At 37.5% G+C, this 72089-nt stretch overlaps 1 protein-coding gene across 1 annotated transcript; it reads left to right on the top strand.

Annotated features, from left to right (window-relative positions):
- Nucleotides 1-18885: 18885 nt before the first annotated feature.
- On the top strand, nt 18886-45309 carry Grpr (gastrin releasing peptide receptor). Its single transcript, XM_090325981.1, has 3 exons — nt 18886-19298; nt 42432-42783; nt 44568-45309. Exons 1-3 carry the CDS (start codon nt 18886-18888, stop codon nt 44955-44957), a joined length of 1155 nt encoding a protein of 384 aa, XP_090182107.1. The 3' UTR covers nt 44958-45309.
- The last annotated feature ends 26780 nt before the right edge of the window (nt 45310-72089 follow it).

The following is a 72089-nucleotide window of genomic DNA, read 5'->3' on the forward strand; positions in this document are numbered from 1 at the left end:
AGAGTCTAAGATAACTCGTCTATATAGCAGAGTAGTTGCTTTGGCCAGGGCCTCATTTCCTTCCTCAAAAGTGCTTTAGAAGCCAAGGAGGAGTAATTGTTAGTAGATTGCCTGGTATGGGGACAGCCTCAGAATTCCTCGTTCTCTCCAACAATTAGAAAGATAAAGAGGATCCCTCTGAACCTTAATTGTCCTGGAACAAATCATGCAGAACTGAATTGGCTTCTGGGTAGTATCCAGAATGTGGGATACTAGGAAAAACTTAGATTAGACAAGCCCTTTTGAGTGTATCTTCTCCAGAGCATGAGAGTTGATTTTGATTTTTTTTTATTTGCTGGTTCTGGGGCTTGAACTCAGGGCCTGGGCAGTATCCCGAAGCGTCTTTGTGCTCACGGCTAGTGCTCTACTACTTCAGCCACAGCACCACTTTGGGCCGTTTGTGAGTAGTTTATTGAAGATAAGAGACTCACCGACTTCCTTTCCCTGGGTGCCGTCAAAACTCAATCCTCAAATCTCAACCTCTTAGCTACGATTATAGATGTGAGCCACTGGCACCTAAAAAGCAAAAAAAGAAAAAAGTAAATGCACTTTTGTACTGGAAGTAGTTGAAGAAAAAGGGGTGTGTGTGTGTGTGTGTGTGTGTGTGTGTGTGTGTGTGTGTGTGTGTGAGTAACCAGGAACTGCTTTTCTTCCACATGGGAAACCATTTGAAGTGTTGGAGGGGGCAGGTGAAATAATTCCTAGAGACTGGAGTACCTAAAAGAGTAAACCAGAATTTCATTTCTCATGTGACATCTCCTTGAACTGAAGAAAAGAGAAAAGAAAGGGGTGAACTGGATGAGGGAAGCAAGAAATGTTACCTTCTATGGAAACAGGATCTTGACAGATGTGAGAAAAGGCTCTTGACAGTATCTCTGGGGCTAACATGAAAATGTCAGTAGGACAAGGCTCCTTTTGAGACTCTTCCAGCATCTGGTGGCCACTTGCTTCCTTTCATGCTAGTACTGGGGCTTGAACTCAGGGGGCTCTCTTGCTCATGAATGGCACTCTACTATGTGAGCCATGCCTCCAGTCTGACATTTTGCTAGTACATTTAGGATGGAATCCCACAGAATTTTCTGCCTTGATTGGATTCAAACTGGAATCCTCCAGGTCTGAGTCTCCTGAGTAGCTAGGACTATAGGTATGAGCCACTGGTATTTGACGTCTTTTCTTTCTTAATAAAAATTAATGGACCCAAATTCTTAAGAGCTTAAAATTCCTCAGTCCATTGGGGCTAACATGACCAGGAGTGGGCTATGTTGTATTCTGCCTATAGTGATACTGTTGGTGGTAAGGTAGGTTTTTGTAGATTGCTCTAATGAAGCTAGAAAAGAAGAAAAAACAAAGAAGTTCTTCAACTTTGCATATTGAAAGGAGTTGAGTACTCTCTCTTTTATGATGAACGAATCATGTGATATAGTCAAGAATATTTTGTAGCTAGGAGTCACTTAGGGAGCTAAAATAGGAGGATCGTAGGCTTGGAGACCAACCTAGGCTACATATCAAAACCCTGTCTCAAAAAATATCATTTATAAAAAAAAATAAGTGCAGTTACTTAAACCAACAAAGAATGTAATGATTGACACTCCTCCAAAGAGAAACTTCGGTTGGAGACATTGGGCTTGAATTTTTACAGAATTCGAAACTATAAAAGCTTATATAAATATGAATGTTCCCCAAAAGTATAAGACATGCTGACTTACCTTTTCCTCACGCTCACCTGTCTAATGGATGTATTTATTTTTAGTCAATAAAGGAATGGGCATTTGTTCTAAAATGTTTACCTTCGAAGGCCAAAAATGGAATGTTCACTGAGACTCCTCAACTTCTGCACATTTCATATGTCTCTTCAGGTTTGGTTGAAATATTTCCTACTGTGTAATGAGTATCATTAAATGCAGAATTGATATAGCTAGAAAAATGACACTTCCTGGAATCAATGTGCTTTAGAGGTATAAGGTATTTTAAACTCAGTTACGTATAAAGTAGGCAGAATCTATTTTAGGAAATAAATCATTAAAGCTAGGACAGATCTGAGATTATCATGTAAACTCATTGATTTTATAGATAATGAGACTGAGACCCATAAATCATAAATCATAAAAAGATGTATCAATCACCTATTACTGGGAAACAAAACTTACACATTTTTAGCAGCTTACATTACTTAGATAATATATTTAGATAATGTAAATGATAATTAAATAAGTCAAATAAATAATAATTTAAATAATGTATTTAGATAATATATCTCTGTGATAGCTGGAGTTTGGCTGATCTAGGCTTTTGTGTCTAGGGCAGTTTTACTTCACACTTTAGGTATTTGAGTCTTCCTAACATGACTCTCATCTTCCTTGAACTAGAGGTGAGCTGGTTAAAATATCTCTCCAGAAAAAGTAATTTATTGGGATAATACAACAGCATATCACAAAATACATTCATGTTTTCTGGATTTACCTGTTTCTTTCCTCCTAATTTGTGTTGAATAATTCACAGATTTCTATAGCTCTTATCCATAAAGGTATATATCATATCAATGCATTCAAACTTGGTACTGTTTTCATCAGTGTTAACTCCAGGTCTTTTGCCTGTGAGTTCTGCAGTAGGCACATTAAAAGGAAGTGTCCAGATTTCACTGTTTTCGCTGGCTCTTGAGAAGCTTTTGTATATTCTCCCTTACATCTCTCAAGAATAACTGCTACTTGGGGCTTCTGGTCACCACTGCCAGCAACTCCAGAGAGTACTGATGTTCTAAGTACCTCAGAACCTGAAACCTCAAGTCACCAAAGTGCCACTATGTTGCCTGCTGCTTTCTTCACTGTCTTCATATGACGCATTGCTGCTTATGACTTGAGGATTTAAAGTATCTTACGAAACGTTCTTTGTAGTGCCTTTCTCTACAGACAATAAGCTAGAGACCTGTATTCCCAACACACCTGACTCTTCTCCACGTGCTAGAACAGTCAAGTGTGCATGTGAAATTCAGCACATTTGGATGTCTCTAATGAGTCCATAACTGTAAATTCATTAGAGAGATTTAAATCAAAGTTAAGGCCTAAGCCTTAAAAGAAGGCCTTATTGGCACTTCTCTTTTCAAAGCTCAAGTTAAAAGCAAGGTTGCCTCAACTAGAATTCACCAAAGGAACGGAGTAAGTCATTTACATTAGGAAAGAAAAATTAATGATGAATAACTCGGTTTCGTTTCCCCCTTAGAAATTAGTACTTGAGAATTTAATGATTTCCAAAATGTAATTTAGAGGAATCTTCTCAATATTATGTGACATAACTAAGTTCAAATGGAGCATAGCAAGTCCATTTAATTGTGTTTAGAATGTATTTAGAAGCTAATTCTTTTGCAAAATGCTTCTGTACATTTCTCTATCTAAAATACGCTTCCAACATGGCTCTAAGCATGCAGATCAAATAAGGATCCCAATTTCACCCTTTCTTTGCAATTGAGAGATCCATACCTTGCTTCCATTTAGTTAGAAAAGCAAAATAGAAAGCCTTCTTTAGCAAATGCTTTCCTCCTTAGGCCTCATTTGGCAGTGCAGGGTCTGACTTAGCCTTTTGCAAACATTTTAAAGTAAAAGCAAATATGAACATTCCCAATGACCCTTCTGAGACTCATCTGGTCCAATGCTATACTTTTATCATGTACTCTCTTAAAAATTGCTACAATCTCTATATATTCACCAACTAAAGAGAGAAAAACTAAAAGCATTTTCATTTTCTAAATATAACATTATATTCTCTTAACTGTGGTGTTTTGAACTATCCATACTCTGAGGTATTTTTTTTTTACTCTGAGGTATTTTGACTCACTTTTATAAGAAGGCACTATCCTTTGATGGTTTCTCTAAATGCTCTCTTCCTAGACTCAGTGAATTAGTGAATTATCTGTACCTCATCCATCTCTGCTTGGGCCTTACCATTTCAGTGGACAGACTCAATTTCTTGTTGCCAAAGGAAGATGTTCTCTGGCCATAGAAGCTCTTCCTATCTGTACACATGGCAGACCATAAATGCTAAGAAATTAGCACGTCCCCAAGAGCCATTCTCAATGGTAGATGAGAGTTGGTGTAACAATACCACCATTTCCTCAGCTCTCCGGTAGAATAATTCGTATGTGTCTCCTACTTTTACTCCCAGAGGTTCTCAGTGTGATCGAGCTCGACTTGTCCATAGTGGAGCCTTGCTTGATTACACCACATTTATTAGCTCCTTTCCTTCTGCCATATACTACCCCACTGTCTATCAGATCTTCCTGAATCATCTCACAAGTAAATTATCTTGCAGGCAATTTACATCTCAAGCTATTTTTTTTCTAGGACCAGTGAATTGGTCAGATGAGTCAAGGCTGTCTTTCCATAGTAATAATGTCAAATAGAGTACCCTGTACACAGAATATGAGATGTAGGAGGTATGATCTCTACTGTTATATTGTTTATCTACTGGTAAAAGATGGATCAAAGCATGTTGCCATAGTGTTCTTTAACATGTGTTAATGGATATGTTACATAAGGTTTGTGTCCATGATTTTCCAAGTCTGTGACCATAGTTTCATTATCTTAAAACTGGTGATAATATTACTAACAACCCCATAACTCCATTGTGGAAATTTAAACAACATATATATGTAATGTATATGCATGCATGTGCATACATATAAAGTGTCTATGGTACTACCCAGCAAATGGGAAAAGTTGATTGTGGAATTCCCATGTCACACACAATGGTATGCTGGGACATTGTCATGGATTCACAAAGGCACAGCAGTATATTTTCAGGTTTTGAGGAAAATCCTGGGGCACAAATTGGTTTGGGAGCATTATGCAAACTACTACCCTGGCGTAGTTCACAGTTCCAACATTAGATCTGATCTAGTGACACTGCTTTTGCTAACATGATGTCTTTGGTGTTTAAAAGCATTTTATTACCATATCCCACTTGTGCAAGTTGAAAGGTTTCATTATGCTATTTCCATATGTGCATACTTTGATCAAATTCTGTCCCTCTCTTACTCTTTCCTAACTCCCTTCCCTCCATCTTCCCCCTTTAAAAACTGTCCTGAAAGTTTTAATAATGGGTTTACATATGATTTTTCATATGTACAATAAATCAGTTCAATCATATTCTACCCCTATTGTCTTCTCCCTCCCCAAATTTCCAGTCTGCTCTTACCCAGCTTTCTACAAGGCACCTCAACATACCTTTCAGACTTTAATCTGCCACTTTCACCTGGTTAAACCAAAATATTCATCATCTCCAGTGGGTAACAGTATTTGTAACTTGTCCTCTCCTCCAACTTCTTGGCCCAAGTGAACACTTTTCTATTTATGGCATCCTACCAATTCTTCAAGAATTTTCAGACTCTCAAGTAAATTCTTTTTTTTATTGGTTAGTATGTTTATTGAAGTAATATAGGCATAGAAGGGAAACAAATAAAAATAGCCTAGTTTACAAAGGCTAATTTTGCAAGTAAATTACTCAGACTCTCAAGTGAATTCTTATGTCCAAGAAGTTTGCCTTTCTTTTCTATCAGATATGATTTTTCATGCCTTAGAACTTTGAAGATTCATCACGGAATTCCTGAGGGTATCTATTTCATATTTCCTCTTATTTTCTATCCTTTGTCAATGGAAAGTTTCCATGTGATTAGAGCCACTACTTATATATGCTGATATGCATTGTAATGTTACTACTACTGTCAGTGAGTCAATGGAAAGGCTAGGTGAATGGAAGAATGAGTGTATGGATAGATAAATATTGGATAACAAGTTAACACATTGGTCAAAAGACGGATGCATGGGAGAATATGAGTAAATGTTCAATGGAAGGGTAGATGAAGAAATACATGGTTGAGTAAATGTAATAGCTATTTAAAAACTCATTTCCACTAATATTTTAATCCCTCATAGGCATAAATTATCCAAAGGTCACATTCAATTAGTGATCATCTTATCATTTCATGCCTTATTAAAACTTTAACACCCTTTCTCATCTTATCATGAATTAGAGCAAAACTTCTCCTCCTTACCAATAAGATTATTTCCCCAGTCATATTTGCATACCAGCTTCTTTATGAAATAATTTTGTCTGTCTAAAATGTGTAGACATTTTGACATATAATTTTCTTAATACATTTCATGTAATTAGTTGCATAAATGAAGTTTGGTGATAGATACAAACTAAACCTCCCTGTAAACAACAGAAATTAACTAATTCTATGGAAATATAACTATAAATATTAAGTACAAAACTTGTTAGTAATCTTGGGAAAGGGAAACACTGTTAGCTATGTATGTACCACCGAATTCTCATACCTATGTTGTGAGTTAGAGACTATTATGGCAAATTTTTGTATGCTGGTACTGGGGCCTGAACTCAAAACCTGGTTCCCTTTGCTTTTTCTGTCAAGGCTGATGGTCCACTTGATCCACATCCCAACTTTCATTTTCTGCTGATTAATTGGAGATGAGCATCTAACAGACTTTCCTGCCTGAACTGGCCTCAAATTAGGATCCTCAGATCTCAGCCTCCTAAGTCGCTAGGATTATAGGCATGAGCTACAAGTGGCTGTCTTATTATACTCATTTTATAAATTTTCAAAGAAGTTGTAACTCTTGCCCAAGGTGGCACATATCACATATATGGGGATCAGGATTGCCAACTGTAGTATTGTCACTGACAAAACATATTCACATCTATACTCTTTCCTCTCCATGTAGGGATGTATGTGTGAACATTATCTAGCAATAAAAAATAGGGAGTAGTGGAACCCAGAATACTATACTCCCGAGTGTGTGGCTTTGACATGCCAAATACTTTGAACTAAAGGACACTTAAAGGGTCTTAGGAACAAATTCCCTTTTTGACATTTTCTTGCCATTATCTCCCCCCAAAAATCATACAACCTACAAATCCTCTTTCCCCAAAATGGAAAGAATTTGCAATTCTTTCTCCCAAAGACATCCATAGATATTTAGATGACCTAGAACTGTTGCTCCTGCTTTTTTTGTGTAAAAGATGCCCATAAACATTTCTGTGAGTTATCTTGTTTCACAGTAGGTCATAAGACCTTCATTCCAGAAGAGATTTTTGCCCTACATCAAGGAGAATGAATCACTACAAGGAAAGGCCAAGGAAAAGCTGAGTAGACCAGTTTTGTTGGGTTTCCCCTCTCAGTTTGTTATCATTAAGTCACACCCATTTTGGTCCAGTCATGTTTCAACATGATTGTCCATTCTTTATGGAACATAATAAAAACAGAAAGTTTTCTGAGTCTTTGGGTCTTTTATGAAGCTTTCTGTGTCACACACACAAAAAAAACCTGATTGCATTACTCTGTTGAGTTTTTCTCTTGTTGATCTATATTCTGTTATAGGAATGTCATCTGTGACTCATAATGTCACATCGTAAGAAGTAATTGCGTTGTTTCAGTAGAGAAAAGGTACAGTGGGTTTGTCTCAATCCCCAATCTACTGTTCTAGTTTTCCATTTTCCATCTCAAGGAACAAGAGAGTCTAAAAGGGAAGAAACTGAAGAGAACAGGAATAAATAGGACATGGAAGACCAGAGGAACCTGAAAAGTCTGCAGGATTTTCAAAAAAATGACCTCTTACTCTTCCTCCAACCAGGCCTTTGGACTACTTATCAGATTTACAAGTCAGTGACTTCTTAAGAAAAGCTGTTTAAGAAAAGAAAAGAATAGGCCCTCCTGTTTGCAGACGTTGTGGAGTTCATTGTAAAGCTCTTAACAGGTGGGCTATAGAGTCTCTTTTCCACATATGTGGTTCTAACTTTTGAGCCTCTGATTCCTCACTTGTGAAATAAATACCATAATACTACCTACCTCATGATGTAGTTATAAAGATCAAATAAATAATGGAAACATAGCTCTTAGCCAAGATTGGAGCTGAGTAATATTTACTAGATGTCGATGATGATGATGATGATTATAATGGTGATGGTCATATGATATTGGTGGTAGTAATGATTATGAGGCTATTGGACAGTTTTGTCTGGAAGACCCCAAGGAGGCTTTGTACAAGAGTAACATTTGAGCTGGGTCATATTGTCTCATTTCTGTCATTATAGCATTTAGAACAGTGCATGGTACGTAGTGAATATTCAGGTAGCTAGACCTAATTCCTACTCTCATGTATATTTACATTGCCACAAACTGACACTCATGAATAGACCTAGAGTTTGGAGTGGAATGGAAGGGGTGAGTATGCTTGGATTAGACTTGACAGCAGTTATATTTAAGGAAAACATTCAGTGCTGCTTTTTGTGTATCCTGGTTTCTGGGAAGGGGTAAGAAGCATTTTTCTTTCAGAGTACAGTTTATGTTGTTTCTGGATTGCCTAGTAACAATAGCCTCTTCTGGTTCCTTGTCTGATCTGAGTGTTTTTTACCTCAATGATCTTTTTTTTTTAAAATTGAAACTTTAAAAAAATGTATTAATTGTGTTTTACTTTCCTGATCGTTTGAAATCACTATATCTCAGAATATTTCAGATGTTCACGCGTCAGCACACACACACGCACACACACACACGCACATCGTTTTCTGATAGAATCTGTTCAGTTATTAACCTTCAATTCTGTTATTTTCATGTATTTGGCAAGCAAGATTTTTTTGCTGCACACATGAAGTCTTTCTCTCAAGGCAGCCATACAGCCCGAGAGAGGAGGGGAGATCCTGGCCAATCTCTTCTGAAAGACAAGGTTCTCACATTTTTAAGCCTTTGTTAAGGAAAAAAAATGTTCTTTGGCAATTGATTCCAATGGTACAAAACCCAAACAATCAGTTGTATGCAAAGTAGAACTTATCAATGAAGGAAGAGAAGTGTGGTTTTAGGGTGTGTGTGTGTGTGTGTGTGTGTGTGTGCGCGCGCGTGCGCACGCGTTCACATACACACACTGAAAGTCAGCTCAGGGCCTTGAGCATGCTAGGGGACAATGGGCCAGTGAATTCCATCCTCAGACTAGTAGGGGTACTTTTTTTTGCCAGTCCTGGGCTTGAGCTCAGGGTCTGAGCCCTCTCCTTTGGCTTTCTCAAGGCTAGAGCACTACCACTGGAGCCTCAACACCACTTCCGGCTTTTTTTCTATGTATGTGGTACCGAGGAATCGAACCCTGGTCTTCGTGCATGCTAGGCAAGCACTCTACCTCTAGGCCAAACTCCCGGCCCGGGGTATTTTTTTTTTTTGTAGCTTTAGTTGTGTTTTTCTAATCCCAGCAGAGCAGATTAGCCATTCATTTGCAACACTGGCATCTCACCTAAGAGGATACAAGAAGGGACTGAGGACAAAGAGTAGAGTATGTTGGAGAAAAATAGAATACGATGTAATAGGCCTTACTGTAACTCTATCAAAAGCTTCTTTGCCATGAGTTTGGAAATGGGGAACAGGATCATTATTCCTAAGACTCATCATGAAAAATAGCAATGTTTTCAGCAAAACTGTTGCATAAATTGTTTCATGTTTCCGTGAGGATGTTTTCATGTTTACTGAAAGAGGAAGTACAGCTGAGGGATTGGCATCCACCACTGGGACTCAGCGAGTTTCTACTTCTCTCTATTCTACAACTTAAATTACTTTTAAATTAAAGAAATGTGACTGTAAACATGAGACAGGTACTAAGCATCCTGTTTCATTTCCCTAGAGACAACCCCCTACCACCTCCATACAAATGGGAAACTAAAAGCAAAAGACATCATTATTAAAGAATAAACAGAAACTACATCTGTTAGATTATCCATGATAGATTTTCCCCTAGACTTTCAGCTGCTTACTTCTTTATCTGTGGTTTCTCTTTATTCATATTTCATCACATACTCCTTTTTTAATCTTTTTCCTATTTGTCCGTGTGTGTGTGTGTGTGTGTGTGTGTGTGTGTGTGTGTGTGTGTATGTGTGTGCTTGAAGCAAAGCTTGAATTTAGGATCTCTCCCTTTCACCTGGCCTTCTCTCCCTGACTGGCACTCTGTTATGTCAGCCTCATTTTCACTTCCAGCTTTTTGCTAGCTAATTGGAGATAAGTCTTACAGACATTTTTGCCCAAGATGGCTTCAAACCATGATCCACTGAGCTCCATCACCTGAGTAAGTAGGATTGCAGACATGAACCACCAGTTCTCAGCTTCGCCTTTCTATTTCTAACTCTTTTCCCCCAAGAGGTGGTGTGATTCAGTGGTCAAACCAATCACTGGAACTTGGTTATTAGCCGTGTGACTTCAGGGAAGTTGCTTCCCTCCATTAGAAGAGATGTAAATACTCCCATATCATAAGGTGATTGTAAGGACTCCATGAGGAGATCCATGCTGGGTCTTTCACTTCTTTGAACAAATCTTGTACTACTCATTATCTGTCTAACTGTTCTGGCTTCTGTAGGACATAAACACAATTTTAAATGCATTAATATGTCCATGGGGTAGAATGGTAAAGAATGGAGGAGTCAAAGAACAGGGCGCTCTCTACTTTCCTACCATGTCTAAGAGATATATTCCAGGGCAGGCAATTCAGCAACCACTCTGAAACCATTTTCATCTCAAATCAGATATATCCCGCCACACTTCTATCTGATATGGTGAACTGGCAATGAATACGTGAAGGGCTTGACCCAGATGATACCACATCCTTCTAGGGAAGGTCCAGTTACTCAACTGAGGCCTCAAATATGTCTGTAGTTAGTTGGCTGGCATTAGTAGCCATGTCGATGTTAAATTACATTGCCAGCATTGCAGAAGTTATAGAGGAAAATTTAGAGTAAATACAAAAAGTAGACCACTGTATCACATAAATCCTGATGCCCCTTTTCACAAGTCTTTAACAGCTATCAATCCAGGGCTAGTTATGTGTTATTTTGGTCCTTCCCACTTCCCCACCTCCCATATGATTTTGAAGCAAGTCCAGCTTCTCATATTATTTCATCTACAAATATCCCAATACATTTCTCTGAAACAGTCAGCAAACTCTGGCCTGTGGTTTGATCTCCTGATTTGTAAATAAAGTTTACTGGAGTCAAGCCACACCCATTCATTTTCTTACTGTGTATTGGCTACTTTCCCAGACAGGAAGCCTAGGCTCCACAAAGCCCAAAATATTTACATTTGCCCCTTAAGAAAAAGTGTCCAGGGGGAAGGGAACGGGAGATGAGAAAGAGTAATAGAGGGTGGTAAAATTGATCAAAGTACATTGTGTGCCTGTGTGTGACTGTCATATTGAAACCCCTTTATACAACTAATAAATGCTAGGAAATGGGGGGGGACACAGGTGCAAGTACTGATAACTTCTGTGAAAGTTAAGGACATTTCAGAACAATTAAGATGGTCTTATCACACCTAAAATTCATAATTAATTTACAACAGTCACTTGAAATCGTTTTGTATTTGATGTCTTCTCAGATGCCTTCTTATTCATGATCTTATTTGAATCTCCCAATAAGAGGTAGGGAGAGAAGTTTTAATGTCATTTAAATCTCTTTGACATGTGAAAAAGTAGACACAAAGAGAGATTAAAAAGGATTTCATCAAAAGAAGGTAGCTAATGAGCAATTTGGGTAGGAGTCTGTTTCTGCTGTGTTGTGCTAGAGCAAATTGAAGCTTGAATTCTGCAGTAGGTGAGTGATCCATTCCCTGTGTATTTCTTGGTTGTTCTACTTCAAGAGTATTTGACTTGAAGAACCTGGTATGGGATATATATTTCAGACATGACTTGGAGTTAATTTAAGGTGAGCCTTCTTCAAGCAGTAAAAATAACAGAGGTTTTATATTGAGTGAGAGTTCCCATGAAACCACTTTAAGTTTGAAGTGCCATAATGGTATTTGGAGAAAAATCTATGGGTAAGCCTTTTCTAGCATCTTCCTTAGAGCAGAACATGGTGTGTTATTTTACAGGCAAAAGAAAAAAGGTGAAATGCGAGGTTTGGATTCACTTCAGTTATGTGAACACCAAAGAGTCTTGGGGTGCATCCTGGCTATTTTGTTCCATAAAGCAGGCTGAAAACAAAATAAAAGTGAGACTTTCTTATGAGAAACATGATGACATTTTTATTGTTTTCCCCCATGAGATAATACTCTGAGAAGAGAATCCAAGAAAGCATATAAAACTAGAAAATGGTCACAGAAAGTCCAATCATATTTCAGAAACTACAAGAACATTAGTTTCCAGTTTATTTTGCTTTGAGGTAGAGTCTTACTAGGGAACCAAGACTGCCCTTGAAATCATAATCCCCCTGTGTCACCCTTCCCACTGCTAAGATTACCAGTGCATACCACCTCCACTCCTAGCTTTTTGTGTGTGGCCTGTCCTTGGACCTGAACTCATGGCTTCTCATTCTTCTACAGCCATCTGTCTTATAGCTTATGATCTACCAAATGAACCATACCTCTACTTCCAGCATGTTTTTAAACTAGTTTTCATTTTTATATGCCCTGAACCCCACTAAAAAGTGATCATTGCTAAAGCATCTTCCAGATTATTTAAATGGAATATTTGTTTTTGTTTACAGAATAGATTTCTTTAAAGAAATTAAAGCTATTTTACTCATCAGTCAATTAGGTCCTTGAAAGCAGGGACTGGTAATGTGTGTATTCCCAGGACCTAAATCTGGGTCTAGCAGAGTGGCACTTCAAATAAGTGTGCTGAATGACAGCATAATGTCAGCATCATTAGTTACTTATGTGTGATTAAGATCATATTTCTAGTAATTAAAAGGAATCTAGGGCCTCAAATATAACTTTACAAATGGAGAATCCTAGCAGGCACCAACTGAACCAAGTGATTGAAATTAACATCACCACTCATAAATGATGTGGATATCTTGTCCGCTATAGTAGGCTGAATAGTAACTCCTAAAATACCCAGGTCCTAATCCTGGATCTTATGAATAAGTTCCTTTACATGGCCAATGGACTTTGCAGTCACAATTAAATTAAGGATCTTGAGACTATGTTAGATTATCTAGGTGGTTTAAATGTATCACATGGAGTCTTAAAGGACAGGGGCAAGAGGAAGATTTTCCCACAGAAGGAAAGGCAATGTGTTGAAAGAGAGAATGCAATGATATTTCCACAAGCCAAGGAATGCTTGGACCATCAGAAGCTGACAGAAGCAGAGAACAATCCCCCCTAGAACTGTCAAAAGTAGTCTGGCTGGATGTCCATGGCTCATTCCTGTATGAAGCAGAGCTGTAGTAGGATGCTAGCCTTGAGAGGGAAAAAAATCTCAAGAACAGCACCAAAGCCTTGAGTTCAAGCCCCAGGACTGACACAAAACTGTGAATCTGTTCTGTTAACAACTTGACTTTATGTCCGTAGGATCATTTAGGATTTCCAGGATCTGCATTTGTTCTTTCAAGCCACTAATTGTTATCATTTGTTACAGTAGCAACTAATACTTACTCCTTGATAGGATATGATAATAAAGGCCCCCTACTTCTGTGATGTTACTCCCTTAAATTCACACCTTCAATATAGTCATGAAATGATATCAAGCAAATCTGAGAGACATATAACTAGCCAGCATTTTTCAAAGTTTCAAGGGCAGGAAAATCCAAGAAAGTTTCATTGACAGGAAGAGATGAATAAATAGTGATCATTAAATACCACGTTGCATCTTGGATTAGACTCTGGATCAGAAAATGGTGTTCTAGAAGACCAGAAGTCTGAGTAAGATCTGTAGTCTAGGTAATCGCTATATGCCAACATGATTTTTTTTTGTTTTGTAAGATATTACTTAACAATAGGAAGAGCTGAGTAAAGGTATGTGAGAACTCTTTGTACTGTTTTGGCAGCTTTTCTATAAACCAAGAGTTTTGAAATAAAATATTTACAGGATCCATCCTGCCAACATGTTTCTGGGTAGACAGGTGTTATTGGAGGTAACAGTAATACAGGGATATGTTTAGAGGGGTTTAAGGGCTAGTAAATAGGACTCTTCAGGATGGAGGAAGAAAGAGTTGGAAAGAAATGGCTGAATATCCAGGAGAACTCTTGGTTGCCTTTAGTGTGACTGAGAAGGTACTGGTAAATCATGTTGTCCCAGGGTGCAGACAAGGGGAAAATGTCCCTGTATTTCTTGGATGGACAATCTATAGCATAGAATACTTGAGTAACAAATACTGTTCATTGAATTGATTTGACTTGCCCAAGCTCACTGAGCAGATGTGGAAATGGAATATAAATTATCTTATTTCCAGATAAATGGTGGCTGAGCAGAAAAGTTCGACTCATTTATAATATTTGAAAAATGCATATATTTATCCAGATATGAAACTTTGGTATTGCTGGATGGCAAATGGGTTTCAGTTTGCACAACTTCTAGATTTTTCCTGACTTTCCTTCACCTCAAAGTCAGTTTGAATATTCGAAGCTCAACATAACACAGTGATTTTGAGATACTATTTGTGAACTCACAGTTTCTCTGGGCCAGGAAATTAGAATTGGCTTGGCTAGGTGGTTCTGGTTTAGGGACTGTCATGAAGCTCAGGCTGAGTTGAAGCTGCAGACATCTGAAGGCTTGGTTGGTGCTAGAGGAGCCATTTTCAAAATGACATGCTCACATAGCTGGGGACAGGAGATCTCTGCTCTTCCCCTGGTGGACCTACGAATATGGTCATTTGAGCATCCTCATGATATAAGAGCTGGTTTCCTCCAGAGCAAGTGATCCCTTCATCCTTCAGTCTTATACAGTTACACATGATCTCTGCTGCCCCATTGAATGTGTGCAAAGTACACCAAAGGAAGTGACATCCATTTTATTTCTAAAATAAAGCATAACAAGAATTGGTGGATAAAAACTCCAATGGCTCATGTTTGAAATCCTACTACAAGGAGCTACTCAGGAGGCTCCAATCTGAGGATCCCAGTTCAAAGCAAGCCTGAGTAGGAAAGTTCATGAGACTCTTATCTCCAATTAACTAACAAAAAACCAGAAGTGGAGCTGTGGCTCAAGTGGAAGAGTGCAAATATTGAGCAAAAAAAGCTAAATGACAGGCCCTTAGACCTGAGTTCAAGCCCTTAATAATGGCACACACACACACACACACACACACACACACACACACACACACACACACAGAAAGAACTGGAAGAACTGTAAAATTACATGAGTATTGTTTTAACCTCTGAGAGAACTGAGACTATGGTCTTTCTCTTCAAGTGTTCTCTGGTCATCAACATGTATGCTCACACTTTTGCGGGGCTCAAGATGAAACTTGACTCTTTCTTCCACGATATTCTTCTCATCTTTTACTTAAGTTTCCAAGCCCCACAAAGAGTCACAGAATGTTGAGAACAGAAAAGAGAACTTGAAATGCTCCCAGCATTACAGGATCTGGATATAGTCAACTGCCTTGTTTGTTCCTGCTAGAGCACTAAAATTTGACATCCCTGATTCTTCTCAAGCAAGGGTTGCTGAAATCTTTTTAGCAGTTTCACCATGGTGCTGTCACAAATCTGATGTTGAAATCGTGCTCAGTACCCACTGACTTTTACCACATGCCATTTTCCTCAATGTCTAATGTCATTCTATTCTCCATGAATCTTTCACTGTGCATTTGAACTATTTGCCATTCAGTACTCTAGCTCTCAGTTAATCCTCTTAATTATTTAACTCTTGTCTTCAGACTTCATCTCTCATTTCCTTTGACTTACTTATATTCCCCTGTTCATAGAGCAAACTCAGGTCTAGATTTGTCATTTCCCTCTGGAGTGATTTCTCTCTTGCCCTTATTCTTTATTCTTTGAGATACACTGTAAGAAACAAAAATCACTATTTGTGATGGAGTGGTAAGATTCTTGTCCCTCTTCTGTGTCAGTCATACTTGCCACCATGTAATCTATGACAATTCTTAGCTATTATTGGGAGTATCAAAAACCCTCAATACAGGTTAGTGGTTTGGTTTTTGTTTAGAACAGGTCTGCTCTTTAGCTTGGACAGGATTTTTAACAAGATTCCCATTATTTGAATAATGTAGATCATCAGAAAATCTAGTGGTATCTGAGCTTCTGCATTTCTAATAAGTTTTCCCATCATGTCCATGCCATGTGGCTTAAGAACTACATGCTGAGTAGCAAGGAATTGTCTCCTAATTATGTATCCTTGCTTACTCTCTTCTTCAGTAGAAGAAGCAAAACAAGTACTGTCATCATCTCTGGAATATATGCTGCCTGAAGCACTGGTCCCAAGTGCAGCAAAGTACTGGAATCCCCTGAGAATCTCAAGAAAAATACTGAGTCTTGGGTTCCAAGCCTGGAGATTCCAATTTAATAGATCTGAAATAGAGCCTCAAACTTCGTATCTTCATAAAATACTACAGGCAGTCTTGGTAGGGTTTTTGTTGTTTGTTTTTATGTGCCAGTACTGAGGCTTGAACTCAAGGATTGGGGTACTGTCCCTGAGTTTCTTTTTGCTTAAGGCTAGCTCTCTACCAGTTGAGCCACAGTTTCATATGTAGTTTTTTGGTAGTTTATTGGAAAAAAGAGTCCCATAGAAGACCTTCCCGCCTTGACTGGCATTGAACCATGATCCTCAGATTTCAGATTCCTGAGTGACCAGGACTACAGGCATGAGCCACTAGTTCCTGGTTTTTATAATTTTTGTTAAAGAATGGTGCCTTTCTTGATTAAACCTAATCTGAAGCCTTAAATGAAAAATCTTCTCCAGAAAAATTCACTATTTTTTATTTCTCACTTGTTTGCTCAGTGTCTTTTTTTCCTTAATCCAAACTTTTGTCCTAAATACATTGCATCTCAAGCACACACAGAGAAACCCTTACCTTTACTCTGATTCCATTTACAGTTCTACTCATTCTATAATCCATTTATCTTCTCTGTGTACCTTTATGGTAGCTGTACTGGAAGACACAGTAGAATCACCATCCTAGAGAAGTCTCTCTGTTCTTTATTTCCATCAGATCTACCTGTCCTCCTATAGTTTACCAAGTCACATGTCCCCCCTCCTCCAATCATTAAAGTTCTGCAGAAATTCTACTTCTCTGGAAGAATGGAAAATGTGACTATTGAATGAAACAAAAGTACAAGTGCCACCCTACCCTTACACATAAGACAAGATGTTGAGTCCAGTCCAATCCTATTCTGCAGTCCCTGAGAACAAGGACTCTATTATATTTCTTCTATATCATTTTCATAAGTCATCTGCATCTCATAATTTTCACTAAATAAAAATACCTTTTATTGTAAAGGTGATATAGAGGCTGGGCGTGGTGGCTCACACCTGTAATCCAGGCTACTCAGGAGGCTGAGATCTGAGGATCACAGTTCAAAGCCATCCCAGGCACAAAAGGACCTGAGACCCTTATTTCCAATTAACTGCTAGAAAACAGGAATTGGGGCTTGGCTCAAGAGTAGGGCAGAGTAGCCTAGAGCTGAAGAGCTCAGGGACAATGCCCAGTCCGAGTTCAAGCCCCATGACCCCCTCAAAAAAAAACCTGAGTGTTGTTGATGCTGGGCTAAAATATGATATGTAATAGTAGGAATTGAAATTAATTACAGTTAGTTAGTTGAAACAACATCAAAAGTCTCTAACCTTAACCCTAAAAAATATTGTGTTAGAATTTAATATACCTTCAGTCCTAAAATACCATTAAAATATTCTACGATGCTATGCAACATGTAATGCTAATACCAAGTATGAGAAATCATCTATCTGAGGATCCCATTTCAAAGCAAGCATGGGCAGATAAATCCATGAGATTTAGCTGAAAGAGATGTGGCTCAAGTGGCAAAGAGCTAGCCTTAAGTGAAAAAGCTAGAAGACAGAGGTCAAGCCCTGAGTTTAAGCCTCAGTACAGACCAAAACCAACTAAACAACAACAACAACAGCAAAAACCCTGCTTTTCCTGTGTTCATCACTCCATTACTGAAGGTTTAAAGTATGAATTCTGTGCATGTATGTCTCAATAGCATTTCCCATTCCAATCTGGGTATGTAGCACAGGTCACACATGGTCACCCTGCATATCCTTGTGCTTTCAATCCACATAGACATATAGCAACCCTAGTATGTCATTCTAATGTAGTAGAAAAGATGAGAGAAGGGGACAAACCCCATTTGAATTCATGAAGAGAATGTCAGAAAGATTTCCACTGTTTTTTTGCAGAGTGTTAGCAGCATTTATTAAATATCCACTCCAGGTGCCGCATGCTTCAATGAGAAGCTAAAAGTCTACTCCACCACGTCAAAACTGCAGTTGGCTGGCTGATTTTCATTTGCAGAAAGCAGGTGGCTAGGCAGTGATTGAAGTGTCCAGCAGGGGGCTGGCATTCTCTGTCTATACGTGCTCCTGGTTCCTCTTCAGAGCCTCAGCTCAGGAGGGCTGCTGTTTGCTGGTGAAGCTGGTGACGTGCACAACATCCTGCCTATAGGATTGGATGTTTGCTCAGTGCAGTTTTTTTCTACTCACTTTAAACCTTCAGGTTCTAAATATCAGGAAAGGCAGGAAATACTGTGGGAAAATAGCAGACCAAAAGTTCTTAGGAAGCTACAGCCAAACAGACTCAGTCTGGGATGGAGATAGAAAGAGATGATACAGAGTGAGCTTTATTCTAAAGCCTCTCTTGGGGCTGAGTTTCTGGTGCTGTTCACTTCTTGGAGTTGGAGGTATATTGCACTGGTAGTGTGAAGAGAACAGTACAGCACCAGCATCAGAACAGTGACAGATACTTTTGAATGTCATAGCCTAGATGCACTCATAATATTTTTCTTAAAGAAGATTAAAAGCTCAGCTTAGATCATCTACTCCTCATCTTCATCTAATTGTAAAAATCAGAAGTGAAGAAACAGCATCTTAAGACTTGGAGGTGGAAAGTTTAGAGATGGATCCAAATCATTGCTTTCTTCTGAACCTGGATGTGGACCTTTCCATGTACTGCAATGCCTCCAATCACAGTGTGGATCTCCCTGTGCAGGGCGACTGGTTCCACCCCGGAATCTTCTATATTATTCCTGCAATTTATGGGGTTATCATCTTGATAGGTCTCATTGGTAACATCACTCTGATCAAGATCTTCTGTACAGTCAAGTCCATGCGAAATGTGCCAAACCTGTTCATCTCCAGTCTGGCTTTGGGAGACCTGCTTCTCCTGGTAACGTGTGCTCCTGTGGATGCCAGCAGGTACCTGGCTGACAGATGGCTATTTGGCAGGATTGGCTGCAAGCTGATCCCCTTTATACAGCTTACTTCGGTGGGGGTATCTGTCTTCACACTTACAGCCCTTTCGGCAGACAGGTAAGTACTGACTGAAAGTTACATGCTCTCCCAGGTGGCAGATGTCTTGCTAAATGAACCACTATCTTGTGACAGGCAGAGTTGTTTGTGTAAAGAGAAGTTTTCCCCCAACTCACATTCCCTTCCAGGCATGTTTTTGTTCTGGGAATTACTTTTTGAGTTTGATTTATTGGTTTACGGAAGAAAAATGAGTGAATAGTAGAGACAGAAGGAGACAAGTGAGATTTTTTTTTTAAAAAAAATCTCTATAAAACTGAGGTGCATTTTCTGAAGACAAATCATTGCCTTTCCCTAACTTTGCTCACCCTGCAAAATTAATTGACTGGATGAGAAAGACAATCACATCCCATAATTTCCACCTCAGGCAAATGTTTTTCAGAAGCAATTCAAAACCTTCAGAGAACAGGAAAATCCCACGGCATTTGTTCAAAGTATTCTTTCCGAAATTACCAAGAGACGAAAATGCACCTCATTTCTCTGAGATTTATTTTCCTCAGATAGTTTAACTTTTCTTGCAGCTGATTTTGTATTTGGATCTCTGTGACTGAATAGTTCTGTGCTGGTTTTTCAAAGTCTTAAATGGAATTGAGTGTTATTGTTCCCCTCTCTCCCACCATAATGCTCCATTCAAGCTTGACTCCTAATTTTAATGTCATTATTGACATTCTTCTATATACAATATCTTTGGTGTTTTTTGGGGGGGTTGAGAGGGAAAAAGGAAGTCCAGTACAGGGCTTTATTCTGGGAAATATCTATCAACTGCATTGGTAGGTGAACGCACTGCACAAACATTTATTTTTTCACAGTCTTAAAATTTATCTTTCAATATTGAGTATTTATCCAATGCTTATTGTGTAAACAACACTTGCTGGAATTAACAGGTCAAAAAGTATCTACAGGTTGTTCACACAGATGGCTGAACCTAATGTTATTCTAGATTCTGAAAGTTGGACACAGCAATGACTTTCAGACACAACATAGGCTGATCAAATTAAGAAAAGCTGATACTACACACCAGTGGATATAAATTTCTATCTTAAAATCAGCTATATAAGTTAAAGCTATATAAGAGTTGACAACATACAAGAAAAGGCATAGAAGAAGCTCTTGAAAGTTTAGGCTGTAAAGAAACTGTCCAATATTTTAATGCATGTGGTACTGGATTCTCATTTGGGAGCAGAACAAACAGTCCTCAGGTAAGCCAACCTTGAGGAGTAATGCACAAATAAAGATAGTGCTCTCAGTATTCGTAGCCATGGGTTAATACTAAGCTGCCTGAAGTACACTGTTGGGCATGAATGACATTTTCAAGGATTGCAAACCAATGGTCCACAAATGACAGAACTACACCAGCTGGGCAAGGCCTTCTCATGCCCTCTACTCACTCTCAAATTGCTCTTGCCCTGCACATTTGCCCACCAGGTAGTAATGAGCACAGAGATTTTGAGCATTTATTCAGGACAACCAAAGTTCAGAGCTGGTAGAAGCTTTATGGCTATCAGTGGCCCAGGGCAATTCAGGATGAGGGTACTTTTCTTGATAGGAAGAAGAGATTTGGATTTCCGGGCTGGTGAATGCAGTAGGACAGATGGTGTTTACTGTCTTTTGGGGGAGGAAAATAGAGAGGAAAGCAAGGACATGGAATGTAAAGATGCAGCTGCAGGCCCCCCCACCATTCCCAGAGTTGCAAAGCATGTGAGCTCATGAGCAGCAGAAAGGGAAAGCTCTTTCCAAAGCTAGATTGCACACACTGGCAGCCACACTGTGTCCTGAGGAAGCTGATAGATGCTCTAGATCCTTAACAAGTTCAGAAATTACTAGCAGCTCCTACTCAACTAACTTCCTGTGTTTCACTACTGCTTAAGAAAGAGTGGGAGGGGATAGGCAAATGGAGACAGGAAGAATAAGCAAATGCAGCCATAATATTCAATGTCCACATATGAAAATGGAGCTAGGAAAATTGAGGGGTTTGGGTGGAGCTGGAAAATACGAGGGAGAATCATGAAAAGGATGACATTGATGAAGATGCATTGTACTTACAAACTTACATGCTGAACTGAAATTCTTTGTAGAGCTACTTAAAGATGGTAAGAAAAAAAAGCTGATGAATCACTTAAATCACCAGTAATACATCTAGCTGATTACAAAAAGAATGGGTATTGAGCTACTTAAATGTTGTAAGATTGTACTTTACTATTTATCTTAATTCTAAAAGTTACAGGATTCTTATAAGAACCGATGAGGTTGTCAATGAAAAAAATATATACAGTCTATATTTATTTTCTCTTCTTAACAAGGTGTAATCCACATACTGGTAAGCTAAACAAGTTAATAGTTTGATAAATTCTTATATGTTTATATAACCGCATAACCACTTAGAAGAGTTCTGGTACTCTCGGAGTTCTTTTGTGCCTCTTCCTAGTTAATACCCCCATAGAGAGGTAATCATGATTCTGATTTCAGTCACTGTAGATTATTTATACCAACTATAAATCTCATACAAATGAAGTCATTATAGCAAATACTCTTGTGTGTCATTTTTCTTATACTTACCATTATTTCACTGCTATTTTTCCATGGTGGCAAACAGAACAGTGTTTTGTTCTTCTTTTTGTTTCATTGAATGTACTATTCTACGACATAACTCTTGTCACTCTAACCCTTCTAATACAGAGGAATACTAGGTTGTTTCTGCCTTGGGGTTGCTAGCCTGTTCCAGATGTCCTTAACTATGTTTTGGAGTGATGTAAAAGTTTATTTAGGGTATATGTCTCAATGTGAAAAAGTGGGTCAAAGAGACACACATTTGAACAATAACACCAGTTTTCCCACATGATAGTCTGCATGTGATAGATTGGTAAGAGAGTGAACCAGAAGACTCTCTAAACTCAAAGAGTCACAGGGAAACTCTAAAATCACACGAATTATTTTTTCTTATCTTTAAATAGTTCTACAAAGGAGTTTGCATTCAGTAGGTCAGTTTGTGGGCACCAATGCATCTTGGTCCATGTCACCCCTTCTGTCATTCTCCCTCTCCATCTCTACCTACTCCACCTATCCCTTCAAGTGACCTGGTTCCTTTTTAACCTATGTACATGGAGTATTATGACAGTAATTGTTTACTCTCTCCATTCATCTGCCCTCCCACCCTTTAAGCCTCATTCTCTTCAGACAATCCTTAATCTACTGACTTAGGGTTTGAGTGGGGTGTGAGTGGGGCCCATAGTGATAATCATTCATTCCTGCCTTCTATACTTGGCTCAACCCCCCTTCTACATCTACTACCTCAGGTGAGCTTGAAGCTCTGTTAGAAAAGTTTATGTCACTGCCACCATTTCAAATACATACTCTTTTATTTTCTTTTTTAACTTTTTTTTAATTTTAAAAAATTTTATTAACATTGATTTTTATATCACATTTCAATTGTTATGTTTAAGAAACAAGTATTCAGGAAGGGAATCTATATACAATCAATCACTGGCACATAGATTTTAGAACATAATTAAAATTAAGCTGAGTCTTTGTATGTCATCCATATTAATCTATGTAATAAAACATTATGTCTATAGAGTATTTTAAGGCTATGTAGTTATATTTATATCGCCAAAACTGTGTCCATAACCTTGGGTACCCAAATATTGAGTCATTGCTCTTGTACTCTTTGGATCTAATATCCACGGATATTAAGGAAACTGTGCACCTTTTGTTCCTTTGTTCTTGATTTATCTCACTTAAAATAATTCGCTCTAATTTCATCCACTTCCCCACGAATGTCATTGTTTTTGCCTGTCTGTTGTGGCATATAAACAATGGAATTTAATTTTTTATTGTCGGGGTTCAAATACATACTTTTTAAAAAATGCAATACTTTTTTATTAAACATAGTCTTTCATCTTGGTAAGGAGTTCTGGGATTCACAAGGGTGCCCACTTTCTGTGAAATACTCCCCCAATTACATAGCTTAATTCACATGCTATAGTCATTATAAAAACAAAAACATATGACGATGAACTAAAATTCAAGTCAAATGCATTTTTTTCTTTTTCTTTCCCAGTCCTGGGCATGAACTCAGGGCCTGAGCACTCTCCCTGGATTTTCTGAAGGTTAGAGCTCTACCACTTGAGCCACAGCACCACTTCTGGCTCTTTTTTTATGTATGTGGTACCAAGGAATCGAACCTGGCTCTTTATGCATGCTAGGCAAGCACTCTACCACTAGGCCAAACTCCTGTGATTGAAAAAAAGAAAGAAATGTACTCACTATCTTATGTAAAGGTAACTACTCTGTATGGCGGGGGTCATGGGGCTTAAACTCTGGGCCTGGGCGTTGTCCCTGAGCTCTTCAGCTCAAGGCTACCACCCTACCCTTTAAGCCACAGCACCACTTCCCATTTTCTAGAGGTTAATTGGAGATAAGAGTCTCAGGTCCTTTTGTGCCCCAGCTGGCTTTGAACCTTGATCCTCAGATCTCAGCCACCTGAGGAGGTAGGATTACAGGCATGAGCCACCGCACCTGGCCTCTAGATCATGTTTACAATAAAATTTAAAATAGAAAAAAAGGTTTTTCCCTATGCCTTGAATTCCAAATGCATTTTCCAGCATCCATGTTTGCTATTTTGTCACATATGGGACATTAAGATTTCCTCAGGTGGGCTGCAAATGTGATTTAGTGCTAGAGTGCTTGCCTAGCATGCATAAAGCCCTGAGTTTGATTGCTCCATACCATATACACAAAAACAAAACAACAACAACAACAAACAAGAACAAAAAAGAATTCCTTGGGACACTAATACTTGTCCATTGTAAAACTCCCCTATGTGGGAAATACCTTTTATTGGAACACACCCACAAATGAAAGAGGAACAAACCCAAGCAGTTAAATACTACCTTCAGTCACAGGCTGGAAGCACTAAGGCATCTCATTGATGAAGTTTGGAGACTTCCTGAAGCGTTCACAAGAAGTCCACTTTCCAGATCTGCACCATGTCTCCCAAATGCTTTTTCAGTCCTTCCTTCATCGATGAGTCTACTTTACATACTCTTGTCCCAAGATTTGCCAGAAGTAGCACTGCTCTAAACTACTCATTCTCTCCCACATGTGTCACCTGACCTCGACCGTCTCCCATTTCCTTATTTTCCCTGTTTCCGAGGGGCTAGACCCCATTTTCTCTTTTTCCCCAAATCCCATCATTCCTTCAAGGTTCCAGTCAAGTATTTTTTTTTAGGAATCATTCCTTGATCTTTTAGTTGCATTGATTTATTTCGGTTCTTTGAGGTATTTTTGTCCGTATTGTTCATCAGTTACCAAATATATCCTGCTTTGTACTACTGTACCCTTTTTCTGGAAGTGTTTTCTATATTCACAATCATATGGAAAATTCTGTGGAGTTGGTGTCTTTTACAAATACCAGGCCCAACTTACTTAACTCCAGCTTGATTTTTTAATTGATGTTTGAGCAATGATAAATGATAAAACCCAGAAGCTAGAAAGTTTGAATCCTTGTTTGACACAGAGATCAAAAGACATGATGGAATTTAATCTTCACAACAAAGTCAGAGTGAACTGCCACTAAAGACCTAACTCTCCTCATTCCAAATCCCCATTCCTTTGCTGGATATGGAAATTTTTCTTCAGAAAAAAAAAAAGAACATCAAAATCTAGTGTGACTCCATTTCCTTTCTCTGGACAGTGAAAACAACAAATTCTAAACCTAGCTGATCTGAAGAAAGATACCGTGAGTGACTCCAGGCTGAGCTTCTTGGAAGGGGGTCACTCCAGTGATTTTAAAGTTCCCTTTACTTTATATGCTTAGCTTCCTTGATTTCAAAGAGATTGACCACTTTTCTCATGAGAGAAGATTCCATTTAAGTTCTAATAAAGTATCCTACTAAAAAGTGCTTTGGTTGGAACATTTTACATGGGCAATTCATGAGTTTATGGTTTTGTTTTCTAAGCCAACTGCAGCTTGTCTGGAAGGAAATTCAACTTACATCTCCCCGCAGCAATGAAGCCACCACAGCTACCAGCAGATTCTGGAGTGATCAGAGGACAGGTGCTGGGAAAGTGGGGTTTCCCAGCCAGGCTCTCTCAACTAGAGGGCTCTGGTAGAGAAGGGCAGCAACTGAACTTTGCTCTAGTGTCTCACACATTATCTTTTCAGTGTCAGGCTTTTATGTGATTAATTAAGTATCACTGCTGGCAGCTTAATATTCATGAGGGCAAAAAAAGCACAAACTTCATCATAAAATGTACAGCATCGCCTGGAAAGGCTCCCTGGTGGGCTTTTTTGAACTGTGCCTGTCAATAACATCTTTAAAAATAGAATAAATTTACATTCTTGCACTCAGAAATCTTCCTGATGTGTGGGGTGGCATAAATTTTCTCTTAATTAAAACACATGTTTTTTAGAATCAAATGAAAAAAAATTCCCCATTCTCCTCAGGTAACTCCCAATAACAGAACAAGAGATGGTGAAAAGGTTCATTTTGCCCATTAGTCACCTCCTACAAGGGGTTTTATTTCACTGCTCAGTGGAACAAAATGACCTGCATATCCTAACAACTGATTTCCTTTTTTCAGGCTTATCAAGGTATAGTACACACACACACACACACACACACACACACACACACACAGAGTGAAGTCTTAGGTTCCCATTTCTATGAGTTTTTTCATGAACAGCGCATCATCTTCATTACTTACTCAAGATAAAGAACATAAGTAATGCACTCTTTTTTTCTGAGTAGTACTCCATTGAATGTATATCTCACAGTTCATTTTTCCTAGTCAACACACTAATTGGTACTATTTTGGGATGTGGGTGATGATGAATAAGTGTGGCCTATTCATTCCTGTATAGTTTTCATATAGATATGTGCCTGTCCTCTTGAATAAGTATCATACATAATTATTTTCTTCCTTTTTATCTGGTGGGTCATGGGGCTTGAACTCTGGGCTTGGGCACTGTCCCCAAGCTCTTCAACTCAAGGCTACCTCCCTACCCCTGGAGCCACCTCCTATTTTCTAGTGGTTAATTGGAGATAGGAGTCTCATGTTCTTTAGTGCCCGGCCTGGCTTTGAACCACCATCCTCATATTTCAGCCTCCTGAGTAGGTAGGATTACAGGTGTGAGCCACTGTGCCCAGCTCATCCAAGTGCTTTGAGAAAAATCAAATAAAACATTAATTTAAAACTTGAATGTTTGTAATGATTTAGAAATCCTATATTAGATTCAGAAATCATGACAAATTGCAAATCCAAATAAATTCTATGATCATCAAAAAATCCTGAAAAATAATGTAATATCATCTACTAAAGAACTGCCTTTTTAAAGTCTATCATATTTGCTCTAGTAAATATTTTAGCTACAACTTAGCTTGCCTCTTAAAATGCTCAGGATTTGGAAACATTCATCCTCTCCTTTCCTTTCCTTTCCTTTCCTTTCCTTTCCTTTCCTTTCCTTTCCTTTCCTTTCCTTTCCTTCCCTTCCCTTCCCTTCCCTTCCCTTCCCTTCCCTTCCCTTCCCTTTCCTTTCCTTTCCTTCCCTTTCCTTTCCTTTTCTCTGTCTTTCTTACCCCCACCTCTTTCTTTCATCCTGGGGATAGAATCTAGGGCCTCATACATGCTAGGCAAGCTCTTAATCACTGCAACATACCCTGTAGATTCAGTAATGTTCATTTCTGTAGGGAAATTAGAAGGATATGGCAATCTTCTATCATTTTTGCTTAAATTTTGCCTTTCTAATTAATAGGAGGTTAGAAAATTTTGTTTATGTCAGACCTCATTTTTAGTAATGCCATATAAATAGGATTATTATTAAATTTTAGAAAACCACTTAGTCTTTTTTCTGCTGCTACAGAACTAGATAAATTATAAACAATAGATGTATGTTTATGATCCTGGACTGGGAAATGAAAGACATGGTGCCAAGATTAGCTAAGGCTATATTCCTGTGGTCTACACCCTCATAATCTAATCACATTTAAAGGTCCTACTTCTTAAAACTGTAGAGTTACAATGACAAACATCAATATGATTATTTTGTTGGGGGAAAGTGTTACATTCAAATCATAGCAATCATTATTAACTTTCTATCCTATATATGCTACTAAATTTCACAACATTGCAATTTTTCTTGTACCTTCAATAATTTGACCTACTCAGTTGATGAGATTTATTAACCTATTTACTGAGGATGCTTTCAAATCATAGGCCTTTTGGTATCTTCCTTTGTACTGATATTTCCTGATTTTACACAAATGTGTTTGTTTTCTTTTATTTTATTTTATTTTTACCTTATCATAACTATTTTACATTCTGTTTGCATGATACTTTTTAGTTGTTGTTAATTGTCAGTGGTAGAGCTTGAACCCAGGGCCTGGGTGCTGTCCCTTAGTTCTTTTGCTCAAAGCTAGTGCTCTACCACTTGGAAACACACGTCCACTTCCAGTTTTCTCCTAATTTGAAGGTAAGAGTCTCAAGAACTTTCATGTGTGAGTTGGCTTTGAAATCAGGACCCTCAGATATCAGCCTGCCGAATAGCTAGGATTACAGATGTGAGCTACTAGCGCCCAGTTGGTGTTATTCAGTAGGGTAGTTATTTTTAAGCTGTTCCTTAATCTCATTTGTCATAAGATAGGGATTCTACAGGCATAGTAACCCAAGTATGTTTATGCAATCAGTTTGCGATTTGTAAATTGACTTTTGTACTGTCTTATAAAGACATACTGATTGACTCAGTTCTTTTATATATTTGAGTTTCAGCTTGAACCTTATTTGATTTTTACTGACTTAACTGCTTCATATCTTTTCCCTCCTTCATACCTTCTTTTAAATTAATTAAATATTTCCAACTTTGTTTCTTCCCTTCATGAGTTTGTTGATTTTACAAGCTTTACTTACTAGTCATTTAGGGGCTACGCTAGAATTTAGAGCATGTATATTTGACTTACTAGAATTTACCACGAAATGAGTCTTTCCTTCTTCCAGAAAAATTCACGGAAAACAGGGCACTTAAACTTTATTTAAATTTCCCTCTTACCTTTCATTTGGATGTTGTTTTATTCACTCCGAATTTGAATTTTTTATTTTAAACTCCATTAAATTTTATTTTTATTGTTTATACATGCTTTGCACTAACTCCCATATTTATTTTCAGGTTTAAATTTATTGGTTTTTTACAAATACTTGAAGCTTGAACTCAATGCCTCAAGCTCTTGCTTTTAAGCCTTGGAGAATCTCAACTAAAACCTTTTTTTTAATTTTCCATCTTTATTTATTTATTCTTTTTTCATATATTTTTATTGTAATTAATAGAAGGGTTTCATTATATTCACCAGATAGAAGGTGTATTACTTCACAAACATTGATACCCTTTCTCATGTCTTGGGCCCCATTTCCCTCTCCCCCTCGCCCTGCTCATCTTGATTTCCCCCCTTCCCTATCCTATTTCAAATAACCAATTAAGCATATATAAAATATATCAGATAACAAAGTGAAATACTGTAACAATATGAGATAACCAAGGGATGGCGAAAGAGATGAGAGATAACAGTACATTAAGGACAACAATCACTCATATGGCTTTTGTTTCTATATCCTGGAGGTCCTTACATTTAGCATCATACTGTATGGTCTTATGTATCTAGATTTTGTTCTATTGTGAATCTCTGCTAGGAGAGCCCAAGGTTTCTACTGATTATGACAAATGAGGGAGACTATTGGGCCTATGTTCCTTTGAGTCTGGCTTACTTCACTCAATATTATTTTTTCTAAGTTTTTCCATTTCCTTACAAATGGGGCAATGTCATTCTTTCTGACAGCAGCATAGAATTCCATTGTGTATAAATACCACATCTTGTTGATCCACTCATCAACTGAGGGACATCTGGGTTGGTTCCATATCTTTGCTATGATAAATAGTGCTGCATTGAGCATAATTGTGCTAGTGGATTTTGTATGTCCTTGTTTCTGGATGATTGGGTAAATGCCAAGTAGTGAAATTGCTGGGTCATAGGGGAGCTCTATGTTTGGTCTTTTGAGGAACTTCCATACTGCTTTCCATAGTGGTTGAATGAGTTTGCACTCCCACCAACAGTGTAGTAGTGATCCCTCCTGGCCACATCCCCTTCAGCATCTGTTGTTATTAGTTTTCTTGATCCTGGCCATTCTAACTGGAGTGAGGTGGAATCTTAGAGTTGTTTTGATTTGCATTTCTTTTATGATCAGAGACGTCTAGCATTTCTTCATGTGTCTATAGGCCATTTTTGTTTCTTCTTCAGAGAAGACTCTCTTTAAGTCTTTGGCCCATCTTTTAATTGGATGGTTTGTTTCTTTGGAGATTAGTTTTGGAGTGATTCAATTGTTTGAACTGTTGATATATTTTAGATATGAGGACTTTGTTGTATGGTTAGTGAAGACCTTCTCCCACTCTGTAGGCTTTCTAGTTAATTTGCTAGCTATGTTCTTTGCCATACAGAAGCTCTGTAGTTTGATGCAGTCCCACTTATCCAGCCTTTCTCTGATTTGTTGTGTTTCTTGGTCCTTATTATCAACTAAAACCTTGACTGTTAACCTGAGCTCCTCTCCTTGTTGGAGCCTGTCCTCCACTTACTATCACCTAGAGGCTCTGCTCACTATGTGAGTTTCTTTGCTCTTCCTTGATATTTATAAATGTTTTAAGGGGAAACTAGTGCTGAACAAGAGATCTCCAGGATTTTGACCTCTCACATGGTTTTTGCCTTGGTATTTCTCTTGTATTTTCAAAGAGGTTTTTTTTCTAATTTTTTATTTGAGAAGACATGCTCAGCCACAGGCTAATTTGGCATTATCAGAAGGGGAAAATCCCATATTATTTCTCTTAAAAACCTGATTTACTGCCCTTGAAACCACACATATCCTAGTTCTATTGAGTTGTTCAGAACTACCTATCCAGGCCTGTAGGGTCAGCATTCAGAGCCTCAAACTATCCTAGAAATTTATAGTGAGAGAAGTTGCTCTGGCTAACTTCAAAGTGGGTAACTCAGAAATCTCAGTTGATGATTGAACAGTGGGCATTGCAAAGCATGGAGGCATAGCAAAGCCTCTGGGGCCCTCAAACTAGGCCGGCTTCTCACTTCAATGAGCAGGAACTCCAGCCAACATTTACTCATGAGTGATAATGGGTAAATTTCCACAAGAAAAAGCCAAAATGTTCCTACAATATGTTTCTGTAAATTTTGCTTCTCTATCATTTCCCCATCTCTCCCTTCCTCCTTTCATTTTTTTCATGTATTTTATGTACTCAGGACAGTTAATCAGTGGTAATAGTGAAAGGTTTATATGGAGAAAAATAATAGAAAACACAGAATTTGTCACATAAAGAAATCGATTTTCCAGTATGAAAGGGCTTACTGTGACAATACTATATCTGTTTCTTGATATTGTCTACGTGTAAGCCAAAGTTTTCTTTTAACCTTTGCTAGTATTTTGTTGTTATATTTGGTTGATTGCTATGTGTTTCATTGTGTTTTATTTTTATTGTTTTTTATTTGTTATTTGATTAGGAAATGTCATAACAGGCAAAACTTCTTTTATGATAAATACTTTGAGCACAATTTTAAAGCAACATAAAATTATATGACAATTTCCCTATCAGAACATATAGGAAATCATGTTTAAAAATAATCAGAATAGTTTTAAGAATGTTTTCATTATATTTTCTTCTGCTTTTACTTTAAATGGTTGAAAATATTACAGAAGAGCAGAAAAACAAACGTTGGCACCATTTTCTCCCTAGAATAACAACAGAAGGCAAAATCAAAGGTCAAATCTATGTTTCAAAGACCACCTGAACTAGCTTGGTGCTAGTTTCTCACACCTGTAATCTTAACTTATAAGGAGACTGAGAGCTGAAGATCAAGGCTCAAAGCCAGCCCAGATAGAAAGGTCCATGAAACTATTATCTCCATTCAACTGCCAAAAGGCCAGAAATGAAGCTGTGATTCAAATGGTAAAGTTCTAGCCTTGAGCAAAGAACGTGAATATACTTCTCAGATCTTAAGTTCAAGCGCCATGACACAACACATGAGAGAGAGAGAGAGAGAGAGAGAGAGAGAGAGAGAGAGAGAGAGAGAGAGAGAGAGAGAGAGAGAGAGAGAGAGGAAGAATATGTGAATTATACAATGAAAACAAGTTCGGAAAATATTTAGTTTTAAGTAATCATATGCTTAAAATATAATGGTCAAATATAAAATTACTGAACTTGGATCTAAAGACAGCATATGTTGTAAGCTTGGTTCTCAGCTAACTGTGTGACTTCAATGAGCTCATTTCTTCTTTCAGCTAATAAATGGTACTTGAAGTCTTCTAAGTTTTATATTCCATAGTTGTCCAAAAAGTAGGTTTGTAATTAAAAAGATCATCATTTGCCTGTACAGTAATAATAGCACTTTTATATGTTGATCCAGCATCCCTTATTCTAACAGCTCTTCATAAAGGTAGAGTCATTGTGTCATTCATTAAGAGCCTTTCTTGGGCATATCTTGCTTCCTCAATCAAATTTTAAATCTGCAGTGGCCAGGGACCTTTATTGATAAAACAGGTCCTGAAATGTCAATGACTACTTAACTTTGGTGATAAACTGACTGAGCATGATGAGCAATGAGTACTTAGTACTGGAAGACCAATGAGCAGGGGCAGTGGTCTATTGTTTTCATTATCACAAATTAATAAGTCTAAAAGCCAGTGCCATGTGGGCTGTTTTGTGTTCTTATTTTGTTGAATTTATGAATTCTTTGGGGGTAACATTTAGAATAATATTATTGGGTGGGAATGAATGCAAAAACATTGCTGAATGCTAGTGGCTCGCATCTTTACTGCTAGTTACTCAGAAAGCTAAGATCCAGAGGAGAGGGGTTCAAAGCAGCCTAGTAGACAGAAAAAGTTCACAAGATTCCCTCTCCAAAATTAACCAGCAAAAAACTGACTGGAAGCATGACTTAATTGATAGATCAAGGAAGCTAAGTAGGAATATAAGGGCCTAAGTTCAAACTTCACTACTGACAAAAAAATAAAATAAAACAGTTCAAAAGCACTGCATTCGAAGAAATGTCTGAGTCCTGTACTTTTAACAGTTGATTAGGAGACTTTCAACAAATTACACATAAAAAGCATTTGATTTTTAACTGTGAATAAAAAAAATGTTTACTTTTTCATAGGACTTTCATATTGGTGCAATGACAAAGTTACATAATACACATTCTTAATAAAATCTAATCAAAACTGTGTATATAATTAGCATACAATAATATTAAAAAGGAAGCCAACAGATAGTTTTTGAAATCTCCACTAGTTAAAATTCCATTGGATAGTCATTCTTTGTCAGGAAATATAATCATCACTTATTTTGTAAATAGTGCTTCCTATTTTTCAAAGAACCTTTGAAATAGTCATTTGCTTTCATCATAACATATAAACTGATATCATTACTTCCATCTCACAGAATAAAGACAAAAGGAAAGAGGAAAAATTTACATCTTGTGGTATAAAATGCTTCTGTTCCACCTCCAGCTCTGCCACTGTTGGCCACGTGACCTTAGCCATGTAATCTCTCTGTGCCTCAGTTCCGCCCTCTGTTAAAACAGAATGTCAATATTGTCTATTTTCTAATATTGTTATGCAGATTAACATTCAAATATTTGTATGCAGATTCATTCATTCATGCTGCTATGCCAGGCCTTTTGTATTATATACATTTTCGTTAAGTAGCAAACAATATAAAGAACCTGAGCTAATACATTCCCACAAAACAAAAGAGTGGAAGTGGAAGTGGAGTGCAGAGCTCCCAGTCTTCAGCCAGCCTCTCTGTCTCCTTGCGTAGGCTCCTCCATTTTAGAGCACTGCCTCCTCAATACTGACAGCATCGATCTCCTATGCCAATGGACCCTACAAAGAAAAATCTCTCAGAAAGGTTTACTTAAATTATAGGACTGCTGAACTCTTTTTGGAGGCACTGCTGGGATGGGACTGTTGAATTTTTATTATTAGACATGATTAGTAATATGTCATGATAGTATTTTTGAATACCATCAATGCATCCTGTTTTGGAAAGCTATATTTTATTAAAGTCATTTAGAATTTTGATTTTTCTTTCCAAGAATTAGTAATATATTTAAAATTGAGAAGTTGCCTCTACTATTTCATTTCCTCCATAAATACTTGATAAATCGAATGGACTAAGAAAAGAATCTACACAGGAGATAGTATGCCTATTTTCTAGGCTTCAAAGAAGTCCCACCTACACCTGGACTTCCGGTGTTTTTCTGACCGAGGGCAAGCACTGTTGCAAAGGAAAGATTGAGGCAGGGTGGTGTCCTGGAATTAGCAGCCCAGGACAGAATGGGATGAGAGTTGGAGGGCAAACACTCTAACCTGATTCCCTCATTAATACAGGCCTGAAAGGGGGCACACTGCACTCTCTCAAGAGGTTCCCTTCATGTCTTCCTTCAGTGTTCAATACACTCTATGCTTTCTGTGTCTCCTTTTACTTGGCCTAAACCCTCACCTCAGAATCTGTTTGAGGTGAATGACAATTTCTTAAGACAATTGATAACTTGGAATCCATTATACATTCCACCCCAGAACATAGATTAGTTATGTCTTCATAGATTTTCTTCTGTTTGTTTACCTTCTGTGCTACAAAATATTATCTAACTATCATTTGCAAATGGAATCTACAAATGGTCTTCAAACTTTTTGGTTCATAATGTTCTGAAAAAGTCTAACAGTTAGGATATAAATATATGTTCTTATCATCATATCATTTTTTGAGAAATGGACTACAAACGACTGGTGCCAAGAAACTTAACTGGGCTACTCCTTTCCTTGGCCATTTAAAACATATCCACTGGAAAATACAATATTTCATCCTCATATACTGCTTCTGACAGACCCCCTTACCGGATTAACACTGCGTTTGGAAGTAAATCATTCTGCTGAAATTCATTTTTGGCCCAAGTGTCAATAATTGTCTATCTTCTTATGCAAAAATGCTATTTACGATTGTCTAACAGCTGATTTCATTTTTTATACTTTATCCCCAAGCTTCCATAATTTTTTTTTAAAGTTTTCTTAATGGAAAGAAACTAATGTTTTTGAATTGTTATAAAAGTGATGTAAAGAGAGGATACTGTTTCATAAGTTAGATCATTCTTTTTGGATGTCACCCATATACCCTATTCTCTCATTCCCTCCCACAAGTTTTCAACTTAATATCTAGTGTGTACCACTGCTGTATTTGTTCACTCTTTGTCTGTCTATTTCCATGCCCTCATTTGTCCCAGCTTCTGTGATTCTTTTTTTTTTGATTGTCAGGGTAATGAATAGAAGGGTTACAGTTACATTTGTCAGGTAGTGGGTGCATTACTTCTCACACACTGGTATACCTTCTCATGTTTCTGTCCCAGTCTCCTGCTCCCAAACCCTCCAAATAATCTTGTTTTCCCCCTTCCCTTCCCTATTTAAAATAAACAAATGCATATACAATATACCAGTTAACAAAGTCAGATACAGTAACCACATGAGATTAACCATAAAGGGAGAAAAAGAGAAAAGAAATAACATAGTACAATAAGAACAATTGCAAAGATACACCTCTTGTTTCCATATCTTAGAGACCATTTTATTTAGTCTCATCCTATATGACCATATGTACATAGCTTTTGAGTTATTGTGACCCTCTGTTAGGAGAGTCCTAGATGTGTTCTAATTATTACAAATGAGGGGAACCGTGGAGCCTGTTTCTTTGGGTCTGGCTTACTTGCTTCTGTGATTCCTATACCCCACAATCAGTACCTTGACTTCTGAAGCCTTTCCAGAGTCCATGAATTTTTCTCTAGCCTCGCTAGCCTCCTTCCAGCCTATGGCTTCTAGTTGCCATTTTTCACCAAGTGTTTACTTCCAGATCACCCCCATTGTAATTAGATAGTGATATGGGGTGAGTTCCTTGTGTGAATATCCTGTTTCCCCAAAACCTGACCTCCAATAATTTCATTATTTCTACCTAAATTTAATTATTATGTTGGAGGTTATAAATGGAGATGTATCCAGTTTTGTTATTTCTTCTACATATATGAGTTTGCTTTTTCCTTAATCTCTTTTTTATTCTTTTTCAAGAATTTCACAAGGAAGACCTTACAGTATACCCTCTATAATCTTTGCTATAAATCCGTTATCATGCAAGTATTTCGTTTCTATCTGGCACAATAAGGTATTTGAGGTTCATCCTAGCATACTTCCTGATGCAGATTGACCTTTTTCCCAATGACGTCTGTTTTCTTTCAGTGAGTAATAAATTTAAAGTGCTGTTTATAATGAGCACAATGGTACGTGTGTTATAATTTTTAAACTAACACACATAGAATATAGATAAAAGTCCATTCCTTTTTTCTTTTCATTTTATTATCTTTAAATAGTTGTATAAAGGGGTTTCACTTCAACATGTCACTTTGTGAATACAATGTATCTTGATCAATGGCATCCCTTTAATCATTCTCCCTCTTCTATCCAAAGTCCATTTTCATTTCGCTACCCAATTAGTACACAAATAAAACGGGTATATTTGCCCTGGATTTGACAATTGCTGCTTGGACCATTTATTTTCATATCTTTGAATAGCAAAGAAGACTCTAGTCAATATTATTACAGTAAGGAAGAAGGATTGATCTGACTTCCTGCTCGTCAACTTGCCCAAGTTTAATATTGATACATACTTGTTAATATGATTTCCACCAAATCCTGGACAAGGAAAAAAAAAGAGCTACCATTGTGTGGATTCTACAAGGCCCCAGGGTCTTTAGCCATATGCCACCAATGTAGATGCATTCTTACATGTTTTGGAAGCATGCTTCCTGAACAGTATTTCATCATCACGTTCTTAGCTAGAGCCCTGCCTGTTCTTCCATAATTGTCAGAGAAAGGGATTTGAGGTTTTCCCCTACTGTTTCCAATTCCCTTCAACAGCACACTGCCCTTATTCTAGATTCCTCTGGATAGTAAAGTATCCTGACCATGTCCTTATGAATAAATAAACTGGGGATTGGTACTTCTGCAATGCAATTATATTGCTAGTTAGGCTCTACTTTCAGTCTTTTCTTCTTCTCATCCCTCTGTTCTTTCCCTCTACCTCCTATCTTCTCCTGTCACCTGCCTCATTTTCCCTGTCTCCATTTTCCTTTTTTTTCTTTTGTCCTCCTTCTTCCCCTCCATCCTGCCATCTCCCTGGAAATTGTACTCTGATGCCTATTTCATGCTAAAGTCCAGCAAAAGGTTCAGTATATGAGGAAGGGGTGGTAAAGAACATTAGAGCTATTTAGCTTAGAGAAAAAATGGGAAAAGATAACTGTGATCTGTGACATATTTAAGGAAAATGATTAGATGTGCACCAAGGATCCATAAGTTCTCTGTTTGCATAGCAATAGCTCAAAGGGGGATAAGATTTCATTCTTCCAAGTTATTGCCATCTTCCAAGTCAGCTACTAATTGCTTCACATTTCTTGAGAAAAATTCTTAGTGTTCTTCTCAGGACCAAAAAAAGCCAGTGTTTCATAGTTTTGCCCAATCTTACTGGGTAGGATTTTAATTTATATGCACCAAGTATGTCAGTTACCCTAGAGACCATTTTGTTCATTTAGCTTTCTACCTCACCTCAGTCTTTCCCATAAAATGTACATTTTTATTGTAATCGAAGTTTTTAAATATTGCTCAACAATTTATATTGACGCATTAATTATGGACAAATAAGGACTAAAATGCTGAATCTATAAAAATGAACTGCTCATATTTGAATAACAGATATACCTTTCGTGGGCAAAGGTTTCATCTCTGAAGTTGACAGCCAGATACTTTTATTTGTCAAGAATCTCTTTGGTACATTAATCTTGTTTTGAAGAATATTTTGCAAACTTTCCATTGTTTGCATAAGAAAAATGAAGCACAGATGTTTTGGAGGTGGGAAAGAATAATGTCACAAGAGGAGTTAATTTGTCTGTTTATGGAAGAGTAATTCTCACTAAGTATTATATATAAGCGAATATAGTCTCTTATTTATGAGTTGAAAATAAGAGGATTGTCTTTAAGCCATATATTATTGAGCAATTAATTAGCAAGTATTTGCTATAAGTGATATATAGAACAAGGGACAAGGAGCATTTTGGATATACAGAAAGAAGAGAAAATACAAAATGTAAGCTTCTGACCTTGGGAAATTATAAGAAAGTTACACAGAAAAGATATGCTCATAGAAAGCTAGCAAATGATTAATTCAAGACAATTCATAGCAAGCACAGATATGGAAAGCATTGATAATCTCGTCATAAAATTGAAAGAAAACATGAAGTTTGAGACATACTCAGCAAAAGCTTCATGGAGATGATAACAAACTGAAATTTGGAAGGATTGAATTCACACAGAGAGAGTTTCTAATATTGTACACAAAGAAAAGAGGAAGGTGGAATGTGATGGATCTTGTTTATCTCTTGGGCATAATGGGAAGTTACAGCTCAGTCTCTCAAGAGACAGCAAGGTAGGGGTGATATATGGAAAATGATCATGGAAATAAAATTTTAAATGATCTTTGTATCTTATTCTTCTAGATAAAGCTCTACTTTCGGCAAAGAACAGAAGACACTAATTCCAGTGCAATGAGGATGAGAGAATATTTAAGATTACAACAGTTCTTTTGTTCATTTGATAGTAGTTTATGGGCCAGAAAACAAGGACTTTGTATATTACTTAGGGCCAGCCACATCATTTCAGCTTTTCTTCTTAGGTCTTTTTCTCTCTCTTTTTTTCTTTTTTTTTCCCCCTCTCAATCCATTTACACTGCTTATTCACCTTCTACATGGTTAAGAATGGCTGCCTGGCTCACTTCCTTGACATAAAAATCATTTGTTTTCAAGATGATTGGAGGGGTGGGGGGAGGGAAATGGGGACAAAAACATGAGAAGGGATATGATTGTGTGAAAAGTAATGCACCTACTACTTGGCAACTGTAACTGTAAGCCCTCTCTACGTTACCCCGACAGTAAAAAGTAAAATAATTTTTTAATCATTTGTTTTCAATCACTCACTAACTGTATTTTCTCCATATATTAACTGGTTTAGATCAGTTATCTACACCAGTTCAACCAGCTTCACTCCTAAACAGAAACAATCTAGTGGTAGCTCCCTGGATTGGGAGCTATTGGCAGAGCATACTAATCAAGATGAAGAAATATTTAAATCATTTCCATGTTCTACAGTGTACTAGACATGTAGGGAGGGTGTAGTATGTTCTCTATACATTTGAGGAAGTGGTATGCCTTTGTGAGACCTGCTTCCCCCAGCACAATGGTAACTTTCAAGATGGTGGCTGGAGCTTGAAAGGAGGTCATTCTGTAGGCAATCTGTGCTACTTATGCACAGGAATGCGGATGTGTGTGTGTGTGTGTGTGTGTGTGTGTGTGTGTGTGTGTGTGTGTGTCCCAAGTAACTGTAATCCTGATTTCAACTTCTGGGAGCCCAGTGTTTTGTTTCTAGTCTATTTATCTGCATCTGATAGAAGTTATATGAATCTCCTTTTTTAGGAGCTGTGGTCCTAGATTGGATATAGATTGGATGTTTACTTCACCACCCCCTAAACTACCTTAGCTTCAATTTTCTATCTGCAGAATGGGGGTAATACTACCTTGTCAGGATTGACTGGAACACGAATGAGATAATGTAGATTTCATTCTTTGCTTGGTACAAGATAACAGCTTAGGAAATGGGATTTCTTTCCATTCTTTGATATGTTGCAAATTTTAGATAAGAGAAAATATTTGCATTGTTTTGTATATTTTTCATTGTACAAATGATGTATCAATATATTGATATTTGTAAACAAATCTTAGATACCATATTATTTCACTGGTAAATATGTTAGTATGCCTTTAATAAACAAGTTTTCTTGAGAAATATAAGGCCATAATTTTACTCAGTACATTAAAATAATCCCATGCTATCACCAAAGATACATACAAAAATATACTCCCTAAATGAGAAAGTGAATGATCATTTTTATAGAATTTTCCAATTCAGAATTTGCCTAAATTTTATCTTCAACACATCATTTAGTAAGTTATTGTATCCCTATATTTCCTGAAGACTGGCAAATAAATCTAAAGGCTTAGATTTAAATTCCAATTATTCTTTGCAAAAAAAAAAGACATGAAAGGAGTCTCCTTAAATTATGGTTGTGGAAGTAGAGAAATTCAAATAGGATCTTGCTGTATAGCCCAGACTGACCTCAAACTCATGAGCCTCCTGCTTCAGCTTCTCAAGTGCTAGAACTACAGGCCTGCAGCATCATACTCAGCTTTATACTTTCATATTTAAAATATCCTGAAGTCAAAATAGCTGCTCAATAATTCTCAAGGCATTTTGAACTTAGGAACAGAAGATTCCCAAGAGAGATGAGGGAAGCTGTTCACACTAGTTTCTGAATCACATATGCTTTACTGGTACTGTGACTCTTATCTGCTAGAAAATGCAGATGTCGTAAGTTACCATTTTATCTCTTCTAAATTTATTAGCAATATCTTTAGTTATATGCACCTTTGGCTGAAGATGTTCACATACTTTTAATTTTTTTTAAAAAATCTCAATTCAGTTCAATATAAGAATAAAAAGAATTGAAATGATTAGTTAATAGGAAAATAGAACTTTCTTTGCAATTGTTATGTTTCTTATACTTGTTTCAAATGCAAACAAACAAAGGTACATTAAAGCAGAACTATGAGGATGTTCTAGAATTTTGTGGCATGGGAATATCTACCAAATCAGAGAGAGCCCTCTTCTTCCCTACCCGAGTTAAGAATTTAGAGCTAGATAAAGAGATCACACAGAAAACAACAGAATACTCAGTTCTATGTTTAATAAAACAGTTTGGATAAAGTGACTTAGGTCTACAGCAATAATCAATTTGCAGACACCTCCATCTATTTTAGCCATGTCATTCCCATAGTCAGGAATAGTTAGGTGACTATAGATTCTTTCTTCCAAACTTGCCACATAAGAACCAACTCCCATTTGCTGTGCAGGAGGAAGAAGCTAAGTGAGAAGTCAGAATGCATCCAAGAGCATTCACTCAATAGATATCTAAAAAAAAGGGAAACAAAGGAGAACCAAATGCACTCAATGAATTCTCTGAGATGAAGTCAACCCCGTTTGAATGCAGCATTGTCAGTAATGGGGAGCCGCACATCTAGTTGATCCCAGCTTATCAAATGCCACATTAGAGTAACTTAGTTCCTCAATTGAATGAATGTTTATATAATATGTGCATGTCAGAGTGTGAGTAGGTATCAAAATGGAAAAAGACATTCTTTGTCCATCAAAGGCTCACTCTCTTATGGGTTCTCAGACAAGTGCATTCAAGTGAGATCCATGAGCTAGAGCTAGGTATAGTATGGGGAGTTGGATCAGACATGGTGATGTGCTACTCAGTCCTTCAGTTCCTGCTAGGCAGTAATGGAACTATTCTTGGAATGACCCCCAAACAGTGACTGAGTTTGTAAGACAAGGCAGGATTTGACTGACCTTTTTCCCAGGATGTAGGACTTTTAATGCTAAATCGGGAAACTTTCTAGGCAAACCAGTATGCTTGGTTACTCCAGCTAGTATAAACTTTGCCACTCTTCATTATTGTTTCATAGCTCCCTCCATTCAATTTTTTGCCTTCTCTTTTTACCTTTTGCAGGTATTACTCCTGAACAAACTTTGTTATTGTTGATAATGATACTGAAGTTTGAACTCAGAACCTCATGCATTTTAGGCAGGTACCATACCAGTCACTGAACCACTTCTCGGTCCTGTTGTTCATGGATCATTTGAAAGATAAGGTCTCATTTTTTACCTGGATTTGTAGCAGCTGAACAGGGTTCTATCTACTTTTAAGCTTCCCATCCTCTCTGGAATCACAAGCGTGTACTAAAGCATCCAGCTTCCCTTCCATGAAATGAAATCTCATAGATTTTTTTCTTTCTGAACTGGCCTAATCCTCCAAATCCTACCCTTCCCTGAAGCATGGGATGATAAACATGTGACACTGTGATCAATGATAAGTTGAAAATGGGTAAACGTTTCTGCTTTGGCTTCTTTCAAGACATGATCCTTCTGTTCTCAGCCTCCTAAGTAAACAACAAATGTTCTGTACTCCTGACTGTATTCCAGAGCACTTGAGTCAAATATCACACAAGGGGAAATAATCTGAAGGTGAAAGAGGAAAAGGAAAGTTTGGACAGTGACAAGTTGCCTCTTGGGTATAAAATTTTCATAGACCATCCTTTGAAAGAAGGAAGAGACATACTCTGAATATTCAGTGACTTAAGTTCTTGAATTGTATTTGAACACTAAAAATGTAAGATTTTACATAAAAAATAAAAGCCTAACCTCCTTCTCTGTCTTACTTCTTTAACAACAACATGCTTTGTGATAAGAAAAATGATAGGAATATCAGCTTTTCTGAGAAGTAGTTTTCAAATCAAGAGAATATGAATTGTGCATCATGATGATTATTGTTAATAACAATGTATCATATTTTTTCCAGCCCTGGGGCTTGAACTCAAGGCCTGAGCACTGTCCTTGGACTTTCTCAAGGCTAGAGCTCTACCACTTGAGCCACAGAGTGACTTCCAGCTTTTTCTATGTATGTGGTACCAAGGAATTGAACCTGGGTCTTCATGCATGCTAGTCAAGCACTGTACCATTAGGCCAAACTCCCAGCCCCAGTGTATTATATTTTTATATAACTGAGTCAATTGAGCATGTTCTTACAGAAACAAAATAATGATGGGCATGTGAGATGAGGTACATGTTATTTGGTAACATGATACTATATGTAACACATACAGAGAGAAAGGGGGGGTTGGCAAATTGTTATTGCTGAAGAAAGAGAAAAGCCAAATTTAAGGAGGTGCTCACTGTTGAGGCTATGTGTTCAAAGTCAGCATTTTCATGAACTTGAGAGAGTACCTCCTTAAATATTGCATCTCAGGAGGCTGATCTGCCTCATTCTAGTCCCAGCCCTGGCATCCATGTTAGGCAACTTACACAGTACATTCCTTCTTTCTTGCCCAGGTACAAAGCTATTGTCCGACCAATGGATATCCAGGCATCACACGCCCTGATGAAGATTTGCCTGAAAGCTGCCTTGATCTGGATCATCTCCATGCTGCTGGCCATTCCAGAGGCTGTGTTTTCTGATCTCCACCCCTTCCATGAGGAAAAGACCAATCAGACCTTCATCAGCTGTGCACCATACCCACATTCTAATGAGCTGCACCCTAAAATTCACTCTACGGCTTCCTTTCTGATCTTCTACATCATCCCACTGTCAATAATCTCTGTCTACTACTACTTCATTGCCAAAAACCTGATCCAGAGTGCTTACAATCTTCCTGTGGAAGGGAATATACATGTCAAGAAGCAGGTGGGTACTTACCATTGGCTTATTTTCTTATTGGGGATTTTATCTCTTACATTTCTTTTGGGTTCCACTAACCAGTATAATATCGAGTTGGCCATCACTTAAGATTTTGTGGATATACAGGTGCTAGGGCTTGAACTCAGCACCTGTACGTTGTCTTGCAAGTCTGGCACTCTACCATTTGAGCCACAGCTCCACTTCCAAACTTTTTGGTTGTTAATTGGAGACATATGTCTCATAGACTTTGCTACCCAGGCTGGCTTTGAACCACAATCCTCAGATACCAGTTTCCTGAGTAGCTAGGATTGCAAGCATAAGCCATTGGTACGTTTATGATTTTACAATTAAAAGAAATGGGCAATCTGAGTTCAGATGATTTCTTAAACTTGAACTGTGTTGTTTGACTAGAAAGAGGGTTTTTACATGCAGTTGTGGGAGACAAATGAAGGAAAAGAAGTAATTTACATAAAAAACAATTATCTGAGTTCAAGTTCAGATTGCATGATTTACTCTCTGAGTCTCAACCATCTTACCTATGGTATAGTATACTAATCCCTATATTAAAAGATTGTTGAAGGACTTGAGGTCCCAATTTGCAAGATGCTTTCAACCTGTCTCCCATTCCATAACTCCCATAATTTCATTCTTGAAATACAAATGATATAAACTAGGTGCTTTGGCATTTTTGTCATTATCAGTCCTTCTTGTATATTCAGTGATATACAAAAAAGTCTATTTCCACATAAATGAATAGCTGACAATACTTGGTGGTCTCACCTCCAAAGATCTTTTTTTGTTTGTTTTAGTTGCCAAGAAAATGTGCCAGTTGTCAGTGCAAATGTCTCTCTACTTAAAAGACCTTTCAGCAACAAGCATCCATTGTATCCCCAATTTTTTTAAAAAAAATTTATTTTCAGTACTAGGGCTCAAACACAACACTGAAGTTGCTAAACAAGTACTCTACAACTTGAACTGTACTCCAGCACCTTTTGCTTTGTTTCTTTTCAGATGAAGTCCCATGGCTTTTGCCCAACATGCCTTAGATTATGATCCTCCTATCTTAGCCTGCCACGTGGCTTTAAGTGTAGATCATCAAACACAGTCCCCTGCACTCCTAATTTTTTTAATAAGAAAGAAGTTTCCCCTTGAGGTTGCAGAGGGACTTAGGAGCAAAAGGAAGTACTCATTTCATTTTTGTCTCATAAACTTCTTATATGGTATAGTTCAGAAATAGCTTAAGATTAAAAAATAATAATAGGGAGTTCTCTTGGCTTGACCAATGAGGAAGAACTAAGCTGATTGTTTTTATGAGCATCAGAGGGAATAAGAAATCATTAACTGTGAAGCAAAGAAAGGCATGAAGTAACATGGCAGATAAACTCTGCTAGTGCTCTCGGGAGGAAAAAGGAAGGCACTTACTAGAATTTCATTGTGCAATCCATTCAAGCATGTAATCAACTTTGTTTAAAGATCTCCTCATGACAGCATATTCTAACTCTATTCCACCTTGTGAATTTCTCTCTCTTTCTTTGTCCTGTCTCTCTGACCCTCTCTCTCTCTGCCTCTCTGTCTCTGTCTCTCTCTGTCTGTCTCTCTCTCTTTCGGCCCTCTTATCTATTGCTGCTGCATTTATCTTCCTCTACTGAATTCTTTTGCTGTGGCATTGCACAATCATCTATTTCCTTATCTGCATTACCCCCTCTATGTCCCTGTTTGAGTCTTTGATTCCTTCCTCTGATGCTGCTCCCTGTTCTCTCTGTCTCTCTCCATGTGATTTATCTCCTTAGATTGAATCCCGGAAGCGACTTGCCAAGACAGTGCTGGTGTTTGTGGGTCTTTTTGCCTTTTGTTGGCTCCCCAACCACATCATCTACCTGTACCGATCCTACCACTACTCTAAGGTAGACACCTCCATGCTCCACTTTGTCACCAGTATCTGTGCCCGCCTCCTGGCCTTCACCAACTCCTGTGTGAATCCCTTTGCCCTCTACCTACTGAGCAAGAGTTTCAGGAAACAGTTCAACACCCAGCTCCTCTGTTGCCGGCCAGGCCTTATGAATCGTTCCCAGAGCACTGGCAGAAGCACCACCTGCATGACCTCTTTCAAGAGCACCAATCCCTCTGCTGTCACCTTCAGCCTCATCAATGGAAATGTCTGCCATGAGGGGTATGTGTAGACTGTAATCAAGCATGCCTTCCTAGGGACTCGTGCTTGCTTTATGGCTGACCAAGAGCCTGCAAATCTATTGTTGTCTCTGTACTTTCCTAAGATCCTTCCAAAGGCTGGGTGGATGAATGAATGGCCCCAAAAGGATCATTATTGTGTTTCAAAGGAAACTATTGTATTTCAAAGAAACCCATCAAGGCATGTTACCTCTTTAACTTGTGAGTCTTCTAGAAGGGAGCAACTCTGCCCGGTTTAAGAAAAAGGAACCAATTATAATTTTAAGCATCAAGCCCTGATATACAGGTATGACCAATTAAGTCGTCGTAATTATATGAAGAGAGAGATTTATATGGCAGAAAAATAATGCTTTGAAGGTCTATTTTGCCTTGTTCCTTGAAGCAAAAGTTAATGCTTAAAAATATGACTTGGCTTTTATTTTCAAGAACGTCCATAATACCACGGGATAACTTTTTTTAATTCCCTACATGAAAAGTAAACTCTATGAAAAAGCCTCATGTGTGAAGCCTCCTGTAAATAACACTGGAAGGCAGTTTCATATGAAACAAATCTGCAAGTACTGATTTTTTAAACAATGTTACTGAGAATACAAAATACAGAGAAAGACTTAAGACATAACTTTAAGACAAAAATACAACTAAACACATAGATAAATATATAAAGATTCATGTGTGGCCAGAGGGACATTTCACACTGATTTCTCTCTTGATGGAATGTCTCATTGTTGCTATCCAATTATCATTATTACAGTGCCATTCTACCACAGAAGAGAAATCCTAGAGGGAAAGAATTGATCATGATATTAGCTGAAGGCATGAAGGATGAAATTTATTCGTGGTGTACATGTTCTGAGACAAGTGTATTTATTTCGATTTGACTGTCTTTTCTTGACACATTGTAGCAGTAGTTTCAATACTAGAAAGAGGGGATCATATCTGAGTGAAAATATAAATATGTTTACATTTAACATACTTTTCCCTTAGGGCCCCTGATTTGTGGTAGAAAAGAATAAAATTTTAGTAATGTATTTCTGTCTGAATATGTATAGAAAGTATACAAGAGGCTTAATTTTTAGATTGAAGGAAGAAAGGTATACGTTTGTTTCTACTTAGAAGAGTGCTTATCAAATAGTATAAGTGCAGATAAACACTAGACTGAAATCCTTTTCTTTTTCTAAATGACTCTAATTGTCTCTGCAAAGTTTGGATTATCTTACTTTAGAAAATGATTTGCGGTTTACTGGACTCAAAGTCAAGCCAATTCTGACATATCACAAACATGCGAACTCACATGCAACACACAAAATCTGAAAATGTGTCCTATCATGTATCCCTTATATACTAAGGCAATAGTGGTTCAGAATTCCCCTACTTAAATGACACAGAAATGGCTCTCTTTTCCTGACATTACATAATATATTTTTGTCTCTTACCAGGAGTGCTCATTGTCTGCAGAGCTTTAAGTTAGGACCAACACATGTTGTAAAAAAAAACTTTAAAAAAACTTCTGTTTTATAGTTGAATTAGCTGAAGCAAGGCCTGTTTACTTCTGCTTTCTGCATGCTCTTATGTACTGTACACATTTGGCTTGTTACTAGTCCAAAATTATATTGCACAATTTGAAATGCAAAATAGATAACATACCTGAAAGAACTAAGATTTCTTACCATTCCAGCTGTGTCTCAAGGTGTCTGGATTTCCTCTCTCTAGACTCAGCTTTCCATTTCTACAATGAGAAGAGATCCCTTTGATCTCTGAAGTTCTCTAAGTCTCTTCATCATTTTTAGGTTTGTCTTCTTAAAAATTATTTTTCTTGGCTTTAAGTAGCTGCACAGAGGGGTTTCAATTCAACACTTATGAGTGCAATGCATCTTGATCAATGTCATCTCCCCTGTCATCATTCTCCCCCAATCTCTCCCACCCTCGCCCATGTGCCCAATGTACCTGAGCCAGGTACATTTTCACATATGTGCATTGTATGTCATGACTGCATTCTTCCACTCTTCCTCTCTCCATCTAGTCCCATTCTTTCAATTAAAAATTATCTTTAAGTAGTTGTACAAAGGATGGGCCATATAACAAAGCAGTTACTGAATACAATGTGCCTTGATCAGCGTCACTCACCACTTCAGAAGTCCCCTCCCCCTTCAACCTGCCCCCTTCCCTTACTCTTTTTAGTTTTGTGGCACAATGATATTTTTTACTCATCCTCTTTCTCCCCCTTCATTTGTCTACCCCTCTCTCTGCCCCTCCTCTTGGATGTACCCATTTCCTGGTACTGATTTTGTTGGGTTTTGACCTAGTCTTTCTGAAAGATACTGTTTGAGTTCTGCATAGAATCAACTATACTTCAACTAATTCATTTGTAACCACTTGTAAACATCCCAACATGTTTACTTATAAATTTATAGGCATAATCTATTTACCACAAATGTAGGAAACCATGAAAAGTTGTTTTCAAGTAGTTGTACAAAGGAGTTGCCATTCAACAAAGTAGTATAAGAATACAATGCATGTTGATCAATGTCACTTCTTTCATTATTGTCCTCTCTCCCTCCCAAACCCACTCCTTCCTTCAGTTTTCTTTGTTTTGTAGAATATGCAATGAAAGAATTTATATGGCCTAATTGCTTACGTCTGCTTCCCTTACAACAGTAAGGGAAATCATTCAACCATTATTCCACACTCCTGTCTAGCAGAATGAAAAGAGATGGGTCATTTCATTGCTTTCAGGGACTCCTTAGAATCATTTGTTCCAATGAACTTGGAATGTTTTGGAATTGGAGCCTACATATACATAAGAACATTTTTTTTGCATCTGGGTGCCAATGGCTCACACCTGTAATTCTAGCTAGTCAAGAGGTGTGCAGTTCAAAGCCAGACCAGGCAGGAAAGTCCAGGAGACTCTTATCTCGGATTAATCACCAACAAATTCAAGTGGAGCTATGGCTCAAATGGAAAGATATTGGCCTTGAGCAAAAAAGCTGTGCAACAACACCCAGGCCCTGTACACCAGAACTGGCATAAACACACCCCAAAAAGAACACATATGCTCCATCTTCTTCTTGTTTAAAAGGTACTCTTCCTATTCATTCTTCTGTAACTTTTTTGCATCCATTATCTTTCATAACTATTCCATAATTTTGTCCTCTAGGCTACCTTCAATTCTTGAATATAAGTTGCTCTTTACTTAGTTATTTGATGATGTATCTCGCATTCTAGATGCCTAGTACTAGATAGAGCTATGTGTCCCCTAGGCAAATCTTGTTATTTCTCTGAGACTATTGTAGTGTTAGATCAAGTGTTTGCAAGCAAGTGACCAAGGACTGGCAGAACTGATGTGAACTAACTAGTAAGTTGACTCATATTTGACATCAAGAACCTAAAATCAGTCATATGAGAGAAACCCCAGACCCATGTGGTATCACTTCTCTGCCAGAGCAGAGTGTAGTAGGGACTGAAGCTGAGACATTTCATGCCTGGCTTTCAAAGATAATCATGTTTTGGGCTTATGTTTTTGGTGAAGGAAAAAAATCAATTTTTGCCGTGGAAAACCATCTGTGTTTATTCAATTGACAGATACTACCTTTCAGTCTATCTTAAATTGAGCCTCCCTGAGGCAGGCAGCTCAACAGTGATAGATTAAGCAATAAACAAAGCAGTCTTCCCACCAACGGGCTGCTGCTGGCAGGGAAGGTACAGCTGCTATCGGGAGCCATATTCCACAGCAAGATGATCCTCCCTGATTAGTGAGGACAAGGCCCCTCCCTGTTGATGACTTTATGACTCTCCATAAACTCGGATGGCTAAACCCTGTTCTTCCTGCTGCTCTCACTCCCGCACTGAACCTGGCCTTCTGCCTCATTAACAAGCCCTAAATCTCCCTCCTTGCCTGCCTGGCCATGGAGATGGGGAACCCCTTGGTAAATAAACCATTTGGAAGCTGTTTCAGATGAAGCAAGCTCAATTTGTTAGGAAAGTGTGCATTAAACAGAAACAAATGAACTTATGTGCAGACTTAGGTTACTAACTCCTTGTTGATATTAATCACAGCTAGTTATCAGTTTCAAAGTCTCTTCACACACCAGTTGGTTTCTGGTAATAAGGAATGACATTTTTAAGGGTGTCCTCATCTATGAGGTGACTGTGTCACTTTTTCCAGAAGTCAGAGAGGAACAATCACCTTGACTATATGAAAAGGGAATGAGTGATAGACACTTGAATGGTAGTGAAATGGGAGGGGGACAAGCCTTTTTCCCCATTTATATCTATCATCCACATCAAGAGAAATATGTTGTTAGAGAACAGGTTCCAATTCGGTCCGGGTTGCTGCATGGAATAGAGCACATGCTGCACATTTGTTTAATTTTTGACCACATGTTCACAAAATGGATCAACAGCTACAAACAAAGCAATTCTTCACTCTTAAGGGTCTAGGCTCTGTGTGTTATTCATTGACACCAAGGCTTTACAAGCACTACTTTGTTCTGAATCTGGATGCTCATTCCTCATGGCTCCATCCACATACTACAACATGAATACACACTTCAGTAGTGCATAATCTCACTGACTATATCCACACGAATCAACAAATACACACTAAGAACAAATTTCCTCTTGTGGAATCTCACATTCCAAATGCACTCAGTGGCATTTGAATGTGGTTTTTTTTTAAGTTTTGATGTTGCTGGGTGCCAGTGGCTCATGCCTGTAATCCTAATGATTTAGGAGGCTGAGGATCACAATTAAAGGCCAGCCCAGGCAGGAAAACTCTGAGAGACTCTTAGTTCCAATTCACTAACAAAAAGCTGGAAAGGGAGCTGGAGAAAGCTGGAAAGTGATAGAGTGACAACCTTGAGCAAAAGAGCCCAGGGACAGTGCACAGGCCCTGAGTTCAAGCACCAAAACTGGCACAGGAAAAAGGTTTTGATTTTGTTCATATATTACATTTAAAGTGTTGGTATTAGAATATTACATGTTCAGGTTTGATTCAAAATAATAGTTTGCATTTACCTACAATTCATGGTTTATAAAGCACTCCATACTTATTACCTCTTCAAGAGCAAACCTTTCCTATTGATCAAATAGTTGTTTTGCTCTTATGAAAATTCATAAATACTGAATTCACTTACTAGTTATCATCTACCAGTAGATTAGATGGCCCATGGAACTATAAGACTAAAACATGAAATTGTCTCTATTAGAGAAAATTTTACCTACATAAATGTGATTTCTTTGGCCCATTTTAATCTGATTCCATTTTGTTCTAACATAGATTAACCAAGCTTTATTCACATAGCCTGCTCTGCAGGCTCTGCTAATGAGGAAGAATGGCACTGATCACTGTGTTACCAACTTATTGGCTATTTTTGTGGCCCCACAATAAGTTGACTTAACACAAAGGAGTTATCGGTGTCATTGCTGGCTGTCCCAAGAGATGCAAATTAATGGAAACTGCATTTCACGCCATATCATAAGGAAGTAAAAGGCTGAAGTACAGAAGAGTAGGATCCTTGGAAATAAAAACTAAGCACATGAAAGTGAGGCACTAGTGGCCCATGCCTGTTAATCCTACATACTCAAGAGGCTGAGATCTGGAGACCTGTGATGTGAAGCCAGCCTGGGAAGAAAGGGTCACGAGATTTCACCTCTCAAATAGCTGCCTCCCCAATGGTAAAGCACCATAGGAACAAGCCAATGGAGCAAGTTCAAGGTCCTGGATTCAAACTCTAGTACCACAAACAGACTAAAAAGGATTAAAAATTCCATTTTTTTTCCAAAACCTGGATGGAGTCATATGGTTTAGGAAGTACTTGGCAGGAAGGGACTTACAGTCACCCAGCACTGATTACGTGCTAGGCTCTAGCTCAAGAAGATGACTTAATGATCCTAAGGTCATATGGAAAATATAAATATGAAACTGAGTCTTCAGTCCATACCCATACCACCAGCCAGTGTTATTTCTTAAATCCAGGCTGTTTGAGAAGTTAAGCTCACAGAACCTAAAAAGCTCATTCCCTACTCTATCTAGATTTTGTGCAAAGGCCCAAGGAAGGTATTGAATCAAAGAACACAAAGAAAGTATAATGAAATACATAGGTTAAGAATTCTTTTGAAGCTGGGAGTGGTGGCTCACGCCTGTAATCCTAGCTACTCAGGAGGCTGAGATCTGAGAATCAAGGTTCAAAGCCAGCCCAAGCACAAAAGGACCCAAGACTCTTATCTCTAATTCCTGGACAATGGGAAGTGGGGCTTGGCTCAAGGGTAGGGTGATAGCCTTGAGCTGAAGAGCTGAGCGACAGTGCCCAGGCTGAGTTCAAGCCCCATGACCCACAAAAAAAAAGAATTCTTTGAACATTGAGGCTAAAATGCTGAACAAAAGGGGGTGAGGAAAACCCAGGTGCTAGTGGCTCAAGATGGTAATCCCAGATACTCAGGAGGCTGACATCTGAGGATTGGGGTTTGAAGCTTGCTTGAGGAAGGAAAGTTCATGAGACTGTTATCTCTAATAAACTACATGTACATTCTCCACCCCTGAAAAAGGTGGAAGTGGAAATGCAGCTAACGTGATAGAGCTAGCCTTGAGCAAAAACTCAGGGACAGTGCCTAAGCTCTGAGTTCAAGCACCAAGACTGGCACAAAAATGGTTGAGAATGAACTCCCATAGTTCACTTGCTTCTCCTATCCGGAGACACAATTCAGTTGCAATCAGAAGATCCAGACAGAATTTCCCACCTGGGTCTGTGACTAATACATGACAGAGAAAAAATAACTTGGTGAAAGAATAAGTCAGACAGAGGTCTCAAGTGAAAAGTCGGTGTAGGCCTCCTCCTGTGAATCAGGATTAATTAGAGGAAAGATTATCAGGAAGAAATGAAACCATTCACTTCTCTTTCCCCCTAACGAGTAAGATATTTCAATGGGTAGTTTCCAAGAGCCTGGGGTCTATCTACTAGAAAAAGATCTTGTACACTACGGGGCCAGGTGAGGAATTCAGGTACAGAATTAGGAATCTGGATGCCTAGCCCTAGTTGCCCATGTCCAAATACCCTGTTATAAACAGAGTTATTGCCATTTCTCTGAGCTCAATCCAGTTCTAGAAGATAAGATTTATTTTTCTCTACATTTAAAATTCAATCCCAGAGTCATATACTATTAGAAAAGAACTCTCATAAATTTTATGGACTTTTAAAAGAATCATTTTAATGGATGATAAAACCTCATATATTCAAGACCTCATTAACTCCAAGACAAGCTTGAAAATTTTGTTGTAACTCAGGACTTCCATATTTAAGGTATATTACATAATTTGGCCTGGTTATGAATCCAAATTTTTCATCACTTTGCTTCAATCTTAGGTAGCTATTGACGTGGATAATACAGTTATATCACTAAAGTGAAAGCTGAGTTTTAGTAGAATTATTTTCTATAGTCAGGACTTATTGGTTTGAACACGGCCTTTCTTGCATTCAAGTTGGTAGGATTTGAGGATGGTATCGTTTGTTGGAAAAATTCAGTAAGTTGTAAAAGTCCATGGCACAAACTTCTTTAATGTTATCTTATGCTTGTTTTAATATTAGACACATATTTTGTAAATTACAATAGCACATGTTAATGTTAACTACAAATATTTATTGCATTGAAAAATGTAGTCTGTGTTAAATAACTCTGAACAAGTTCCAGGTGTAGTACTTACTGTAAATAATGTCATAACTTAGCTTTGCCTAGACTCTTTGGATAAATGAATTATATATAAGAGATTCACAATGTTAATAGGAGTGATTCAGATCCTCTGTAAATTTATAAACTTAAATGTACGGCTGTCTAAAACTCTGTATAAAGTCTATTCTGTGATTGGATTTTTATTTTCCAAGAAAAGTTTCCAATTCTTCTATTACATTGTATGTGGTTTGTGTGACATTAAATCAAATCCAATGTTAGTAAGCTGAGTGTTCAAGTTGTAAAAGATAAAAAATGAAGTGAAGCATAATTGATGAAATGCACAGATACATGTATAATGTTAAATAATAAAAATAAGCTGCTGCATGAATGCAGTCTATGGCTTCCTATCCCTCCATTTGTTGGGATTACTGCATTAGAATCAGTCAGTCTGCTAGCTGCAAAATACGTCTCCAGTCTTTTATTGAGTTGGATATGGTATAAGTGTATTCCAAGACTTCAATCTCATGTTTGTAGAATTGGATAGAGGTAGGGCCCTGAGGTAATGATAAAGATTGGACATGGTCATCAGGTTTGGGCCTCTGTGAAACTACCTTAGTAGCTTGGCTACCATCATGGCATTGACTTGGGAGAAAGTCCTTTGTCCCCAAGATGTCTTACCACTTCCCCTGGCAAGTACTCTACCCACTGGATGTCTATCCCACAATGAAGTTGCAAATGCTTTCTGGAAGAATCAACACCCTTACTAGTGAAAGATGATCATAACTGTGCTAGAAATAGACCTTGTATCTGTAGTTTTCATGGAGTGGATGGAGATATGGACAACCTATTATCTTTTAAGCTATTCCGGCATTAAAAGGCCAAACTGACAATTACAAAGATGTCCCATGTTGATTGCTCAGAGTCCCATCCAAGGTACAAGTCATTTTTCCAATTATCAGGTCTAAACCCTTTATAAGCATTCTTCTATTATGTCACAAAAGAAACTTTTATTAGTAGACTGTAATAGAGAGGATTTTAATATTCTCTTAGAAGCATGTGTTGTTGGGGTTGGAAGAAACTCAAGAGAATGCCACTTACTCCCTCATTTTACAAATGAAAAAGCTCAAGGAAAGTGTTATAATTTGTGTTTCACTCAGCATCAGATTTGGGAAAAATGAAACCTGATTCAAGATGATGCGGACAAACTGGGCAGAGATCCATCAATCCCTTCTGCTGGCAGAAAAGCAAAGCCATGCAGGACTGTGATGTACCACACCAGGCACACCTCCTCTTCATTTGGCTCTTCATTGATAAACGGTGACTTCCAAAACAAGACAGATGGGATAATAACTTGTCAAAGATAAGGGAGTTTGGCTTAGTGGTAGAGTGCTTACCTAGCATTCACGAAGACCCAAGTTCAATTCCTTGGTTATCACATTCACAGAAAAGGTGGAAGTGGTGCTGTAGGTGAAGTGGTAGGCACTACCCTTGAGAAATCCCAAGGACAGCGCTCAGGTGCTGAGTTCAAGCCCTGGGACTCGAAAAAACAGAAACAACAACAAAAAAAAAACACTAAGGCGCCTCTGCTTTGAACATGGACTGATTTGTGTACAATGTAATAAAAATGAACTTCTGAAAGCAGTTCTAAAAGCTCTTTTTTCCAGAGCTGATGTCAGGGAGATCAAGCATGTTGCTCCAGATCCCATGCCAACTTTGAGACCTCCGCAGAAGCTTTGTTTCTCAGGGGGACTGGGCCAGTGTGTTCTTTGCTAGAGCAATCTAGCAAAAAGGGTGGGGAGAGTGTCACCAAACACACTGATACTTTAGTATGAAGACCAACAATAATAGCATCATCTAGGAGGGAACTGGTTAAAAATGTACTCCACAGGTGATTGAGATTTGAGGATCCCAGTTCAAAGCCAACCCAAGCAGGAAATCCTACGAGACTCTTGTCACCAGTTAAACACCAAAAACAGCCAAAAGTGGAGCTGTGGCTTAAGTGGTAGAGTAGTAGCCTTGAGCACAAAACCATAGGGACATCCCTCAGGCCCTGAGTTCAAGCCCCAGGACTGGCAAATGAAAATGTACTTGTCCTAGTACCTCACAGCTGGCTTTTTGTAAATCCCTAAGAGTTTCCTATGCATGATTTAAGACAATTGACCAAGGATATCGTTTGCTGTGAAGAATGAAGAAACCTATGTTAAGGCTGATAGTCCCTCTCTGCCCTCCAGTACTACACGCATTTACTAATACGTTGGGTTATGAGCTTTAAAATCTCTTTTTGGATGCACTTTACAAAGACTTGCAGCAAGTCCCCTACCAGTGAGCCTGCTTCCCCAGCAATGTGTCTATATATGAATACAGGACATCATTCTTACAAGACTGCTTTGTTCTTTGGGCACAAAGTCATTTAAGATTCATTACACAATTGATTAGTCTTCCTTCCTAGTGGAATATAAATGAAAACAGCCTACAATGGCTCTTGTCTACTGTCCTAAAGTCACACCTTGCCTCAAAAAGGCTAATGAGACCTCATGAGTTACATTCCCTCATGGGAAATCTTAGTAGTAAAAAAAAAATCCCACAACAAAAAAAAAACTGAATCTGGTTGTTTCTTATTATCTGTTTGAAAAAAAAAATAAGTCATTTGTCCACAAAAACCACTTCCAAGTATTGGATTCCTGATTAGATGCTGTTGACCAATTTTATTCAAGTCAGCAGAGGTTGTTCAAAGATATAGCATACCTGATCAGGAAGATACAGTCAGACTTTGACAAATGTAAGGAAAGTATGTCAAAAGCCAATGACTGACATCATTGGGTCCTAATTGAATGCCGTGAAGAGAATAAAGGGACATACATCATGACCCATACTTTTCTCTAGGTCTCAGAGTACCTTGAAATTCCTGCCTTGCTGTATATTTTAAGGGAAGATAGCGAGGACTTGCTCCCAACTGTAGAGATGCTAAACAATAACATCCAATCCCACTTTCAACCAACTGATTATGCTCAAAATCCAGAACATTTTCTCTCAAGGTCCTTCATCTCTTCTTGTGTTCTCTTTGCCTACTAAATTCCCCTATTCCTCTAAATTCAACTCTTTACCATTGAATCTGACTCCTTCCATTCAAATCACTCTCATCCTACCAGCACCAGAGTCTGCAAGTGTCCCTTACAAATATCTCACACCCAAGAGTTCATATGTGCCGCAACTATCTTCAGCAAGGAGAAGCTTAGTCCAAGTGCCTAAGTCTCCCTGTGGCCTCAACCATTCCTCATGACTCAGAGATCCTCTACCACACAGAAACTAAAGAAGTTAAGCCTCCAGAACCAGGCCTGGATTGAGGCAGTGGAGGCCATTCTGCTAGATTGTCACCTAGCCGATTGCCATCATTTTGACCCTTGTTCTTGATTCTGCCTAGCCTCCTGTCACTGCCCTAGATATCTTCCTTGTTTTACTCAAATTCATGTAAATAACCCCTAGCAGGTCCTACTTTTGTTCCCTCTTGACACTGTGATTGAAATTTTGCTTTCTTTTATATGCCCCGATCATGTTATTCTCACGCCCATATTGAGCTCTTGGTGCTCCTAAGACAAAACACAATTTCACTCATTTGATGTTGATTCCCTACTGCCAAAGTTTATCTCATTTGCACATGCAGATATAGATTCTCTCCATTCTTGCCTTGTTCCTGATACTTCCAGGGCCATGTTTCTTAATCTGGGCTGCCTTTATTAAATTCACTTACAGAGCTTTGAAAAAAAAATCTGAATCTCGACCTGATGCTGGTGGCACAAGCCTGTTATCCTAGCTACTCAGGAGACTGAGACCTGAGGGTTCAAAGCCAGGCCAGGCAGGAAAGTCTATGAGAGTCTTATCTCCACTTAACCACCAAAAAAACCACAAGTGGAGCTGGGGCTCAAGTGGTTGAATCCTAAACTTGAGTCTCAGTGCTGGCATGAAAAAAAATCTTGAAGTCCAGGCCCAGCTCCTGAGGAGCTGAATCAGAATCTGTAGGAAAGAGGACTCAAGCATCCCTAAGTTCAAAGTCACTCGTGATTTCAGGATAAGGGACCAGCTTACCTGAAATGAACTCTAGTCTAGGATTACAGGCATGAGCCACTGGTGCCTGGCTTATTGTTTCATTTTTTTGGCGGGTGGGTCCTGGAGCTTGAATTCGGCCTGGCTGTTGTCCCTGAGCTCTTCAGCTCAAGGCTACCCTCTGCCCTTGAGCTAAACCCCACTTCCCATTTTTTAGAGGTTAATTGAAGATAAGTGTCTCAGGTCCTTTTGTGCCCGGGTTGGCTTTGAACCTTGATCCTCAGATCTCAGCCTCCGGAGTAGCTAGGATTACAGGTGTGAGCCACCATCCCTGTCTTTATTGTTCCATTCTTAAGAGAATAGAAAGACTTGAACAAAAGTATATTACGGGAAGTAATCTGGACCCAAAGAAACATAGGTTACATGGTTTCCCTCAGTCGTAAGAATTATACTGTGTCTACAAACCCACAAGTAAACACAATGGATAGGAAAAGACAAAACGAATACTTGGACATGATAAATTAAACAGGATTCTATACATTCCCACAGTGAGACCACGGGAGGATATTGTTAGCAGAGGATCACAAGGACTCCATAGCTATGTGCATCTGAGCATATAAAATGATGTTTAGAGAAATGAGCTCCAAGAAATGGAAACAAGAAGTTTTTTTTATTATTTTACATTTATTTTCTGTGTTCCTCTTTTTTCACCGTTTTTTATTTCTGAACCTTTTGTCTTGTATGTAAGTTTATCTGATTTGGGGAGGATAAGGGTACACAGAAATGGGGCAAAGGGTAAACTAATGCAGCAGTGAATGCTCACTAGACACTGTTGAAAATGAACCATATAACTTGAGGGGAGCAGGAGGAAACTGGGAGAAAATGAGGGAAGAGGTGACAGTGTTCAAAAAGAAATGTATTCATTACCTTACTTGCATTACTGTTATCCCACTGTACATCATTTCTACAATAAAAAAAAGAAAATCAATCCATTCCAAGTGTATAATTCAGAGAACTTTAGTATACAAACAAAATTGAACAACTATTTCAACAATCTAACTTCAGAATATGTTATCACCTCCCAAATGAAATACCAATAATAGCCCCAACTTGATCGCTTCTCCTCTGCAAACAACCACACATGAACTTTCTCCAGATTTTCTTATTCTGGATAGTTCATGGAAATAAAACATCAGACTTACAAACCAACCAGGTAGGTATTAAAAAGGCAAAAAAACAAACAAACAAAATGAACTTGATTGAGGTCGTTGCAAAAACACAAAAGTGCAAAATGGAAATAGAATTAAGGCTGTAAAGGAATTCAAACTTGGACCCTCAGATATATAGTAATGTCTCATTTGGGCTTTGTACATTGCATTCCCCTATTTGATGAGGTTGCTGACCTCTCCACTCGTTCCTTTCCATTTGGATATTGTCTTTCTTGAGATGTCTGTTTACATTTCATATTCATTTTCTATTAGATTTTCTGTTTGCATTACTCCTTATTGAACTTTATATCAATTCTTTATATATTCTCGGTATAATCCTCACAGAATTCATCTGCTTTTTAAAGTACCATTTAATGCTATAGGACTTCTGTTTTCATATTTTTACAGTGTGTTTTAAAATATTAGGACTCTTTTCAACCTTATCGGTGTCTTCCTTAAAGTTTTATGGTCTTTATTTCTTATTTAAGAAATTTTATTCTACTTTGCAAAAATAAAAATTTCTCCCATATTTTCTTTTAAACCTTTGAATAGACCTCATAGATCTTCCTAAAGATCTTTGAGACTGAAATTAAAGTTAGAGAAATGTGGAGTAGCTCCCTTAATCTGTATCCAGTATCAACTACTGAAAAATCTATCCTCTCCCCAATGGTCTGCTGAGTTTCCAGTTTTATACACGAGTATATTTCAGGGCTCTGTGTGGTGCCATTGGTTTATTTATCTCTTTCCCAGACAACTTAAATTGTCTTAATCACTAAAGCTGCTACAAGCTGCTATCTGTAAGTCTCTTCTCCTTTTTCTCTTTCTACACAATTTCCTTTCCTCTTTTTACTCCATTTTATTCTTCCACATGAATTTTAGAATCAGTTTGTCAATCTCCATAGCCATTGGAGTTTTCAGTGCTATAGATTGAACTATAGATAAATTTAGAAAGACTTTATACCTTTACTGTACTTATCTCTCATAAATCTTTAACAATTTTGTTAAAATTTTATAATTTACTCCATTGATTGTTAGATTTGATTTGACATGCACATATTTTGATGTAATTATATATATATATGTATATATATATATTTATATATATATATACATACCCTGCCCTTTCCATTTGGTAACTGATAAAAAGAAATATATGTGACATACATCATAATATATATAACACATGTAAGAACATATGCATTAATATTCATTTATTTATAATATATAACATACAGTGACTTACATATATATGTATATATAGAGAGAGAGAGAGAAAGAGAGAGAGAGTGTTTTTCTTTTCATCAGTTACTGCCGGGGCCTACCAGCAGCAAATTGGGGTTCCTGAAATAGGGGGCATTGATTGGAAAAAATAGAAGAGAGACAAACACATGGGGTCCGGGAGGTCTGCAGCCCAGGTAAAGACTGCCGCCCTGTTTATTTTCAACTCAAGGCTTATATCCCTTCTTGAAACCAGGGAACTTCCAGGTGTTACATTCATATGGTAAATCTCAGGTCATTTAAACAGAATAAGGCCAGAAAACAATAAGACAATAAAGCAATTGTCTGATGCAAATCAAGGTACAGTTTGATTCCACTCTGGCTCCCAACAAGTTACCAAATGGGTAATGGACAGAGTTTAAAGTTACAGATTAGATAAATTGAATGTATATTATATATTGAATATGTATTCACATATTATATGTATATATAAAATATAGATATCATCATGTTTACTTTTTAATTTTATATTGCTATTACAAAGGGAATGGGATTACACTTACATAAGTCAGATAATGGGTGAGTACATTTGAGTACTTTTTTTTTGTCTGTCGTGGGGCTTGAACTCTGGGCCTGTGCGTTGTCCCTGAGCTCTTCAGCTCAAGGCTATCACCCTACTCCTTGAGCCACAACACCACTTCAGGTTTTCTGGTGGTTAACTGGAGATAAGAGTCTCACAGATTTTAATGCCCGGGCTGGCTTTGAACCACGATCCTCAGTTCTTGGCCTCCTGAGTCACTAGTATTATAGGCGTGAGCCACTGGCACCTGCCTAAAAGTGCATTTCTTTTTGGACTATATCACTGTTTCCTTTGATCTCTCCCAGTTTTTCCCTCCCGTCCCCACCCACAAGTTGTATATTCCATTTTGAACATAGTGAGTGCCAGTCCTGCATTTGTTCACTCTTTGTCTCTCCATTTCTGTACACTCTTTCCTTCCCAAAGACAGATAAACAAGACAGAAAGGGAAGCAAACAAAAGCAACAAAGGATAAAAACCTCGTGTTTCATTTCTTGGAGTTCATCTCAATCCGTATTATTTGATATCTGAGGCACATAGGCAGTGTGTCTTTGTGTTCCATCACCAAGAGTATCCTGCTTTGCTGTCACTGTGTGTGAATCCCTGGAGTCCTGTATAATTCATCATGTCCCGGAGTACACTGAGCTTTCTTACAGATTTTTATTTGTGTGTACCCAGCTTGGCTTTTCTATAAAGTAATCACAGCCTCGGTAAATACTGATATTTTGTATCTTTGTTTCCAATTGTTCTTTCTTATGTTTCTTTGCCTGGGTCCATCAGGACCACCCAGAAACTCAGCACAGTGTGGAAGAGAAGGGATGAATGAGCCCCTGACCTTGTGAATTCAAAGAGAAGACATTCAGTATCTCTAATGACAGTGGTGTTTGCTATAGCTTTTTGTATTAGGTGAAAGATAATAAAATGTTTGGGCTAGGAGTGTGGCCTAGCCATAGAGTGCTTTCTTAGCATGCACACTGGATTCCATTCCTTGGTGCCACATACACAGAAAAAACTGGAAAGTAGTCTTTGGCTCAAGTGGTAGAACGCTAGTCTTAAGAAAGTTCAAGGACAGTGCCCAGCCAGTCATTTTTCATTTATAAAAAATAGCAAATTAATGTTTTGACTCAATGGTTCTTCTTGTAATGGTAAGGTAATTTCCTTTCATCCTAATTGTTTTTAAGATTTGGGGTCATTTTAAAAAATTTGAATTTTAAAAATGCTGTTTCTTTCAAATGCCTTTTCTATATCACTGAGCAACTATAACATTTTAATGTTTTTCTGTTTAATGTAGTAGATTATAATAGTTGTTATCTAAATACTAAGGAAGTTTTCTTTTTCTGGGTTAAATCCAGCATATCTTTGATATTTTTCATCTACATTTGGAGATGGGGTGGTCTTTGACTTAATTTTCTTATAGTGCTGTGTTTAAATCTTTTTTCTGCCCTTTTACTCTCTTTGGAACTTACAGTTCTGATTAGCTTTGATGTTTTCTCACATTATTTTCCATGTGTCTTAATTTTGATTTCTTGTCTTTTTAATGTAATCTAGTTAATTTTTTCTGAATAATATTCCAGCTTATTTTTTGTATTCAAATAAGTCTAATTTCTATTAAACTCCTTTCATGACTCATTTATTTTTAAATTTTAGAAGTTTTATTTCAATTCTAAGTGGTCATTTTCACAGCTTTTTCCCCCGGATGTGTTTTTCACATCGTACAGTGGGATATAATCATTTAAATAATTACTTGAAATGTAGCAATCATTAGCTACTTTATATTCTGTGACTAATATGGAAAAATCTTATAGGTCTATTTCCCTTTCCTTTTTTTCTATTAATTTTCACTCAAAGACTCGTATCCTTTTTGCATTTTTAATTATTTCTTTTTCTCTTGTTTTTAGTCCTTAAAGTTTTATTTGCTGGAATCCTTGATGATTTGGAATTTTAGTTCTTAGAGTACAGATAATTAATTATTGCTTTTATCTGTTCTTTGTTGGCACTTATCAAACTTGTCTAAAATGGCTGTATTATTGCTTTCAAGTTTTGTCAAACACCCACGAACTGTTAATTTGGATTGCCAGTTCTCCAGAGTCAGCTTGCGGTTGTCATTTCTAAAGGCATCTTTTCCCTCTCTTTCTATGCAAAGGTTCAGAGAGCAACTTTCACTGCAGTCCCCTGAAACTATAGCTCTTTATAATCCTAATGTTCTGACTGAGGTACTTTCTTCTTTCTTGCTTTCTGTGGGTTATAGGGCTTGAACATGGCCTGGGGGATATCCCTGAGCTCTTCCGCTCAAGGCTACCGCCTTACCCTTGAGCCAAGTACCACTTCCTGTTTTCTTGAGGTTACTTGAAGGTAAGAGTCTCAGGTCCTTTTGTGCCCAGCTGGCTTTGAACCTTGGTCCTCAGATCTCAGCCTCCTGAGTAGCTTGGATGGCATGAGCCATCACGCCTGGCTTGAGGCACTTTTGATACTTAAGCAGACCCTGGTTTTCTTCTGAATCCACCCAACAGTAACACTAAAATTCAACTTCACATCAGTATGATCAGAACTCTCAATGTCAAATCTTCTTTATGTGGATTGCCTTTGTCACTAAGTTTATTGCCTATGCATTCCCTTCTTGTCATAGTTATCAGGCTATTTTAATGACTTTTTTGTGCCAGTCCTGGTCACTGTCCCTGAGATTTTTCTGCTCAGTGCTAGCACTCTACTTCTTGAACAGTAACTCTGCTTCTGGCTATGTGGTTGTTGATTGGAGATAAGTCTCACAGACTTTCCTGCCCTGGCTGGCTTCTGAGTAGCTAAGATGAACCACTAGCACCTGGCTTCAAAATAATTTTGGGGGGTCATGGGACTTGAACTGGGCCTGGGTGTTGTCCCTGAGCTCTTCAACTCAAAGCTACTGCCCTACCCCTTGAGTCACAGTGCCACTTCCTTAAATAATTTTTAATTCAGCAGTATATAACATTTCCTGAAGGAAGGTCAGTGTAAAAACTTTTCATACCCCATTACTAGAAACAAAAGTCCAAAGACAATATTTCTGCATAATTATTTTTGACTGTTTTTCGATGTCAATACATATCACATAGTCAGTAACTAGAATTAGCAACACTCAGGCTTAAACTTAGTGCCTTGGAGAAGCTGAAGCAGAATCAGAACCATATATTTTCTAGTACGTAAGTAAGATGGAATCCTGGAGCATCTCACTGGCTATAAATAAAGATTCCAGAATTGAACTGGTCCCTATGGAGCCCAAAGACATTCTTATTCTCTTCCCCCAAGGAAACAGTATGAAGCACTGTTCAGACTGTGCCGATCATGACTTAAGCCCTCTACTTGTGACATGTGGCCTCCTTCTGATCCACATTCAAGTATAATTAAAGCCTTCATTTTGTTTTACTAGCACATAGGAAATGCTCGGCACTTCTCTTCTGGGGATAATTGTATCCAGGCCTCATCACCCCAAAGCACATTTGGCCATGTTAGGAAACATTTTTATGTTATTTGTCAGTTTGCATGCTCATTTGGGTTTTTATTTGTTTTGCTGTACTGGGAATGAAACCCAGGGTTGTGCACATGCTAGGCAAGTACTCTGACACTGAGCTAGAGCCCCAGCCAAAGAAATAGATTTTGTACATTTTAATGGATTTTCATTCTGCCATATGCATACATGTATCCCATAAACTTTGATCATATTCACACATACCTTCTTACCCTTTCTTGACCCAGGAGACATTTTTGATGGTCACATACAAGGTACAGGGGCTTATCTAGGAGATGGATTTTCAGAATGCTGCTAAACAACATCTCTCAATAAACTCTTATCTGGACCCAAATATCTATAGTCCTAAGATTTCCTTATGTTGAGGAGTGATGATCCGTGAGGGCTTTACCCATGAGAGGATTACTTCTTCAATAGTGTGGGTGGGGGAAATGTAGGCTACATTATGAATCAATTGCAATACTAGTACTTCTTAAGAAGAAAGTCTAATAGTTAAGCTCTCCTCTAATGTAAAATCAAAATGAGTATATCCAATTGTCCATATCTATATCTATATCTGGACTTGGAGAAATATTTCACAGTAATATTTAAGTAGGAAAGGTTTCATTCGTGTCAATGCATACAACCTGCCTTTGGAGACATGTACATACTGTGACTGGGTTAAACAGAAGAAAAAGAAGTCTTATTTTTTGGTTTTATTTGTTTTGTACAAGAGTGGAAAAATCACTACTTTTATATTGAGTGCTAAGACAAATCAGGGCAATTCAGAACAATTTAAGCTCTCTCAAGAGGGAATTTAACCAAAGGTCTTCCTGGATAGCCATGCAGTAACTTAACTGAATCTAATTATTAGAGCTACTAAATCAATATATATATACACACACATACATATTTATTCAACAACTTTGGAAGACCACTTTTCTTCAAGAAAAAATAATTCAGTAGCACTTAAGAAGCAAAAAGTTCTCCTCATGATGATGATTCAGTCATATTTTAATATTGATGTTTAACTTGCAGCTAAAAATAATATTCAATTATGCCATAACAAATCTGTTTGCACCACTGGACTTCCTGAAGTCATTCATGAGAAGTAATGAAATAATCTCTAGGAGAAAATCAGAATTCGGTATGGGTTGAGTGAGAGAAGCAGAAACACAATTCAGAATGTAAGGTGAAGGCTTTCTTTTGGGATTAGCCCTTATGAAGATGTGGAAGTATGATGAATTCCATGCAAGGCTGTTGCTTCTGTGTCATATGGACAGTTGAAATGGAAATAGATATGAGTATAAGAAAACACAAACTTGAATTTTATCTGTCACTAATCTAGCCTCAATGCCATGAGGCTAGGAGAAGCTAGCATTGCCGTGGTACTCATATGCTCTTGACCCAGAGAACTCCTCAGACAAGTTCGTCGGAAGCCAAGTGAGCTTCGTGTTCGTGCACTGCTCTGTGTTGACAACCTTCACTACACTTGACTACATGATATAAACATAGGGAATTTTTTTTAATTTTTGAAACCACAAGAACTATTACCTGTGCCCAATATTAACTTGTAACCCCTTATGGAAGGGAATTGTAGAAAGCACAGTACAAAGCCTCCATAATGATAATACTTTGCAATGGAAGAATAAATAAATACCCATGGATAAGCATTCCTGAGCATGAAATTAGTGGGTGAGAGATTGGCACCGGTGTGGCAATTGTGAATGTTGAAAAATAGAATATCAGAGGGTGATAAATGAAGAAAAATGGCACAGAGTCTCTTCAGGGAAATCTCTATCCAGGAGGATATGAACTGTGGAACAGAACAAGAGCATTGTACCTAGTTGACAGCTAAAACTGTTTAGAACTTGATAACTGTAAGATGAGGAGGCTAATTCTTTAGATATTAAAGTGCTTAATTCTACTTTATTAATGTGGGGCTGTGAAAACTTATTTGGAACACAAGATATTGGAAAATTAACAAATTAAACAAAACAAATTAAACAAAAATCACACATAATACTTGTAAATAAGTTGAGAAGACATTCATCCATTATTTAAAATAAATTGTTAAAAAAGCAAGTAGCTTATTAATTTGCTTTTTATCATGATAAAAACATAACCGGATGTCAGTATTATATTTATGGGGAAATGTTAGGATCATCTCTATTTAAATCAGGATAAGACAAATATAGTTTTTATTATCATTATTATTTAACTTAATATTATTTAACTCAATTAGAGAAATAAATAAAAAGCTATAAAAATTTAAAAGAGGGTTTCAAGATACTATTCTTCATGGATAAAATGGCTTTTTACCACAAAACCCAACACATTGTTCATTTTAGAAAACACAGAGGGCCAGGAGCATAGCCTAGTGATAGACTGCTCACCTAGCATGCACAAATCCCTGGGTTTGATTCTCCGGTACCACATACACAGAAAAAGCTGGAAGTGGCTCAAGTGGCAGAGTGCTTGAGCAAAAAGTGTCCAAGGACAGTGCCCAGGCCCTGAATTCAAGCCCTATGACTGGAAGAAAGAAAGAAAGAAAGAAAGAAAGAAAGAAAGAAAGAAAGAAAGAAAGAAAGAAAGAAAGAAAGAAAGAAGGAAAGAAGGAAGGAAAGAAGGAAGGAAAGAAAGAGAGAAAAAGAGAAAGCACAGAAAACTATCACAAGGGGCTGGGAGTTTGGCCTAGTGGTTAAAGTGCTTGCCTAGCATGCACGAAACCCAGGTTCGATTCCTTGGTACCACATACATAGACAAAAGCTGGAAATGGTGCTGAGGCTCAAGTGGTAGAGTGCTAGCCTTGAGAAAGTCCAAGGACAGGGCTCAGGCCCTGAGCTCAAGCCCAGGACTGGCCAAAAAAAAAAAAAAAAAAAAGAAAACTATCACAAAGGATAGAAAGTTTTAGTACATTTCTGTGTATAAAATTAATATATGGAAATAATAGATTTCATACAAATAAACAACATTCAATTATAGAACATACTGAAGAATATCCTATCTATCACAAGAATTGGAAAAAAATGAAATAATTAGAAATAAACAATAAAAAGTGTACAAAAGTTAAGTAAAAAATGTTTAAAGGATCTTGACGAACTGAAGGAATACAGTCTTTGATTAGAATGGCTTAATAGCAAAAGGAATCAATCTATAAATTTAATAGAATCTTAATTTTAAAAAAGTGCCTTGTACCATATGGAGAAATATGTAAGCTGAATCTAAAGTTCATATGTAAGAAAATCTAAAAAAGCTCTGAAATATGAATTATAAATGGAGTATTAACCTTATTAAAGATTAAAATATTGGAAAAGCATACTCTTAAAAGTAGTACATGTTAGCTGAGTTCTGATGGCTCACTCCTGTAATCCTAACCACTCAGGAGGCTGAGATCTGAGGAATGCAGTTCAAAGCCAGCCTGGTCAAAAAAGTCCCCCATGAGACTCTTGTCTCCATCCACTCAAAAAATGAAGTGATGCTGTGGTTCAAGTGGTAGAGCAATAGCCTTGAGCATGAAGTGACTCAGGGCCAGCACACAGATCTTGAGCTCCAGCCTCACAAAAACAAAGTAATGCATGAATATAGCAATCACTTGAATCCCTTAGAAATTTCAGAAGTAGATCTAAGTACACATGAGAATTTTAGATATGATTCAGAGTCCATTTCAAATCAAGGTATAAATCATAAATTGAAATCAGAAGGGCTATGAATGTGGCTTACTGGTAGAGTGCTTGCCTGGCATGCATGAAGCCCTCAATTCCTCAGTACTATATAAACAGAAAAAAATGGAAGTGGCACTGTGGCTTAAGTAGCTAGAGTGCTAGAGGGAGCTCAGGGACAGTGCCCAGGCCCTGGGTTTAAGCCCAGGACTGGAGCTTGCAACTACTGGGTAATATCATTTAAAATATTTTTGGGGGGCCGGGAGTTTGGCCTAGTGGTTAAAGTGCTTGCCTCGCATGCATGAAGACCTGGGTTCGATTCCTCGGTACCACATACGTAGAAAAAAGCCAGAAGTGGTGCTGAGGCTCAAGTGGTAGAGCTCTAGCCTTGAGAAAGTCCAAGGACAGGGCTCAGGCCCTGAGCTCAAGCCCAGGACTGGCCAAAAAAAATAGTTTTGGTTCGTTACATGATACACACCAATATAAATAAATAAGAATGTGTACGTTTGCAAAACAAATAAAACACAAAACATTACATGTGGATAAGCAGTCTAACATTACAAAAGTATTGGGAAAAGGCTTTTGAAAGCAATTCATTGTGCATAAAACCATTCTATGTGAAATACCACTTTTAAAAGATTAGTAAATGCTGAATATCTTTTTTCATATATTTTATTGTAATTAATAGAAGGGTTACATTATATTTGCCAGATAGAAGGTACATTAATTCATGTACATTGATGACCTTTCTCATGTCTTGGTCCCCATTTCCCTCCCCCCCACCTCTACCCCTCATCTTGTTTTCCTCCCTTCCCTATCCAATTTCAAATAACCAAATACAAATATATCCAATATATCAGATAACAAAGTAAGATACTGTAACAATATGAGATAATCAAGGGATAATGCTGAATATCTTTATAACTAGAAATCCTCCAAGCAAAATCAAGAGACAAAAGGATAATGCTTAAAGATTAATGTCTCAAACATAACTAGTTTCTATTTGAAAAAACAAAAAGGCAAAATTAGTATTGGAAAATGAAGGAAGAATATGGTATTCATTAGATATTGCCACAATAATGCTAAGTAATAAGCTATACCTAAACACATTTCATTAAAAACTAAGCATTCATTTCAATTTTTGCTCTATAAATCTATGAGTACGCTTTAGGCTTTAAGTTCTCTTATTTTTTTCACAGAGTACATTTTTTATTAAAGAAAAATGGAAGTAAATAAGAAAAGTTTATTTGAATGACTGGAAGTCATGTCCATATAGTCAGAAAGTACATACACTTTCTGCAAATGTACAACAATAGGATTTAAGTTCTAATTCTAGGGCTCTGACATTCTGCATTTCTAGTATTCTAGGAAGAATTGGCTCCTTAAAGTAACTGGAAAAACTAACAGTACATACAGTCTTCAGAAGACCACCCCAGAAAATTGTGATCAAAGGGAATCTTTCTTATCACAATTATGCACACACACAAACACACGCAGCATCTGTATGCATGCCTTACCTGCTCACAAAAGAAAAGAAGAATTATATAGAAAAGGATTAGCTACTACCAAAAAAGAGGGTGGGTGTGGCCAATTTTGTTGCTTCTGTTTGCTGTAGATTATGCAGGACATTTTTCCTTTGTTCTCTTTATAACTGGCATAATACAGTTAAGCAAATACATTTAAGCAAACATATCTGGCAGAACTGCTTGGTAAAGATAACAAAAGTCTAAAAGGTCAACTAGTCATGGAAGCATATCCTAAGCTAGTAGAGGCTTAGGAACCATGATCACTTTTTGAGGACAGCTTCAGACAAGGACAGCATAATGAGACTGTGGCCAAAAAAAATTATGAGATCTAAAAAGTTGATTTGTGATGTTTTTCAGTATGTAAATTCTTCTTTGGTTAAGAAATATTTCTGGTGGTATAACTCACCACAGTAAATTCTGAGTTGCTGCACAAACCGGAACCTTGCTTACAATGGATGAAATAGCTACTATATGGCTCGTTATTTTAAAAGTTTGCTTAACATGTTAGGAAGACATTAGAAAACAAAAATGTACAAGTAAACAAAAAAAATATTCACCCTCATAAAACATACATACCAAAGAAAATAATTTACAAACTCTAAGAAATCTAAATAAAAACTTGCCTACAAGGAGCATTCTAAGTATTTTTTTCACTCTGTATACAAAAATTATCTGATCAGTTTTCTGATTCTTGTCAGGCCTTAAGGCAACATCATATTTCTATGATTAGTTTCTACATGAAATAATTAATTGCTTCCTCTCAAAGGCCTATTTCCACTAATGTTATTTGTCTTTTGCTAATCTCTTATATTGAGTTTGGCAATATATTCTGAATTTCAAGTTTGTCATCTGTTAACTTCCTTCCTGTTACTCCCTCCAGTTTTGGCTACCATGATGTATACTTTTTTGCCATGCTATTGTTTTCTTCATAAATTTTTATTGTATTTAATAGAAGGGTTACATTATATTCACCAGATAGAGGGTACATTACTTCATATACATTGATACCCTTTCTCATGTCTTAGTCCCCATTTCCTTCCCCCCACCCCTCCCCTCATCTTGTTTTCCCCCTTCCCTATCCTATTTCAAATAACCAAATAAACATATATACAATATATCAGAAAACAAGGTAAAAAATACTCTAACAATATGAGATAACCAAGGGACAGCAAAAGAGATGAGAGATAACATAGTATAGTAAGGACAACAATCACTTGTTATATGGCTTTTGTTTCTATATCCTGGAGGCCCTTTCATTTAGCATCATACAAAGATATGGAACCAACCCAGATGCCCCTCATTTGATGAGTGGATCAACAAGATGTGTTTTTTTTATACACAATGGAATTCTATGCTGCTGTCAGAAAGAATGACATCACCCCATTGGTAAGGAAATGGAAAGACTTAGAAAATATCATATTAAGTGAAGTAAGCCAGACTCAAAGGAACATAGGCTCAATGGTTTTCCTCATTTGTCATAATCAGTAGAAACCTTGGGTTGTCCTAGAAGAGATTTACAATAGAGCAAAACCTAGGTACATGCTGTTCTGTTTTAACACGCTGTAACCCAGAATGATATAGCTAGACAACCATGGACCTACACCTATAAGATAAATATGCCAGAACAAATCTTTAAGTTGTTTATGATATGTATTTTGCCACAGCAATAAAAGACTGGCTACTATACACATGTAAATCAATTTAATAGACTATGTGAATGAAATAGAGGACCAAAAACGACATGATGTTTATATTGGTGAAGATGAAACCTTTCGCAAAAATTGAACTCAGACTAAACAAAGAATAGAATTTCCTCAAACTAATAAAGGGTATTTATGATAAATAAATAAATAACAAAAAACTCTGCTAGTTAATGGTAGAAGATTGGATAGTTTCTCCTTAAATTTAGAAACAATGTAGAGACTTGTTCTTGTCACTTCTAGTTAACCTTGTACCAGAGATTCGAGATTAAAGTTATTCAAAAGACAGCTTATTGGGGGAAAAGATGTAAAATTCCCTATTAGCAAATGATATGATCCTGTACATAAAGAAAATCCTAATGAATCCAAAATTAAATAATTTTTACAACAAATTAATTCAGTAAGATTGTAGGATACAAGTTCAATACACGTATATAGATGTGGCAAAATGAATCTCCCTTGCAAAGCTGATGAGTGCTAATCAAAATGTGAAAACATGCAGTCATAGTGAATAATTCAAAGGTGAAATACAAAAATAACCAATTCCAACACAATGAAATCAAAAGGGATAAAATACTTGGCAATTTAACAAAATAAATATGATTTTATGCTGAAATCTACAAAATATCATTGAGGTTAAGGGAAAATGTAAAAAGGCCATGGGTTGGAAATCTTGATATTAAGATGACAATACTCCACAAATTGGTCTATCAATTCAGTGCAATCCCTTTCAAAACCTCAGTTGCATCCCTTGAAGAAACTGACCAGATGATTTTAAAACATACTCAAAAGTACAATAAACTCAAAATAGACAAAAGCAATCTTGAAAAGTAATAATTATCTTCCTGTGACTTAAACTTCCTATAAATTGCCCATTTCTTTCATTTCTCTTTTCTTATTACTTTCTTGATTATCTTTTATATCATAGGCATTAATTTCTTTACTTTCATTTTGATGTTATAAAATTTTCCCAGTAAGCCATTTACTTATTAGTTTTATATGGTCTTTTTTACTCCCCAAATGTTTTAGTGTTCACACAATCAAATAATAAATTGCCTGTCAACTGGAAAATTAAATAAGTGGAAAAATCGACTTATTAGTAGAAATATCATATGGAAAGAATGTGATGTTGTGTTTTTCAAAGTAAAAAATGTTCAATCCATGCTTGCTTCAAGTAATTGTGAGCTACCTTTAGGGTTTCGGTTAAATCACTTTCTCTGCTCTTACATTGAACAGTCCCATCATTTTATTGTTGTTCTGAGATGCAATTTCACTCTTGTCTTTTTATCGAATAATTAGTTGATTCAGTTATTAATTAGACACGCTGACATATTTCATCAAGTTATTTGTTTGTTGTTCCATACATCTTAATCATTTCCTTTGTGCTGACTTCTTGATAGTCCACTTTGTTTAATATTACTTTCAATAGGGGCCTGTGAATCATACATTCAAGCCTTTGTGAATCGTAAAGTATCTGTATTTTGTCTCATTCTTGAATATAAGCACATAAAGTGCTAGCTTGAATATGTTGCACGGTTTTCTTTAAGTCATTGTTAATGAAAATGCTTCTCTCTTTCTAATTATTGCTTTATATCTGTCTTTTCTACTTGGTATCGTTACAGATATTTTCTCTTTAGCTCTGCTGTTTCTCATATCTGCTGCAATATATCTAATTGTGGGCATAATTTCATTAATTCTGATGAGACTCAAAGTGTAGTTTGGTCTGAAAACATGTCTCTCATCAGATATGAGAAATTTTAAAATCAAGATTTCCTTAAATATTATTGCCTGTCTAATTTCCTACTGTGATTTCTCATGGAACTTAAGCCTGTGATTTTGTTGTTGTTGTATTGTTGTTATCACCTATTTTTCAAAAGTGGCTGACCATGGTGGCATCCCACTGACTAGGTAACACTTAGCAGACCTTCCACAAAGACAGAGAGGCAGGGCTGGAAGCGTAGCCTAGTGGTAGAGTGCTCACCTCGCATGCATGAAGCTCTGAGTTCAATTCCTCAGTACCACATACCCACAAAAAAAAGCCAGAAGTAGTGCT

The sequence above is a fragment of the Megascapheus bottae genome, chromosome X (assembly GCF_031878675.1).
Source record: "Megascapheus bottae isolate mThoBot1 chromosome X, mThoBot2.hap1, whole genome shotgun sequence".
NCBI classification, from domain to species: Eukaryota; Metazoa; Chordata; class Mammalia; order Rodentia; family Geomyidae; genus Megascapheus; species Megascapheus bottae.

Bases quoted from the DNA above. Each gene is read 5' to 3' on its own strand.
- Grpr (XM_090325981.1), top strand. From the start codon at position 18,886: ATGGATCCAAATCATTGCTTTCTTCTGAACCTGGATGTGGACCTTTCC. The intron at 19,299-42,431 runs GTAAGTACTGAC...TTTCTTGCCCAG, and splicing joins ACAGCCCTTTCGGCAGACAG to GTACAAAGCTATTGTCCGAC. The intron at 42,784-44,567 runs GTGGGTACTTAC...TTATCTCCTTAG, and splicing joins ATATACATGTCAAGAAGCAG to ATTGAATCCCGGAAGCGACT.